The sequence below is a fragment of the Condylostylus longicornis genome, unplaced genomic scaffold (genome assembly GCF_029603195.1).
Source record: "Condylostylus longicornis isolate FDR11 unplaced genomic scaffold, ASM2960319v2 ptg000135l, whole genome shotgun sequence".
NCBI lineage: Eukaryota > Metazoa > Arthropoda > Insecta > Diptera > Dolichopodidae > Condylostylus > Condylostylus longicornis.
In genome coordinates this window covers 15,603,845-15,675,933 of record NW_026578103.1, presented here as the reverse complement: position 1 = coordinate 15,675,933, position 72,089 = coordinate 15,603,845, and the positions used below count along the sequence as shown (strand labels likewise).

The 72,089-nt window shown below is 23.4% G+C and overlaps 1 protein-coding gene across 2 annotated transcripts; it reads right to left on the bottom strand.

The window, feature by feature from the left end:
• Nucleotides 1–33,419: 33,419 nt before the first annotated feature.
• Nucleotides 33,420–65,659, bottom strand: LOC129615471 (excitatory amino acid transporter). 2 transcript variants are annotated; one of them, XM_055530706.1, is made up of 7 exons: nt 64,724–65,659; nt 44,249–44,435; nt 39,080–39,413; nt 37,132–37,710; nt 36,480–36,809; nt 36,152–36,263; nt 33,420–35,946 (listed from the first exon to the last, which is right to left on the bottom strand). In XM_055530706.1, exons 2-7 carry the CDS (start codon nt 44,409–44,411, stop codon nt 35,785–35,787), a joined length of 1,680 nt encoding a protein of 559 aa, XP_055386681.1. In that variant the 5' UTR covers nt 44,412–44,435; nt 64,724–65,659; the 3' UTR covers nt 33,420–35,784. The 2 variants fall into 2 exon arrangements, with proteins under 2 accessions (XP_055386681.1, XP_055386680.1); XM_055530705.1 differs by lacking the exon at nt 64,724–65,659 and having other exon boundaries at nt 44,249–45,111.
• Between the last annotated feature and the right edge of the window lie 6,430 nt (nt 65,660–72,089).

Below are 72,089 nucleotides of genomic sequence, written 5' to 3'. Positions count from 1 at the left end.
TTTTAACCCAAAAACTTATTACAATATTGAATTCTGCTGGGGATGTGCCATTTCAATCTTAATCTTTTTTCTTTATTTTTATTATTATATTTTTTTGTGTTATAATTTTCATATTTCCTTTGCACTTTTAGTTTTTCAATATAATTATTACTATATGTATATATATATATTAACAATTCAAATATACAAACACACAATATATATTTGGTATATATATATATGTAGCTAATTTTATTTGTATCCTGCCATTGAATGCGTACACAAAAATAACAATAATATTGTTATTATTATTATTATTTTTTATAATCATTGCCAATATTGTAACTTTTGCTAAATTTGTTGGATTGTTCATTTCATCACTAAAAAGAGTATAGGCCATACGAAGAAAATCAAAAAAAAAGTTGAGTTAAAAATTATGAAAATGATATTGATTAATATTGATAATGATGATTATCTTTACGATAATAATAATAAAAATAATAATACGATAATAACGAAGATGCGATGATTATGATAAATATTGATGATACACCATTATTATTGCCATGATTCAACTACAAATATATATATATATTAAAACAGTATATAATATATTAATGTATATATAACATTATATACCAAAATAATATTTATATTTATATATGTACATTTTTTTTTTGTTAAGGAAAAACTTCTTTTAATTTGTTAGCCGCAACGACATAATTAATCAAAATGTGGTGTTAAAACACATCTCTTCAACTTCTTTAACAGTAGATAATATTATATACGGATAATATTAATACATATATATATATATACCTACCTTGTTTATATGTAAATATAAATAATATGCAACATTTTATATATATTGTATCATTTATTACTTTCATATCAATCGTAACTCAAAATTTTTCTTTAATTTTTCCTTACTGGTTATAAAATTTTTTTTTCACTACTGCTGCTTTTACTTTTGCTTTTTCTTGTTATTGTTGATTGTTGCTGTTATGTTTGTAGTTAGTTGCTTTAAGAATCGAGTCATCGTTAAAAATGCCGGCGTATAACAGCGATCATTCAATGAAAATTTTATTCTTCATCATCATTCTCTCTTGTAACATTGCGTCATAATATATACGTATGTATATACTATGAGATTATGATGACCTCTTCATTTTTTGCTCTTTCTTTTCCTATATACCAACATACTTATATATTTTATATATTTTTATTTTTGAATGGTTTTGTAATGTGTGGTAGAAGATATATAAGTAAAGAAAATATTATTTATCAAGTTTATAATTTTCTTATATATAGCGAAAACAATTCAAAAATGTACTTTAAATTCAAATGGTATAATGTCAACTTGTATAATACTCGTAATATAGGTATGTCGGTGTAAAAATAAAAATGCCGAGAAAAAAGGGATAATATTATTTTGTTAAAATCTAATATATATATATATAGAAGTGCGCAAATCGTTTAGAAGGAAGATTGAAGGAGAATAAAAACAATAACAAGAATTAAATAAGAAAATGCAAAAGGGCATTAAGAAGAACAAGAAAAAAAAATTAAAAATGAAATGTTGAAAATACCGAGTAACAATTTATCATACACTTACATTGGTTGGGTACTTTATTACGAGTATAAGCCCGGCCCTTCCACATTTAACAATGTTCTTCATCTACAATTTTTTTTTTTTAATTTTTTGTTTTATGATTTTATTTTGCTTTGTTTTTGTATTTTAGCGCTGTGGTTCCTTCTGATTTTTGTTTTTCCTTTTGTTTCTTGTGGTCATTTTTTACAAAAAAAAAAAAACAAAAGAAAATGTACAATTTTTCAGAGTTTTAATTTTCGAAGCTCAATTCTAATAACCAAATATAAACGTCATAATTTCATTTTTAGTTTTAACGAATTTTTATCCCTTATTTTTGTTTTTTTTTTGTTATACCTCTTTCATTATAAATTATGTCGCTTTAAATTACTGGTAATTAATGTAAATGAAATCATTATGTAAGTGTGTATAGGAATATAAATATGAAACCATATAGGTACATAATATAATGGCCTAAGTGTATGAACGGGATGGCAGATATCTCGATGATGTTGATGATGATGATGACTTTTGAAAGGTGTTTTGTCATAAAGTGAAATTAAGTGCCAAATTAGTGAACTATCAAGGTAGGGTTTTTTGTTTTTTGTTATTAAGTTATTATAGACCACATGAATTATGTAACTTCTTGTTCTTTTTGTATTTAACTATTTTAATAACTATTTGCAATTTTCATTACTTTGTAATTTTGAAATATTTTTTTTATAACTACTGCCCATATACGCTAACATGCCTCTATAAATTGATTATACAATATATATATATTCATGTATATATGTGTTTAGTACCACAATGGTGATTGATAAATTCATTCTTTTAATTTTATAGATTAATAAATCTATAAAAAGTGTAATTAAATTAATAATGTGGCAAAACTTCTATGCAATGAACCATCTATAAAACGAACTTCTTTATTTAACAAAGAATTATTGTATTGGCTTAGAAAATTCAAAATTTAATTTAATTTTTTGTTTAGAGAATTTCTCTTTATTACGAGGGCAATATTTGAATATAGGTAGTTCGTTATATAAAAGTTTTACTGTATTTAATAATATAAACACATACATATAAGTGGTTTTTAGCTTATACATAAATGGCAATAGCGCAAAACTCCTTATTCAATTTAGTTTTAAACTGCGACGCTAAATCTTTAATCCAGTGTAATTTGGTTTCATTTCGAGAATTATAAGTGTGGACTAAAAATTTTTTCACAAATAAATTCAAATCCTTAATTTTGATTTACTCGAATTGTTTCATTTGTCTTAATAACCAGAAATTTTACAGAAATAAGATTTGATAATGAACTGAAATATTTTACATAAGAGATCTGACGGTAATTTTTAAAACAGGTCTACTATGTATAAAGTTCATATTTTTAATTTTTATTCTAAATATTGGAAAAATGAAAATTGCAACATTTAAATTAAATTTAATAACTTGATATATTTATATAGGGAAAAATAGGCAATATTTAGAAAATATTGTTAAATTTTGAGTTGATAATCTTTATTAATTTCTACGATTGATATAAAGAAAATATTAATATTTCCCATAATTAAAATGACGTATAAAAAGTATTTCATAAAATATTTGAAATTTTCATAAGTTAATTGTAAATTAATGTTCAGTTCACGAAAACATCAATATATTTGGAGTTTATAGTTTCTCTTTTGCGAAGATAGAATTTAATCTGCTTTTCGATTCGACACTTGAAACAAGAGAAAATTTCCCTTATGACCGTAGAAACCTTATTAAAATTTAATTGCTTAGGCAACACTTTCAATATTTAAAAAAAAAATTGTAAACAGAAAGAGAAATATTTCTTAGATCTGTTTTAGTTAAGGAGATTTCAAATTGGATTTGACCTTATTCCAATTTAAATTAATTATCAAATTGAGACGTACAGGAAGTAAGCAAACAATACGCAAAATTTCTTTAAAATTTCAACTTTATAATGCCCAATAATTAAACAATAGATCAAATCATTTAAAAATTTATGAAAATCAAATATATTTAAAAATTTTTTTTGCAATTTAATAAATTTTTATTAATTATTCATTAATTAATTATTCAAGAAAATGAAAATAATAATGCAGTACTAACAATAATAAGAAAAAAAAAATGAAACTCAAATGTTTCATTGAATGAAAAAAATCCACCTCTGCAATAACAATCCATAAAAAGTGAGCGAATAAATTAAGACATAAATAAAAAAATTTTTAATCCTTTTGAAACAACAACAACAATATATTGAAAGAAGAAGTTGAAAGAAGGTATGTTGGAATACATTATTCAAATACTTTTTACAAATACATTTGCATGTTAATAATTTTTACAAAATTACATTTTAAAAAGGATGTAAAGAGGTTAGGAAATTAACTTTTGGTCTTATGAAGGAAAAAAGAAAATAAAAACTAACTATAAGAAATAATATTCTTTTGAAGGTTCCTGAGTTCAAGACTACATCAATCATTTCGTTAACAAAAGAAAACCCTCGAGTGTTATTTTGTTGTATCACAGCGAAGTCAAAATATAACAAGAAAATTAAATAAATGGTTTATTTTTAGGATTTGGACGTTATTTTTCCTCATTTGTATACGGTACCTACTTCCTATAATATATATATATATATATGTATATATATATTTATAATATTTTTATAAATTTAGTAATGAAGAACTGTAAATTAATCATCATAGAGAATAAATGTAAGTTAATTTAGTCTTTAAACTTAACGTTATTTTTGTTACTCGTATATGGTAATTTTAATTTTCTGGTAACAAGGAAGTTTTGTTTTTTTATTTTCTTAATTTATATATATGTATATATATGTATATATGTAAGTATGCACATTCATACAATATATATATGTATATATTAAGTACATTGTATCATTTAAAAATATTTCCTTGTTATGTGAAATGCTTATGGCAATCTAAATTTGGATAAAAGTAAATTAGTGGAGGTCTTTAACTTATAGCATCATGAAATTTGCTATATATAAAAAGAAGAATTATTTCAAGAATTCACAATAAGGAATTTCGCTTTTATAAATATATAACTAACTGTAAACATATATTTCATCTATATATGTATATATATATATATATATATATATATATATATTCTAGTATTATATTTAAAATGAACCACATATTATAAAGATTAAAATGCTATACTAATGTGAAGAAAAAAAAAATAAAAATATAATAATAAAAATTTGCAAAGTATGTGCTTGCATTCAGAATTCGCAATTTTAATTTCGATTATAGAAAGAACGGTAATAAAATTATAGTTAGGTACAAGAAATATCGGGAACTGAATAGGTTTAAAAATGTAAAAGATATTGGTTTGTTAAAGGTTAGACTGTTTTTAAAGTTATTTGGTAGGTTTTATATTACTTCGGCTGGTTTTCAAACGGAAATCTTCATTTTGCTCATAATATGCATATATATGCGAGAAAATCTCTCAAGTAGATGTATGAAAACCAGACAATCATTTTGAGTCAAATTAGATCGATCTTATGTTTTGGTAATTCTTGTATAAGAGTTAAATTGAAAAGGAAAATTAAAGTCGATTTATCGACCCTGCATGATTCATACAGAAATAAATGGTAATAATAGGCTCTGGTATTTTTTTCAAGATGGCGTATACAGACACAAAGAATATTCGTCTAAGAATTTTTGTGTTTTGTCAATCAGCTATACACGAAAAGGCTATCATGAACTATTATTAACAAATTAACATTGTCATCTTGTATTTCACTTTATTCCTGGCATGTATATTGAGAGGAGAACAGCAAACTTTTGCAATTCGATCCGAAGGAGTATTCGAATATTAATTGATAAGTGCAGTTAAAATCATATATACACATGTTGAGGCTATAACTATAAGGAGTGATTTTACAAATTCTGCTATATGAAGAAATTGAAACGCTTGTGCACTTCTCTGTATATGTATGGCGAGAACGCAGCTTTTTTTTAGCGGAAATGTATAGTGGAGTGTAGGAAATAAATAATTTTAAATACCAAGGATTAGACATTTAATTAATGAATTCAGATGTACATAGGTACATATTTAAAGCCATTTACCATAATAAATTTAGCTGTAATTCTCCTTTTAACACTAGAAAGACTGAAATTTTGTATATACTCATGTTGCCTAAAAGCAGTCAAAATGACTGCATTGTGTAAGAATAACTAATGTATAAAAAAATTTGTTTAAAATTCATTTTTTATATTTTTTATATTGTTTACAGTTAAACAATAAGTTATTAGTAGCTATTTAGGTCGCCAATACTATAAAATAAACAACTTGTAAGAACAATAATCACTGCATAAAAATACGAAAAACAATTATTGAGGTACTGCAAGTTATCTAGTTAGAGCACATTCAAATCGACAATTTATAATATACTTGCAATTTTAGTACAGAGCCGAACTGGTCATATGAGAAATTTACTCAGTTTAATAATAAGTCATTGAATTTCAATAGCGGTCAAAAAATGACTACTTCTGGGCAATACGGGCATAAATCATGTATATACTGGAAATGAAGGAGGGGAGTAGGTATCTACAATTATTAATTTTATGAAATTATATCAGTACATACATTTCAGTCAAAATGACTTCCTTGAGCAATCTAGTATTAACGGTGCTTTTTACTTGGACTAGTGTATTTTGGAGTATTGTGCATTCTTGAAAGGAACGTGAAGTCAATAATAAAGTTAAATAGTTGTCTATAGTTACAATAATCAATATAAATATATGGAAATTTTCACCCTTCTGTTTTATAAGTTGCAACCTACAATAATGAATTTTGTGCAATTTTAAATTATAATGCAAAAAAATAAAAATATTTAGTAATTCCATAAAAAAAAATGTAATATGAAATCTTAATATTCCAAAAAAATCATACACACAAGCAAGTAGTGTGGCTACTATTTTTTTTTTTCGATTCTATCGCGTTATTCTAAAAATGATTATAAATCACGTTTTCAACATATTTTAAATATTTTTTTTTTCAGAGAAGAAAAGAGAGAGAGAGAGAGAGAGAGAGAGAGAGAGAGAGAACGGGAAAAAAATTTTTATTGTCCCCTTTTTTTTTTCGTTTTTCCTTTTCTTTTTTATAATTTTAACTTTTTAAATAAGCCGACAGACGGCCGATTTAACCTATTCAACCTTTCAGATTTTTTAATTAAAACATTCATTAAAAACGACATAAATATGCTATCTAACTTAAAGTTTAACTAAAAACTTAACTTGATTCACCTTACTACCATTTTAAATTTAATAGTTTAAACAACATATTGGTGCACATGTATACGTATACATACATATATACATACATAGTATAATAAAATATTATATGAATTTAAAAAAAAAACAAACGAGAAAATAAAAATATAATAATAAAAAGGAAATAAAAAACAAAAAATTAATGAGAAAATAAAAAAAAACGAGAATAGATTGAGTTGATCATGTCAACTCTGTGATACGCTTACGAATGAATGATTTTAAGATTTCTATGATAGTTGCCACACTATTTCATATGGCCTTTTTGTTATTTTTTTAAAATGCATAGTTCTATTTTATACGTCATTTATAAAATAAACTCTTATATGCATGGTTCCAAACTCTATTACAAAAAATAATGACCATCACCGTATTTGTATATGCGAAACTTCAGCACTGCATTATTAATAGTATTTTTTTATTAAATATGATAAAAAAAATCTAATTTGAACAATTTTTATCGTAATCCAGAGCTTCAGAGTGAATTTTTAATACTATAGCTTCTATAAATTCTCTCATGACATCTCAACACTTGTTCTAATAACCCGAAATAATAAGGCTGTAAGTCTGGCCGAAAATTATGGTGATTTTTTTTACAACATATGTTTTTGCAAAATTTCCGTATTATATAGTTTCTAAGATAAGTTCTAAGATAGTTTCTAAGATAAAATAAAATAACTTTTGAATTTGTATGACAGTTATCCTAACAAGCATCCCAACCACAAACAATTTAGACAGGGTTACCACATATTTATTACAATAAATAAATATGTATAGTATAATTTATTGTATAAACTGACAGACATTGCTAAATTTAGGATGCATCAATTATCTGCTTGAAGTATAGATTCTGACTTTAGAAAATAATTTTGTTTATGAAAATGCTTAGTGAAAAGTACAATGTAAATTTGCCGTCAAAAAGTTTGCATTTCAATAGACTCCTTAAGTCTTAGACCGTTCTTAGGACTGTCAAATTAAAAGTAAAAGTATTTCCATAGTTATTTTGTAAGCGAATTCAAATTGCAAAGCCAAATTTATAATACCTTTCGAACATACTTTTGTGTACGGGCATAAAAAGAAATCGAAGTTAAATAATGTTTCAGATCGCAATAAACCTACATAGCTATACCTTTACCTGTCATCTATATATACATGCATATATACTTACATACATGAAAAGAGTTCAAAGTGAAAATTGCGAAATATAACCAAGAAAAGCTTAAATTTGTCGAACCAACTTTTGTTGTTTTATTTTTTTTTTTTTTTGGTTTTACGAGATTGTTTTTCTGCCGTTCTATGTGCAGCAGCAATTCTTATTACTGGGTAATATTGGAATTGAATTGTTTTTCTTCTCTTAATATTGTTTGAATAGTGCTCCAGAGCTTTGTGTGGTTCAAAATTAAAATAAAAAAAGAAAAAGCTTCCCAACAGTAGTTAAGAGTAACAACGAAAATAGTAGAGTGTTGTATGGTACCCGGAGAAAAAATAAAAAAAAATAAAAAAGTAATCGAGAGAAAAAAAAAATGGTTTTTTTTATTTGTTTTTGTTTTTTTTTTTTGCAGTATGGAATTTCGAAATAACTGTTTTTGCACTTTAAATTCGATTTTTTGGTATTTCGTTTTCATTCGTTTTTTTTTGGTTTTTTTGTTGTTCATTTTTTTTATTATATTTGATTTTCACAAAATAACTGCCAAAAGAATGTTATGTTGTCAAGCCACTAAAAAACCATTGAATGGGCATATGAAACATTGAGATTTTGTTGTTGTTGTTGTTGTTTTTTTCCATCATCGGATTTAAAATCAATTCAACAAGTCGCGATCAATTTTTTCGATTCTGTTTTCTGCTTCTCTTTTCTTTTATTTGTTTTTTCATATGGTTTTTAGAATTATAGAAAAGCAGTACTAAGTATGTACATATATTCAGGAGGTACCGTTTCAGCGCGATTTGAAGAAAAAAATCAAAGACAAAAATAAAAAAAAAACATCACTAAAATAAAACCAAAAATAAAATAAAAAAAACAGCAAAAAACAGAAAAAAAAAATTGAACATTTTCGTTGGATCTCTGAAACTGAAGATAATCAAGATCGTCGTAATTTTGTACCACAGCTTTTGTAAAGTGAGATTCTCGTGCCGCGTGCTTTTTTTTCATTTTTGTTTTGTTTTTTTTTGGTTTTTGTTTCTCTCACATTTGATTTTTAGTTTTCCATAATGGTTTTTATATAAAATCCATTTTATTTGCCCTTTTTCGCGAATTTCAAAAAAAAAAATAAAAAAAAAAAAATAAAAGTAAAAATTTAATGATTTTGTTTTTTTTTTTTTTTTGTTCTTTCGAATTTAAGGGTTATCCAAATAATAAAATTTAATCTAAATACGCATAATCCTTTCTTTTATATTTGTTTTGTTAAAATAAATTCAAAGAATCTTAAAATATAAATTTAAAAAAAAAAATTTTACATGTTTACTAATAGTAAGAGTTGTCAAGTGAGAAGCTATTGCAATCAGTTTTCTCTGGTACCAAATGCGAAAGACTAAAGACACTAAAAATTAGAGTTTTAAATTTTCTTTTAATTAACCTTCAAAGTAAGAGATGAAATTTTCAACAATTTCTTCAAGTTGGTTATAAATTTTAAAATAGCTCTTCCAAAAACTTTACCGTATATGTGTATTACACACAATAACAAAATTAACACTGTGTTAGAATGCATAAAACTGTATGAAGGTACAGAGAAAGTGTTAGAGAAAGATATAAGATTTTCAAAATGAAAAGCAGGACGTGTAAAATTTATTATCATTTCGCCGGTTAAAGGTTAAAGAAATCAAAATCTTTACCGACTTCATTTGATATTTAATTTTTTTTTGAAATTAAATTATTTTCAGCATTAACCATTTTATTTTCAAATGCTAGCTATTTTATGTTTAAGAACATAAAAAATTGTGAATGCTATGAACTAAGTCCTCGAGATTCGAAATTTTCCATAGTTTTACTAATGTACTCTTTGTACCATTCTATTAACTTTGAAAATCCAAACGTACCCAAACAATTTTGTTCGTTGTTATTATTAGACTCGTGATCAGAATTAAAAATTAAATTATATTGGGTCGTAACTAGAAATGTTGTATTAGGAAACGTCGTATCTCGAGAAATTACTGTATATGTATGTAAGTAATTAAACAAGGCGATAATTTATTTTTTTTTTTTTAAATATGATTATACGTACAACGTTTTCAACAATACGAGGTGTTACTATACTTCTGTTCTTCAAGTGTTTCATTTCTGATTTTTTGAATATCTTCGGTTAAAATAAATCAGTAGTACAGTTGCTTTTTTGGCGCCGGGCAAACTGACGTGAACACTGACCGAGCTTGTAATTTTGTTCAATTAATATTTTAGTTGATAATTTTCTATTAAATTAATTTCGAAAAATAATATTTTATATTGTACATAAATATATATACATATTTCTTAATATAACGATTTAATTAATTGTCATTTATTAAAAATATTTATGTAAAATCGATTAATATAAAAATTTAAATATGGATTATCCATAATAATATTAAAAACAAATGAACACAGGGTATACAATAACAAAATAGCAATTTTAGTAAAATATCATAATATAAATATGTGCATAAACTTACGAATATATTACACATAATATGTAAATGTTTAGATATACTCGTCTATATATATATATACGTACAATTACAATATATATGCATATATATGTAGATCATTAATGAGCGTGTATAATATGTTAGAAAAATCGTGAAGTATTTTCTTAATATTTTGGACAGAAACGCCAAATCGATTGTGAGAGATTGCGAAATTTAAATTTAAAAGTAAATACAAAAAAAACAAAAAAAAATTAAAAGACTAAAAAGCAAAAAATAAAAAAGAAATGAAAAAATTAAAAGACATTTTTTCTTTACTTCTCGAATTTTTGTTTTTTTTTTTGCTTGTATTTTTTTCTTTTAAATCCTTACATACATGCAGGAATGAAAATCACATTCTTATATTTTTAAAATTCGATTTTTGATATGTTATGCAAACGAGAATTTATGATAACAATCAGTTTAAAGACAACATAAGCGGGGACGATTTTTTGATTTATTTTTGACACTTTTGTTATCAATTTTATTTTTAAAGGAGAATTAATAAACAAACAAACAAACAAACGGGGGAAAAAAAAAACAGAATAATGTTGTCAAATGTTATATAAGTTGACTTTCAAATATAAAGTAAAAATTAATAATAATAAGAAAATAAAATAAAATTCAGTTGCAATTTGTAAATTATTACATAAAATTTTTAAATCATTTATTATTTAAGATACAATATAGAATTTCGAAATTGTTGAAATGTGAAGAGATATTTTTATAAATAATGTTATATTTTGAAAAATTACTCATATTTGAGTGATGATTTTAATATGAATAGAGATACTTTACGTACGGAACTCATAATAAATGTCATTTTTCGAATAATACGAAATTTTACGAAATTAAACGAATTGAATATTTTGACTGTACTCGGTCGGTATCGTTTTAATAACTGTATTTATGAATTATCATTTATCATTATTTATATTGTGAATCATAAGAAGAATTGCAAAATTTTTTTTTCAATATAGTGTTAGAACAATATAGTAACATATATTAAGATATTCAAAGAAATTGCAATACATTACAAAATTTATTAACTAAAATTTTACGATAAATAAAGTCAATATTGTATAATACTTTGTCTCTTGTACGAAGTATTTATTTAATTGAATCAATTTTTTTTTTCGTAAAAATTATTATACATATTGTTTTTAACATATTAATAATAAAAAAATAAATAATAAATAAAAATTTAAAATAAAATGAACAATATTATGTTAAAATTATTGTAAAACATAAATGGAAATCGATTAAGACAAATTTTTATTATTAAAATATTAGTTTGTATATGTAGTCAAATAATTCCATTATAATAACTAAGATTAGTTAATATACTAGTTTATAAGTCTGAATGAGAAATGTTACTTAGTTTTTTTTTTAATTTATAAGCTTGTTTCACAAAAAAAATTTTGTTACAGTACAATAGTTTGTTTTTTCATACTATTGTAACTTCATTGATGATAAATTAATCCAAAAAATTTTTTTTTTAAATAAAAAATTTATTTTTTTTTTTCTTGTACCCATATATGCAAAATATAACAAATTTTATATTAAAAAATTCAATTTTTCAAATAATGCAAAAAAAAAAAATTCGAACAAATTCCATATTGTATTTTTAAATCCAACATTCATATACATATATATATACATACACATATAAATAAATATTATAAATAAAATAAAATGAAATAAAATAAAAAAAAAAACACATTTTTACCTCTATAAAATCAACTTACTATAATTGTAATTTTGTTAATAATAAAATATTTAAAAATTTGCCAAACTGTCTTAAATAATAATATGCCATCATAATCTATATATTTACATATATATCTATATATTCTTATATATGTATGTATATATAATAAACCGAAATGCAATTATCCAATCGTGCACTTTTTTCCATATAAGTATATGGAACTCAAAAAAAAAAAAAGTCTCAATTCAATTAATATACAACACTTTTAGATTAAAAATTCCAAAATAATTCACACAGATATTATTATTGTTGGAAAAACATTAACACATTTTATAAGGGTAATCTTATTATTAATAAGATTTGTCTTTAATGTGGCATTTATATTTTTCTACTCATAAACTAATTAGGTACATACATATGTGTTTTTTGATTTTTGCAGAAGAAATAATTTATTGTAAAAATATTCAAAATTTTGGGAGTAATAAAAATATTTTAATTATTTGTAGGTTTTTGGCATATTAAGGATATTGTGTGAATTTTTAGAAAGTTGGAATTTACAAATGTCTTCACTATTATTTTCATATGTTGATTGTCAAATGAAATTTCAGAAATGTTACGGTTTGTTACAGAAATATGTACGTTTTTTTTTATAATCTGCTGTTTGTTAATCTATAAGCATATAATTTATTTGAAGCCTAATTATTGGATATAACAAGATATTAAAATATTCTGAGGTATAGATGTAGGTCTACATTATACTGAAATGATGATGGCTCAAAAAAATGATTAAAATCTCACTGTCACACAATTAATAAAATTTCAGTAAATTCTTAATTTCTTATCATGTCCCATAATTATATCGTTAGGATTTACTATTTATGCATAACATTCAAAGATAATATGAGTTTTTTCAATAAAAATTAATTTGTCTCATTAATAAATGCAGAAGTTAGCTAAAAACCATACATATACTTATGCACAACAGTTAAAATTGCAACTGTTTATTATTTCACGTACGGTTGCATTGTAAGAAGAAAACAAAAATTAAATTATGTCTTATAATAGTAAATATAATTTTTTAATATTTTGTATATGATCTTGCATTTTGTATATGTATATTTGTTAAAAAAGAATGACTAATTATACGAATAATGACTAATTACACGAAAGAATGTACGAATATTTATTAATGAATTTAAATGGACACGATATCAAAATTCCCGTTATGAAAAAATCGCAATGCCGTTACGGAAAACTGCAAATAAGCTGCGCTATATAATATTTATATTGGTATAAAACTGTGATTGACTGTTTTGTACAGAACTGCAAAAATAGTAAAAATAATGTTTTAATTCCAAAACCGTTTTCTTCAAACTTACAATTTCGAATCCGGTGCTATTATTACGCTTCAGCCTCGATGGTTTTACATTTCCAAAACATGGAATCAACTTCTGTTTTTGACAAACATCGAACCAACTTCTGTTTTTGACAATTTTTCTAATTCGATTCTTGAATAAATTTCTATATAAAAATATTAAAAAATTTTTTAAATCACCCCAAAAATTTTAATAAAAATCAAACATTGTTTCACGTAAGTATGCATTATAAGAAAAAAATAAAAATAAAACTCTATATTCAACTCTGTATATATATACATATATACATATGTACAGTGTATATGCACTTATACAAGCTATTAAACCAATATAATACCAATGAATCACATTTGATTCGCACTAAGAAACGAAGAAAAACGGTATAAATCTTAACTGCTATATTTCTCTTTTACGAAACAAAAAAGAAAAATAAGAAAAATGTTATAAAAATAAAAACAGAAATAACAACATAAATAAAATAAAAATCTTAAACATTCACAATTTTATTTGAATTTTTTCATTTTCTCTCATTTTTATATTTTTTTATTTTGTAATTTTTTATTTTATATTTTTTTATTTTGTATATATGAATATATTCATATATTTATTACTTATTATTATTACTATTATTACTATTATTGATCTATAACAGAAAATATCAGTTAAAGCCTAACCATCGTACATTACAATTATATAAGATCACGATCCTAAGATGCGTAAAAATAAATTATGTCACTGTGTGTAGTCACTATGTTTTCATTTTATTTTTGATTTTATATTATTATTGTATATTTTTGTTATTTTAATATTATTTCCATGGATTTTTATCTCACATTTTTTAACTCATATACATATATATGTACATATGTATCATTTTATATGTTTATGAAACTGTGTAATATTTATTTAATATTATATATATGAGTAGTTAATATAACTGTGTAGTTATGTATGCATGTTTTTGAATTAATGTTTGTAAGTAAAACATAAAATATAAATGCATATTAGGATTGCTGTCAGGTATTTTTTCTAGCATCTCGAGAATGTCTCATTTTTTTTAACATCTCGAGTGAAATTAATTTATTCTGAACCATCTCTATTCATAAGCTTCTTTACGAAACTATACTCTACTCATTTTAAGATAGAAAGCTGAAATTTTATATGCAAATGGATTTTTGTAAGTAACCTTATTCTTGAGACAGAAATTTTTACCCAAAAAGCTCCAAATTCAAAATGCTAAAAATTGTTTCATTTTACTGCCCAATTACTTCTTCTATAACTGTTGTCTTAAATACGCAGTTTTTACAAATTTTTGACAGAATGCCTTTTCTAGACGTTAGGTTATAGAAGTCTTAGATTTTAATAGCTGGCAGAAATTAACCAATAGCTTATCATCACAATCAAATCATCACAACACAATTTTTCCCTTCTTTTCTTATTTGTTATATTAGCAATCATATTAGAAAAATGTTTATTTTCGATTTCTTATTTTTCCAAAACTGAGCGTTTTTTTTTAAATTTCTATAAAAGCAAAAAAGTAACCTGTTAAATGTCCTGTAATTAAAATTAAATTAATTAAGGTGAATATCTTAATTCACGTCATTAGTCATTCGAATTTCCTTATGAGAACCATTGTAGTGTAAGTTAACAATTATAGCAAAACATCTTGTAATTTTTTACCCTAAAAATATGCAACAAATAATATTATGAGACGGTAATTTGGATTTATTAGAGGAAATATCTAATTTCAGGAGAAAATTGTTTTTGTATTTTTTTTTGTAAACGAACTGGAACTTTGAAAAATTAAAATTTGATTGTTTTACATTATTGGTCACATTAAAGGCAATAATGAAGAGATCATTTTTTTTTTGGATATTTTATATTTCATCTTTAGTCATATATTTATGTATGAAGGAAATATATGAAATATATGAAATAAAATTGAGGGAAATTGAATTTAAATTAAAGTATTGAATATTAACGGTTACTGTGATAAAATTATGTTGGATGGGGAAGCAGGAAGGATATGTGCTGGTTAACTAATTAGGAAATTATATTAGAAATTAGTTGATTTAATGCATTATGAAAAATCATAGAATATGTATAGGTGCTGAGTAAGGAAAATATTGTTACAAGCCGCTTTATGCATATAATATAGAACATTTCTTTCTTGTGAATACTTTGTACAAGATGGTAACTCTAATACATCATATTCACGTTGCATACATAGAAATAAAATTTTACAATATTGAAACTATACATGTGATATAACAGATATACATATGATATACTGGAGAAGAAAAAAAAATATCATATGTACAAGAGGGAATATTCACTTCTATTATCATCTAACGATCATTTGAGAGTCTCGAAAATAATGTTGCAATAATTTTAGTTAATATAATTAAAATTTTTTTGTAATATTTTTTTTCCACTTTTTTCTGATTTTATTTTTATTTTTCTCATGTTTTTCACCTTGTTCACAATTGGACTTCATACTTATTTATACTTTACGGGTAACAAGTTAAGTTAAAAAAAAAAAAAAACAAGAAAAAAAAAAATTATAAAAATATTTTATAGTAATATTGGCATAGTAATGTAAAATCGTTATATTATTGCCATTTTGATATTTTGATTTTCTAATTTTGTAGATTTTTTCTTTTTCATTTTGTAGTTGAAATATTAAAAACGTTTGATTCCATCATCATATATAACATAAAAAAAAAATAAAAATCGCGCATTAAGTCAATATACACACGTACATGTACATTATTATTTATAGTTAGTGCATACATGACATAACGAGATATAAAAAAATATAGCTATGTATGTATGTAGAATATATATGTATATAATATGATATAAAATGTTGAACCAGCAGCATCAGAATTGATAGTGTTTTAATATAAGATTTTGCATACACAATATTCCGGTACAAACAATCTTGGATTAGGTATATAAGTATTCATAATAAATATATATGAGGTTTTAGTTTTATTCCATCTAGTATTATTTTGGCACGAAACGAAGAAAATATTTTGAAACTTTTAGAAAGAATTTGACAAAAAAAATATTAGCAGTAAATTTATAAATAGAGTTGGTGAGTTTCGCACATGAATAACGTTTTATATATGCGTATATAAGAATTGGTGACACTCACGGTCAGACCTCTTGTTCACAAATGTTCCCTTGTTCAATTCAATTGTTATCAATGTGAATTCAATTAATTGCTGAGCTAATAATATTAGCATTTTTCCTTTTGTATTAAGATATTTGCATAAATTTAGGAGCAATATCTTAAAAAAAAAGTTAGTGTTTTATAGAACAAGAAATTTTTGAATGAAAATTCAAGCTATTGGTAAATTGGTAAACTTCAAGCTACTCGTAATTCAATTGGTAAATTTCAGCTGACTTTAGATTTGCATTAATATTAATGTTATACTTTTGCTAATTACTATTGTTTTTCGATTAAAATTCTGAAAGTTTCAAATGAAAATTTTTTAAATACATTTTCAAGCCCAAATGAAAAATATTTAATAAATTTTTCAGAAATCAATGTTAGATCTAAATTTTTTTATGAAAATCGAACAGAGTCAGTTTTACAAACGAAAATTCACTTTATTATCCAAATAATTATCATATGATTTGTATATATCGTAGTATACATTTAGTATAGATATATACTCGTATATATATATACAATTTGTACAGTTATGTACAGATTTTCTATGTATATTATTACATACCTATTGCATATTAAATATATTATACTGATTATTTAATATAAAAATAAATAAGTATACATGAACGTATATTAGTACTTATACCATTCACTATACAATTGTATAACAGTATGAATTCCTATATTATAGGTATATTATTATACATATAACAAAATTAATGTGAGTGAATGTTACTTAAATGTGAATTTGTGGTGCACATTGCACACTGTTATATTATTAATATTATTGCATATTCACTTTTGTATATACTTTTAGCTTACCGTATTGCAGAACAAAAAAAAAAACAAAAACAAATAAATAAGAATAACAAACAAAATAAGAGAAAAATTTAAAGAAAATCTAGTAAAAAAGAAAAATAATAATAATGAAAAAAAAAGAGAATAAAAAATAATATTTTTGATTTTTTCCTCTCAATTTTTTTTTTTTTTTCGTTTTTTTGTTTTTTTTTTTTTCGATATTCGATTGATTTTGTTGTTTTCATGTGTTTATTTATACGTTTTATGAAGGTAAGTGAGAGAGCAAGTTAAGCGATTTTAATTTAAAGCGCTTAAAGCGATACATTTGTAGTATGTGTTGTTCATATACAAACATGTGTGTACATCATAAATGTTGTTTTTGTTATTACGCAGATATTTTTAAATTTTTTTTAATATTTCTGTTTTTTCTCAAAAAAATTATACGGGATATTCGTGCGTCTTTGACGTCAACCTGATGCCATTTAATTTTTTGTTTTTTTTTTATTAATTTTTTTTTTTGATATTATATAGGTAGGTACCTACTTAGATTTTTTGATATTTTCTTTTTATTATTATTATTTTTTTTTATTTATATTTTTTGACTCTCTTGTTGTTTTTTTATTTTCTAAAGATTTGTGGTGAATGAAAACTTTTTTTTTTTGTTTTTATTATTTTGGTGTGGTTTATTTTTTTTGTTTTTTTCATTTTTCTAGCATGAAATTCAACAATTTAAAGTGCTTTAAAGTGCTCTAAAGTGTTTAAGCCTTTCACTTTTATAACATGAAAAAAAAATTTTTTTTTGTTATTTTGTTTCTTTTTTTTTTTTGATTTTTTGCTATTTGCAGTATAAGAAGCATTTTTAACCATTTTCCAATATATATACGATTTCTTAAGATAGGAATTGGGCTAACTATTTTGCGTTTATAGATTTTTTTTTTTATTTTTTTTTTGTGTGTCATTCTTGTGGTTTCAATTCTTCTCTTTAAGAATTTTTTTTTTTTTAAATTTATTCTGGAAAAAAATATTTTATTTTTATTAAAAAATAAATACAAAATAGGAAAAAAATATAAAATAAATAAAGTAAACAGTAAATAAATAAATAAATAAGAAAAGAAAAAAAAAATGAATAAAGTTCAACGTATAAAATAAGCGAATACAGGGTAGAACAAAGTATAAGTAGATGAAAAATGTAAAAAAAAAAAAAATATTTTTTATTTTACTGTTTCTTTTTTTTTTTTTTTAATAATAATAACAATAATAAATCTAGTTCAAGGTCTTTCAAGCATAAGGTGCCTATATAGTATTTAATTTTCTATAAATGTATATGAATGAATGTGTGTTTTATAAAATATGAGGAATTTTCGTTAATCGGTGCACATACGAGTACACATAAAGTTTGCATGGGAACTCATAAATTGGTGTTTAAGTTGCGAATATTAAATTTCGGGAAGTCATACACTATAGGCATAAATATTTAATATAAGACAATGAAAATATTTTTTTATAAAAATAAAAATTAAAAATTTTAACTGAAATATTTTATTAATAAGTTTTCACTAAGTTTTTACCAAGTAAGGAAAAGAACAATTTTTTTTAAATTTTTTTCTTGGTCTTTTAACTTGCTTCAGTTTATTCTTTTGTTTTTTTTTTTTTTTTGAATTCTGCAAAAGTAGCTAAATATGTATGTAGTATAATACAGTGAAATTAAATTACAAAATCAAAGAAAAATTAAAAAAAATGTAGGAAAATTAAAATCTTATAGAAAAAAAAAATTTTACACTTATAACTTTACCGCTTTGTGTTAAAACTGATTTTTTTTTTTCAACATCACAAGTAGTTTTTTCCAATTCTATATCATGTAGAAAGTAATTATATACATACAAGTAAACCCACTATATATATATATATACATATTATGTTACTTATGTATATGTATGTAGGGTAGAGCCACTAGTATCAAAACAGTTTTAATATGCGAACAATAAGTTGGTTTTGTTTTTTTTTAATAAAAAAGAAATTTACCGAGAAACTATTCCAAAAAAAAAAAATACTTCACATATACTTCACATATACTCACACATACATAAATACTTCACATTATTGCCAGTAATTGTAAAATATCACTACTTTGAGAAAATTATAGGTCAGTTACATATTGGACATTTTGTTATCATTTTGCAATTGCCGCTGTATTTTTTTTTTCTATAAAAGCATAGTGTGATCATAAAAAAAATTTGATCATTTCTTTTAATTCTTACTGAACAAAATCAATTATAACTGTTGGTTCTCACTGAAATTCTGTTAATTTTTGTCATAAAACATTGAAATTATAAACATATTTAACATTATTTAGATTTGACATTATTTGACATCGCAACTTATATATTTGGTGTTCGAATATTGAATATTATACTCGTTCTTTAACAAGTCAACAAAAATAATTTGAAAAATTCTTAGTTAAAACCTCTTACAATAAAAATTTACTTATGTATATGTATTTCAAGTAATTTATATAAAGAGAGTAATTTATATAAATATAATGAAAATGTGGTGTTCGGATACTAAAGTCAAAGTGTTCGGTAAATAAATTTTAAAAAAGAAATACATATATCTAACAATAATTTCCACTGTGTTTTCACGTATTTAGTGCTACTGAAAACAAGTTTAACTTTTAGAAATATTTTAAGTATTTGTACACTTGTAAAGTACCTTAGTAATTTAAAAATGAAGTAGAGTATATGAAATTTAGAAAAAAATTTTAACTGTTCGGATGCTGGTGCCTCTACCCTACATTTATATATAGGATATGAAGTATTAGAATTTGAAAAAGAAATAAAACAAAAAAAGTTAAAAAATAAAAATATATATATATATATATATATATATATATATATATATATATATATAAATTATAGAAAATAGAAGAAAAAAACAAAAAAGAAAAATCCTTTTATCAATTCTCAAAATCTGAAATATTTGAACTTTTCACTAGACAAGTACGCCGAGTCTGTCTCTTGTTCTTTTTTCTTTTCTTTCTCTTTTGTTTTCTTCTACTTCTTCTGTTTGTGGTATTTATTTTAGTTTTCATCCATACACATTGCATATACATAATTTATTTAGTATATGTATTAAAAGTTTTTGAATATACATATATATATATATATATAAGTTGTGTATAAATAAAAAATATTTAACAACAAAAACAACAATAATAATTTAAAAACAATAACGTGGAAAAAAGAACAAAATAAGAATAAAAACAGAAACTAAAATATAGAGGAAAAATAACATTTGTACATCACGAGAGCATATCTGACATTACACATACTTCACTATTTTTTCCGAATTATATAGGTTAGTCGTGAACTAGACTTTTTTTTTCAGGAATTAAAAAAAAGAAACAAGCAAAAAAAAGAAAAAAAAAGAAACAACACCAATTGATAAAAACGGCGACAGCAAACGACACAACACAAAACACAACAGATCGAAGCAAACAAACAAACAAACAAGTAAAATATACGATTTATTTTTTTTTTATAAAACAATTAAAAAAAAAATAGTAAAGTTTTTTTTTTTTTTAAATTTTTTTTTCTGTACCTTCTTGCTTTTACTATTTTGCCGCTTAAAATATTCTTGTATAATTTTATATAAATTGTAGAATACCTTTTTGCCTTGGTAAATTTAATTTAATTGTAAGAAGAAATAAAAACAACAACAACAATAATAAGAACAAACAAATCAAAATAAATCAATTTAATTTTATTTTGATTTCGTTCCCGATTTTAGTGTCTCTATTTTTTTTTGCAATGTTTGAAATATTTTTTAAATTAGGTCGAAAAATATTATAAAGACTCTTCTCCTTTTACTTATTTTTTAAGATCAAAATAAATTTAACAGTAAAATTATTTTCCTTTTTTATTTTTATTTCTTTTGCATTTCAAAATTTTATAAAACTTGAGATTTATTTTGATATCAGAGGTTTTTTAAAATATTCAAGTAATTAATTATATAAGCACTGGTTGGAGTCCAGCTGTTTCGGAGCTGTTATAGAAAGAGACGATTAATTAGATATTAGAATAAAAATAAGAAAAATTCAATTAATTCAATAATATTTGCCTAAAAAAATTGTTATTGTATGTAACAATAATTTTAATATCGAAAAAATTAACTAATTAAATAGAATAACTACTTGTTTACTTGAGTCTTGTGTGACAAAAGACTGGAATCCAAACTTAAAGGAAAACTATATAAAACTGCTATCAGGCCGGCATACATTAGTATGGCAGTGAATGCTGGGCAGTTCAAAAGCAACACGTCCAAAAATTACATGTAGCAGAAATGCGAATACTAAGATGGGCCTTAAATGTTACCAAACGAAACAAAATTAAAAATATTTGGTACGCCGGTATGAGCACATAAGTAGAAGGAATGATGACCACATTGTAAGAAAAGCAATGAATATCAAAGAACCACCAAGGAAAAAAGTAAGACCTCCGACAACATGGAAGAAAACTATTGAGAATTGAATTGAAAAGAAAGAATCTACAACAAGAAACAACCCAAGAAAGGAAAACTTAGCACCTAAGAATAAGGGGAGCTGACCCCTCATAACGGGAATTAAGACAAGGTAAGAAGAAGAAGAATAATTACTTGTTTACTCATTTTTAGATTTACTGGAGAATAATATATTTTTTTTGTCGATTCTTCTAGAAAGTCGAATTTATTTACTAAATTCACTTGCTTTCAGATGACTTTCGCTTTGTTATTTTTGGAAACTAATCAAAAATACATGTAAATGTTAACAAATAAATGGGAAAGTAAATTTTTAAATAAAATTTAGAATCAGGAATAAGATAAAAGTTAATTTTTTTCAATTAGAAATATTTGAGAACAATTGGAAAATTTTAAAATATTAAACTTGATATATGGTTCTAATATTTTTAAACTGAAAATAATTTTGTTATAGCTTCGAATACAGTGCCATAATCAGTACAGAATCAAAATAAGATTGACAAACTATTAATTTCATCTTCAGTTTTCCACATTTTTCCATATGCAGATTGAGCGTAAACAATTCTAGGTAATAAAAAGATAATTTAGATATAATAGTATAAGACTGTCCTATATGACATACATTATGTATCCATGTGCTATTTTTAATATTTTTTAAATAAATCTTAATATAATAATTTCGAAATTTATTTTGTGTCTCATCTTAGTTCTTATTTTCCATGATAGAAATGTGTAAATTATGTTTTCCTCAGAAGGTACATATATCAGATTGCTAATATTGCATACATTTGGGAGAATGTTGATTTTATTATATTCTTTGTGTAATATACTTCTACATAATATATAATTTACTAGATGATCAATTTAATGAACACTGTACAGAAAATTCCTTCAAAAATTTATGTGTAAATGAAAATAAACGGAGCTTGAGTTTGGCGTTACAGTTTTCAAAAAAAAAAAAAGAAGAAAACGCCAAGCTAACTAACTCAACTAGAAACTTAATTTTAATAATTGTATATATATACATATTGCATATGGCATACATATATAAATTTTTAACTTTGTATACATATATTTACATATAAAAAAAATTAGAATTTAAAATTTAATTTAATTTTTTTGAATTAATTTAATAAATTTTTTTTACTTACAACCATAAAATTACTTAAGCTCTGTACCATTAAAAAGAAATTTCAAAAAGAAAAAAAAAGTGTACAAATTGTAATAAAATTTAAAGGGAAATAATTTATCATATTGGACCTACATACACATACATACATGTGTATATAAAACAACAACAAGTTAAATATGCGGACAACAAAAAAGTCAAAAAAAAAAAAATAAGTAGTGAAATAAATTTTAAGGATTAAAGAAAATTTATTTTCAAATTTAAAAAATTCAATATATATAAGAGTATATATGTATACGTATATATATGTACATAGATTATGTATACATATATATATGTACATGTTTGTGTGGATATAAGAAAGACCTAAGAGATTATCACCTTTATAAATTGTTGTCTTTTTTTTTTTTTAATTTTTTTTCATTTTGTCTCTGGTTTTTTATTGTTTTGGTTTTCGGCTTTGTTAATTTATATTATGCATATGTATTGTATGTATGTATGTATATTTGTATGCATTTTATGAGATTGTAACATTTGATCTCAAAAGTTTCCATTATATACGCTGTACAGACCAAAATTTTTATTTTTTTAAATTTTACATTTGATTTGATTTTTTTTTTTCGTTTTCAAATTAAAACTTTAATTTCCTATAAAATAAATTTCGTTGTTTTGTTGAAAGTTACAAATTCAATGATAAATTACTACAATTTCTATCTACTAAACTATCGTTTTTATATAACAAAAAAAAAAAAAATACAAAAAATTTTTTTTCTTCATTTCCTTAAAAATTTTCTTTCAATAAAAACTACTTTAATTAAAAAGGTGCGGATTGGTTTTTCTTATATTTTAAGCTTCTATGCTTAAAATGAAAAAAAAAATTTATTGAATTCGGTTATTGTAATTTTCTTATGATTTTTCTTGCTCTTACACGTATTTCATATTATTGGCCAAATGCGAAATTAAATATTAAAAAAAAAAAATTAACAGCAAAAATTTTTTTTGTGCCTCCTGTCTATTTTTTCTTGTTTTTTTTTAATCTTTGAAATGAAAATGCATACTTTTTTTTTTTTATTTATTCTTATATACCTACCATAAGATTTCTATCATCAACATTAAAAATTGTAGAGAAAAAAAAAATTTTTTTTTTTTTAATTATTATTTTCACTAAAAATAGTCAACAATATAAAAAAAAATATGCGATAATTTTAAAATCTTTTTATGGAAATGGATTGTGTGTACATTGATTAAAAGAAAAATTATAATTAAATAAAAGAACAAGTAGGTAATAATCACCATAATTATAACAATAATTAATTAATTATATACTTTGTATATGCGATTTTTATTACAAGATTATTGAATTGATTTTTTACAATAAGAAAATAAAAGAAATAATTGTGGAGGAAAAATTTAAGTTAGTCACTTGTATAACATGAAATTGTGTCGTAGAATTTCTATACGTTCAGTTTCATAATATTTCGATTCCGCCACAAAATAGACTCGTTAATCTAAATTCTCTCAAAAATTAGAAATGTTATTCTCACTATACCACGAGACATCAAACCACATCGAAATGTTATGTATTATACGCAATAATAAAATGACTGTCATGACATAAATTCTCTAAACAATGTCACGTAATATTGATCGCGTCCTTACAAACTTTGTAGTCCTGTATCAGTGTACTTTTCTCTTTACATCACAAACTTCTTTAATTCTTAAAAAATTTTTAATATTTGGTCAGTGATATGAGCATTGAACGTACTGTGATTTGGAATAAATTCCCATACTTTATTTCAATTTTAAAAAAATATTGAAAAATTTAATATATGGAAATGAAATTTCCATACTATGGAAAAAAATCCATACGAATCCTTTACTTCAAAATAAAAATTGTAAATTTAGAAGAAAAAGACTACACACTTTTCTACAAGTGTAGCATATTGCTCCCAATAAATATATTTTTATTTCTTCTTATTAATTTTGTGAATAGTTTATCTTAAAATAATTTTCTCGACTACGTTATGTACAAAAATACCATATAGGTGGCCCACCCTTAAACACCTCTAATATATTAATATAAGAAATACTGATGATATGTTTATTTATTTAAAATCCTATAATTGTGATGATTAACTCTAAAATAAATGATGTAATATTAAAAATAAAAGAAAAACAAAAACTTAATATAAAAAAAACAATCCATTTGAATAAAGCGATGCTAATGCGTTATTACCTACACACTGTACTACAATTGAATTGAAATATACAATTATGTACTTTAAAACGACAACGTATTAAACTATAGCTAAATCATAATTTTTATAAGTTGACCAACCTATTCTCTTTGAGGTGGGGGACGCAGTCCCTCTTTTTTAATTTCTATATTTGTTTTTTCAAAAAAGTGTTCTCCATTCCATAGTTATTATTTGTGTTTTAATATAAATCTTTTGATTTTCTGAATATTAAAATACAGGCAGACAGACCTCTTATATATACAGGCCCATAAATATACAAACAGACGGACCTCTAAAATAAAGTTTATTATTAATTTCTAACAATACTATATTTACGCTTCCGTACTATTAAGAAGTGCGTTGCCACCGAAAAACTCGAAAACTAATCTCCCTTATTGTATGCAATGCAGTCGGTAAAAACTCAAGTTGACGCCGCATCTGTGTAGAATGCATTTAGTCCCATTCATTGATGGGACTGATATACGAAATGATGGAGATGATGAGTATTGCGTTTTCCATTCTTCTTTTAGTTGTAAAAAAACTGGTCACCTTGTTTCAATATTCACGTTAAGAAATGGAAAATGAAAAATAATTTCAAATGTAAATTCAAAACTGAGAAAATAAAAAAAAAAAAAATTCAAACATGTAGGAAAAATATTATTATTTTTGTTTGAATATAATGTGAACCACAATATACAAGTTATTACCACCATACCATACCGTAATATTACAGCAATTCAACCATAATACAATATTTATGATCATTATTTTCAAATATACATAAAATATAAACATAAATATAGAAATGAAATAGTAAACATATTTAATCATCACTATTATATACTTATATGACTGTGAGTAAATTCCACCTTTTACATTATAATGTATGTACATAATGTATGTAGAAAAAAAAGCTTTAAGGCACCAATATTCCATTATGCACTTTACTTTTTTTTTTTATTTTTATTCTCTTTTTTCTCTTTATATTTTAATATTTTTATATTCACCTTGCATGAATAAATCTATAGAATAGATTTTATAAAGTTATACAAATTTGAATGTATAATATACTGTATTTTATTATAGTATACATAAGTATAACAGTAATATTGAGTATGTTGAATGTGTTATAATAAAATTGAATGGTGTGTAGTGTGTACACATTTTCATTATTTGTGCTAACAAGCTTTTATTCTATTTTACTTTTTGTTTCTTTCTTTTTTTGTTTTTTTTTTTTGTTTTGATATTATTTTTATGAATTGAAAATTTATGCTTATTTAAATGAATTTTCGACGATTCACCTGACTTATTATTTACTTACTCATATGTGTATTATGTGATTTAAAGGTGTTATATAGATTAATTTAATAAGATTATAATTTTTATGTATACTTTTACAATATACATAATAATGCGCGTATACTTATGTATACCAATTAAATTTGTATAAAAATACAAGATAAAACCACTTTTAATCATTATTTTCCATATATACATATACAAATTATACGTATAACATTATGTTATATATCAGTTTGTATAGAAAATATTTATAACTTTTCATTTCAAATTTTGAAATATATGTATAAGGCGATGAGAGAATGAAAATAACATTGTATGTAATTATATTTTACATACGTTTATATCAGTACATTAACTTTGAAACTATTATATTAGGTGTAATGAACATTACATACATTTATGTATTAATATCTATGTTACATAATTATAATAAAATTTTTTAAGTAAACTTTCAATTAGTGAAAGGTATTTATAGTTATACATAAAATTAATTAGAGTTTTAATACGAAAATTTCAGTAATTTGCCGAAAAGACGATGATATATTTATGACTAATAAAATATTGTCGTAAATAATAATAAATTTTTTAGATTATTTTAATTCTAAAATGTTAATTGGAGGAAAAATTAATAATTATCTACCTATATAAATATTCAACATAAATGGTCTACTATTCAATTGTTAATTAATTCATTGGTTTTTTAGGAAAAACTGATTTTGTATTTAATAAGTTTATGTTGGGAAAAAAAAATGTATCTATTAAAGAAAGGCACTATGTTAAAGAAATTTTTGTAATAATATTTATTAAATTAAAGGAACTTGTAGAAACTACAAAATTATGCAGTAAATATGAAATTTCATTAATTTTTAATTCAAACATTTTCGTACGAAGGCAGAACTCGTCTTATATTGGGAGTTACACTGAAGATGCGAAATATTTCAAAATTAAAGTCATAAAACATTTTCACATTTAAGTCAAGTTTTTATAAGCTGATGAAATTTATCATTTTCTCTGAAATTTGGAGTGCAATCATTCTTAATTTAAAAATTTGCATCTATTTGCATAAATTTCAAAAGTTTTTCTTTTAGCCGACCGCACAGACGTCTTCTTTTAACGACTCAAAAGATGTCGAGATTTCGGTGGGAATGCACTTCTCATAGTAGGGAAGCGTAAATAAATTATTTTTATAGAAGTGTGGGTCCTTCAGTATGTGGGTATACGCGAGAATCTAAAGTTCTGTTGAACCGATTTTGATAAAATTTTATATATAAGTTTATCTTGGCTATGCCACAGGTTGATCTACTTTTGGGATATATCAGACTTCGGATATATCAGATTTTTTGAAATTTGATATTTGAGTTATCTTTGCCGAAACTAACTGGTGAACTTTTCTAAGTATGTTGAATCAAACCTTGCCAACTTCCTTAAAATTGAAAGGAAGTGTTCAAAAAGCATTTTTATAATCTACTGTAACATTTTCACTAGAAAATACACATTACGGTCGGTTATGTGCTGGCCACGTTAGATTTTTAAATTTTATTCCACATCAGATTTTTAGAAACGAATGATTTTTTTCATAACTTTCTCGGTTTATTTTTTTAAATCAAATTTTTTAATTCTAATTTTTTGCAAAAACCATGTTTCAACAATGAAAATTAAATTTATTCTAAATAAATTTCTGTTGTTTTTTAATATTAATAAAGAAAACGTACAGAGTCTCTTGTTATACGAAGTTTTTTTTTGTTTTATAACAAAATTTAAATTTATTGAAAAAATATTTAAAAATTATCCAAAAGTATATAAGAAAATATATAAATACAAAGCACATAATCGCAAATATATTTCAAATTTTCTACCATTACAGAGTACAGGTTCAATTAAATAAATTTTTTAAATACTTTATAAAATCTAAGAGCCCAGTACATAATATGAAAAATATTTTTTTTTCCTTACGAACGTTATAAAACGATAAAAAATTAATTCAAGTTAAATTAATAAATTATTTAAATTCAATTAGCTCTAAAAAAAAAAATTCATTGGAATTTTTTTTTCTAGTCCAATAGAACAGTTACTATAAATATGTTAGTCAGTATATAAACCCAATATTTACATACAAAAATATACTATATAAGTTGGATTCACCGGCGTAAGTTACAAAGTTTAATTAAACATTTTGTACTTGTTTTTTTAATTTTGCCTTTTTGCTTCAAGTGTACGTACTAGTTAATTTTTGATTTTTAATATGCATAGATTGAATTATTACTGCGAGTTTACCCAAAAAAAAAACAAAAAATATCTAGTATTATTACATAATTTTTTATGCAAATTTTAATACTTAGAAAAAAATTTAAATAACTTAATATATATGACATATGTACTCGTATATATAAGGTACATATTTATAATTTATGTATGCTTTTATATAATATGAGAATATAGAGGAGGGTAAATTATATTATAAGTAGTCAGTTAGTCACCTTATTTTTCTATATATCTTTTGCATGCTGTGATTTACTTATTATTCGCGAAGAAAAACGAGCCTGAAAATCGATTGAGAAATTAAAAAATTTTTTTTTTATATATTTTCAATCAGAAATAATCGCTATTTCGTACAAATAATTTGCTTGATTTGAATTTAAATGAATTCAAGATAATTAGAAAAGATAATTTAGACATCTTATTGCTAAATACTTTTTTATTTTTTTGCATTGCGAATTTTTGATAATGTAGGATAGTTTTGTTCATAGAGATTCGTATTTATTAATATAAGTTTTATAGATTTTAACAAATAGATTTTAAAAATAATATGAAGAATATTTTATATTTTACGAAAATTTTTTAATGTGAAACCAAGTACTTTAATTTCTAAATTTTCGTACAGTATTTTGTAAAATTATGTCCAACAAAATTTTCAAATTTTTAGTAAATTTTTGAAATTTACTTATTTACCAAATTTGCACTGCTTACTATAATGATAACTGAATTGTTTCGCTAACATTCAATTTCTAATAGATTTACGGCAGCACCAAGTAGTTTACAGAGTATAATAAAGTAAAAAGTACTTTAAAATTAAATTAAATTCTCTTTTCTAATTAAATTATTTAAAAATTTAAAATAATAATAACAAATTATTTCAGCAAATATTTTATGCATGTATTCAAAATAAAAATGATCAATTTTAATCAGCCATACTTAGTCAAGTAAAAATTTTTTAATTTTTGAACAATGGTCGAATAATTTATATGAATTACAAGCAGTGTTGTTATATTTTCAACTTGTTTTTCAGTAGCATTTTGTCTCACAACCACAATAATGTAGTACCGATGGCTTTAGCGTAGTAATTTGGGGCTTTCATTAACACCAAAAAAAAATTGATTTCAAATCCAATTTCGTTTATGAAAAAAATTATATTTATTCGCAATTTTTTTTAATTTAAGAACAAGAAGCTTGGAACAGAATTTTGTAATGAATTAACAGAAGAAAAAAAGAATAAATAATAAGAATATAAAGGGGTAATAAGAATGTAAAGGGGTGGAACGAAATATTTTTATTTTTATTATATATTATTAATTTATATTTATTTTTATAGCTTTATAAAATAAAATAATTCACTTCATATTAAAAATGACAACTGTGAGTTTTCTGTAATATGAGATTTCAATATTATAGACGTTTCTTTCACCGTAACGTTTTTCAAACAAGGTTCTAAATTTAATTTTTTTTTCATTGCACAAGTAGTTTTTGTAGTTTTTTTTTCAAATAACGACATTTTCTATAGTGTAAATGCAAAAAAATAGTAAAAATGGCTTTGCAGTAGCATGGTAGTATAGAATGCCAAAATGTAGTAAAAAACTACAATTATAGTAAAATTAACGACACTGACCGCAAGTAGATAGTAAATATTGTAAATGACGATTGCGGAATTTCGTAGTATAGTGCAGTTTTTTTACTGCAATTTCAATACAAGAGTATATTTGTATAAATGATTTCTTAATTATTTTATTAATATAGCTCATAATTCTATATATGTGTTTAAAATTCATACAATATTTTCCAATTATTCAAATCACAATTTTTAAATTGTTAACGATAATACTTATTATTAGGCTTACCATATATTTAGATAATTGCAGATCTATATATTATTCACTTAAATAAAAATTTTAATTAATGCGGTAATACAAATTAAGGATTGAATAATATTCTTTCAATGTCTTATTATTGTTTACACTAAAGCATTTATATTTGATAAATTAAAATTAAATTTTATTTATTAATTTTTATAGATAACTTTTTATTTAATGTTTATAATAATTACAAATACTCGGTTTAGGTAATACATACATTAAAAACTAAATACTATCAGTCTACAATTTGTGATAATATTGATTTTATTATTTTTTTTTTTATATTCTTTTCTATATATATTTTTTTTTTTTTGTTTTTTTTTTGATACATTTACGTAATACAAGTATAATTAGATATTTTTTTTTATATTTTGTTTTTGTATATATAATAATAATTGATTCCATAAATTTTACTTTGAAACGCATTAAACTAGAACCATTGTCAGCTTCAGCTTAATCATTAGAATTTATATTACTTTATGTTAAGAGAAAAGAAACACCAAAGTAGTTCATATTTTAATATTGCAATTTTTATGTACTCGTTTATTAAAAATGCTGTTTACTGACTAATGATGCTGGTGTATTGTGTTTTAAAAGTTTTATCTTTAGTGTAATTAATTTTTGTTTTCTTTTTTTTTCAATAACTTTTTAATTTTACTACACAATTTTTTTTATATAATATTTTCATTTTTATTTTTTTGTTTTTTTGCTCTAACACTTGGATTTATAAAATTGTATAATATTTTTTAATTGTTTTGATGTTTTATTTAAATTTAAATATTTATAACAAAAGTGTTACAGTTTATTTTGCACGTGTATATGGGATTGAGCGTATATGCATAGCACTTATTTTGTGCTTGCTCACATCTTCTTTTATACAAATAAATTTTATTGTTATTAGAGATGGGGTGTGAGAATTGCATACAAGAAGCGTTGTAAACAAGCTGAATGCATACACGTGTAAACAGACCCAGTTGAAAATAAGAATTTTTGTATGTAAAAAAACAAAAATAAAGAAATAAATTAAAAAAGAAAAATAAATAGGTGGTGTATAAATTTTTATTTCTTTTTATTTCTTATTTAAAATTGAAATTGATTTGTGTAAATATCTTAGAATATATAAAAAGTTTAATGAAACACGCTTCTGAATTTTGTATAGGAATTAAAAAAAAATATAAAAAAAAATCATAATAAATTCGTTTCTTGGTTTTGGTGTATTTTTCTTTTTATAAGAATTTAATTATTTTTTTTTTATTTTTTGCTTCTATGCTATATTTTAGGTATAAATTTCGCACAAAATTTTTATTTAAAAAATGAAAATTTTTTTTTTTTGTTTTGATTTTTAAGTACAACCAAATCTTAAATATTTCAATTATAAAATGGCTCTGAGCGAATATTTTAATAAAAATTTTTAGATTTTACTTTTATCCATTTTAATATTAGTATACAACTTGAGTATATTATATAATATATATTTATATATATACATGCTTTTAATGAATATTTTTGTTGCCCGAAACTAAATAGAGACATTATTTTATCATTAAATATAAAATTTGATTTTTATACAAAACTGTACATACCATATAATTATCCATTTGCATAAATTAAGGGATATTTTTGACGTATGGTGAACGCCTTAAATGTTATCACTTTTAATATTAAATTCTTTGATTTTTCTATTTTTAATTATTTAAGCTAGTATAATTATGAATATAAAATGTAAATTCACATTAGAATTTTAAAATAAATATTTTTTTTTAGAAATTGAATTTTGGTTGTACTTATTACATAAAATAATAAATGTATGTGTATATATTTTGTGTAAAGTTTGTCTTTTTAAATTTATTTAAATTGGGTTTTTAAAATTTTATTGTTATTTTTCATTAAAACATATATGGTATAATAATAATCATTATGATTTTGTATATTAAAAATTTACAGTCTTTTTGGCAACGTCTTTTTGATAACATTTTTCTTTTTCTTTTTGTTTCTTGGTTATTTTAATGTTATATGAAATTTTATTAAAAATTTTGAAATTTCCAAATGGATATAGTATTAAAAATTATTTTTTATTATATGTATAATATTTAAAAATTGAAACATTAGATGTAATTAATTGTAAACTAATGTATGTGTATAATATTGAGTCTTATTGGGGATTGAGAAATATGATTTTATTGAAAATATTAAAGAAATTATAGTGTTAACATTTTAAATAAAAGCATATAAAGAATACATTCGTATTGTATTTTTAATGTGTGATTTACGAAAAAATTTTAATGTTTAAAGGAAGAAATTAAATAAAAAATTTTAATTTTATTTGGAAGATGGGAATATGTTGCAAATTCAGACAACAAAGAATCCAATTAATTTGTAAAAAGTAATAAAATTTTTTAATAGTTATCATTAATTATATTTGATGTTTATTTTTCATGTAGTAAAATTGATACATTAATGTTACGACGAAGTTATTATATTTTTGTTTCTTTTTTTTTAAGTTATTTCAAAAATTTTCTAAGCAGAGAATTATTTTTTCTGCATACATTATAGATTATTATAAATATTAGCCAACTTTTCTTATATAATTACTCGTACATATATGTTGTTATCTCTGCAAAGAATATTGAAAATTTTATACCATTTTATAAATTTAACATGAACTTTATAGGTACATACTATTTTTGATGGGGGTGTATTTATTTAAGCATTCTACTTTATGTCAATTATATTATGTAAAATGGTGTAATCTGTTAAAATTTTTTTTTTATTATTAACTTTATTTTTTTGTTATTTTATACATTTTATATTATTATTATTTTTTTTGTTCTTTTTTTCTTTGGACATTCTCTAAAAAATATTTCCATTTTGAATAAAACTGAATTTGATATTTTATTTTTAAATATACAATTACTCTTATCAAGTACTATCACAAATAATTTATAATATTCTTTAATTGGTATTAATAATTAATAAGGCAGACTCCAATCGATTAAAAATTTTTAACAAAGTACAAAAATAAAAAAAAATATTAAAAATAATGTTTCTCTTTTAAGTTAATTTTAATAAAAAAAAAAAAATTTACAATAAAACTTCAAAATCAAAATATTTCGAGTATCGAATTGAAAAGTTTCTCAATCTTTTGAAACAAAATTCTACTTATTTTACATTTGACATTTCAATGACAAATTTAAAAGCCATTATAAAAATAGAATGTAAACAAAATTTTTCAATAATTTTATTACTAATAATGAAATTTATATAAAAAAAATGTATTTTACATGAGCAAATATTTATTTGGGGTTTTTTCTTTAATATTTTCGCCTAACACACTGGACAAAGGCATTAAATTATACAATATACTTTAATTTTTATTTTTAATGTATACCCATAATAAGTATAAAATTTTGAACAAAATAAGTTGGGAATTTTTTGCCAATTAATTTTGTTTTTAAATTTTTTATACATCATTTTTAGTGTCAATAAAAAATTCGAATAAGTAAAAGATTTTTGTGTTTAATTAAATTTTCAATTTTAAAATAATTCTATATGTTTAAGTGTTATAGCTTATGGAAGTATGTGCATAGGTGTTAAAAATTTTTTAATGGTAAATTAAATTTAACAATTTAAATCTTGCCTATTTTTAATTAAATTAATTAACACTAATAATTAAAAAATAAATTGTATTAAGTTTTACTAAATTTTTATTTCATTTATTTTATAGGCCTTATACTCATGAATACCAAATTATACATATATTGTTTATAAGAAATTGATTCAGAAATAGTTTTTAATTTAAGTGTAAAAATGTTAAATTTAGTATTCAACTGCATTTTTATCCACTAATTTATGAATGAATTTATGTATTACAATTTGAATTTATCAATCCAATAGGTTTAATAACAAATTACATAGGTACTTTTGAATTTATATTGCAAATATTTTGGAAATGAGATTAATTAAAATAAATACAAATAGTGAACTCATGTGAACATATTATTTTATTGATTCGCAATGTAAAGAAGGACGCTACATACAAAAAAAGAGTGTTTTATAAAATTCTTTACATATTTTTACTTTGATCTGATTGTTAAATTTATACAAAAACAAATGTACACATTAGCTACAAAATTATATTTATGTATAATGTAATAATGTGTAAGATCTATTGTTTTTTATTAAAATAATTTTTTAATTCATAATTTGTATTAATTATAGGATATTTGTTTTTGTTTGACTACCAATTATATTAAAGTCGATATTGCTTTGCACATATTTATATTACAATTATCTACTTGTTTTAAATAATGCATAAATTTTATAAATTTTATGAAAGGTTAAATTTTGATTATTTTTCTACAAAATTTTGTTAATTTTAAGTAGTGCACTGATTCTAGTTAATTTATATTGTAATTAGAGTATTATTCAAATGGGGGCCAAATATGTCTTTTATCCCGATTATTTTATTATTTATAAAAAAGAAATCTCCATATTTTAATCTCAGAATATATAGATAATATAAAATAAACATTTCTTAATAAGAGTTCTATATGTATATGTACGTATATGAAACAAAATATAAAATAAAAAAAAAAATTGAAAATTTAGTAAAAAATTAGTTCGTGAAAGATTATTATACCTGTAACACATATATTTACAGCAAGAGTGTGCAATAATTATTAATTATTGAAACTCTTAAAATTCTTAAAGTCATTTTCTTAAAAAAAATATATTCATATGCAACATAATATTTTGTTAATAAATTTATAGAAATTAAAACTAAACTCATACGCTTTTCTATTTTGTTTTGCTATTATACTTCATATGTTATTATTATTATTATGTTCTTTATTATTATAAAATACTAACGGTGCTGTTTTACATCCTTGTATTTATTGCATTTTGTGTTGGATGATAACCATTTGCAGCTGTTCCATTTGGTATGTCAACAATTACTGAATTTGATATAGATAATCGTCTTTCTAATTCTGATTGATCCATATGAATATGGCCATTTGGTGTTGTTACTGCCCCAGAGTCCTAAAATTTCGAAAATTCAAAAAATTGCAATTAGTATCCAAAGTTTTTAATTAATAAAAAAAGAAAATGCAAAGCGCATTTTGAATATAAATGGTTCTTACCATTGTCTGCTAAAATAAATTTTAATTCATTTTAGTGATTTATTTTCACTAGTGGGGTTTTGTTTTTTTTTTTATTTTGAAAATATTGTACATATATTTATTACCTGATACAAAACAGCAGCATCTAGAGCCATCAATTCTTTTTTAGATAATTGTTCTACAATAGCAGCGGCATAGCAATCTCCAAGCATATTATTTGTAGTCCGAATTCGATCACTAAAAATTATACCATAATGTTTCAATTTATTGAATACATAAAACTATTTTAATTTAACATAAATTATCAAAATGTTTCGAAGCGCTTATCGATCTGTTTCTATAATTAAAACTGAATTAGAATAAATTAATGTACATTTTGTTATTATACCTATTCATATATAAAATATCTTCGAAACATTGAAATACAAATATATTTTAAGAATTTCAACTTACACAAACCAGTCAATAGCGAATAATAATGTTACATCTTGTACTGGCGCATCGATTGCTGAAAGTGAAACTAGCAGTAATACCAAAGCTGCACTCGGAACACTAGCTGAACTCATTGATGCTGCTGTTGATGTTAGTAAAACAGTGACAATTTCACCAAATCCAATAGCCATACCACTCATTTGTGCAATAAAAAGAGATGCTACTGCAATAAATAATGCAGTCCCATCCATATTGACATTACAACCAATTGGTAAAACAAATCTGGTTATCCTTTGATCAATTTTCAATTTCTCATTCATACAACGGAATGTTATTGGTAATGCAGCAGCACTGTATTTTGTCATCACATTTAGTATCACAGATGAGGATAATTTATCACATTGGTTTTGAAATTTGATGTTTTGGCAGGAAGTGTTTTATTGTTTTTTTTATTATTATTATTTTTGGGTCACATATTTGGATAATTTTTCATTTGGTGTTTTTTTTTTTGATTTTTAATAATAAAATTGTTTTTTTGTTTTTGTCAAAAATTTTGGTTTTGATTTTTTTTAGAGGGTGTTTGGTAATTATTTTTTTGTGTAAAATCATGAAAAAATATATTACGTAAACTAAAAATTGAAATTAATTAAAAAAAAATTGTAAAAAATCTTACGTTGATGCTGTAGCAAAAGCTGTCAGCATTGGCTGTATGAGTCCACAATAGAATTTAAAAGGATTACGGCCCAGGAATAGAAAGTATATCAGTTGCATTACAAACATTTGATACAGGAATACACCAATTGCAACAGTTATAATGAACCACATTAGCTGTGACATTACTAAAGCTAAATCAACAACACCTAATATTTTTCCAGCTATAACTGAGCTAATACCAAGTGGGGTTAACCACATTACACACGTAACCATCTTCATCACAACCTCAAATACAGCCGAAAAGAAATCAATCACAACTTGTCCTTTTGTACCAATTGTACCGAGAAATGTGCCAAATACCAAACAGAAAAATACAATGCCAAGTGTATTTGTTCCACTACGATATTGTACTACACGAACTAACTCAACTTCCACTTCATCGGATGTAATGGCGGATGAAGAACCAACTTGTGCATCCAAACTTGTTGACGTCTCATTTGTAGTATCATTGAAATTCGTTAATATTGTTGGTTTCGGTACATAAACTGTGTGTGCTTGTTGAAATGCTGCTTGGAATAGATTGTCAGGAAAAACATTTCTGAAACAATGAATTTCATCGATTTAATTAATTTTTTAATGTACTTTCAAACATGAATATTACACAGCGATTTTACTTATGAGTTTAATTTGCAATTAACGAATTTTAATAGTGTGATTTGCTTTTATGACGGTACAATGTACTAATTTTGTTAAACTGTCAAAATATTTAATATTATTTGTCAAATCATTTTAATAAAATTCTCGAAATTTTTGCGGTAAAGTGCATAATATGTAGAATGTACATAACTACATACGTCATAATTTCTTGTTATTTTGCTAATTTTTTTCGATATACATTCATACATATTCCAAGCCAATTGTGGACGTATGTATGTGTAAAAAATGAATGAATATTACCGATATTGATTTGATAAGAATTAAATTTCACCATAAAAATCTTGCTTAACGGTATGTGCTGGCGTCATTTAAAATTTTCGCGATATGAAAAAATTTAAAAAATATTTCGAATTTTGAAAATTTATTGCGCCATCTTAAAATAAGAAGATTTGAAAATACGATCTTTTATTGTGAATTTTTATAGCAGTGAAAATGAAGAATTATTGTGAACATTCTAAAAGTTAGGGTTTTGGCGATTTCTAATAGCGAAAATCAAAATTTTATCTAAGAAATAGAGTTTTTGAAATCATAAATAAGATACAAACCATTTATATATTACTTTCAATCGTCACTATTCTAGTGGTGAAAACCCAAAGCTCAAAACAATTTTTATATAACCAGGTTTTGGTACAAACTAAATTGAGCAACTTTTTTTATATGTGGTTATATCTAAAAGTAATTTTATTTTCGCCAATTTTGTTTTGGTTTAGAAACAAATTAAGATACTTTCGCCGGTGAACATGTTTAACATATTGTTAAAACCGTTTTTTTTTAAATCATGCAGGCATAATTTATGTAAATTCTGTTATTAACCTGTTAAGAAATTATGTCTTATATATGCGCTAATTTGAAAAGCTCATTTTTAGTTAATGTCGTATATGTGCGTCATGCCGAAAAAGAAAATTGTATTTGCTATGAAATTTAAAGTTAAGCAAAAACCGAAAATTTCCCTGTTAATAAAATTTTGTAAATACGCGCCTTCCTTTGAATTTTTAGCACAGTAAATCGAGCTGTCTAAGAAAAACTAATCGCTTAACAGGTGAAAGAGCGAAAACAAAAATAATTAAGCAATTTTTTTTACTTTTCTAAAATATTAAAAAAGAAAAAGTTCATGCAAATACTAAATAACAATTAAATGGTTTTTGACTTTGTAATATGAATGTTAAAATTAAAAACTATATTAATTACTTAATATATGAATTAAAATTTTATATTAAATTGCTAAATGAAAAACAAAATAGTTAACTTACCTTCCAAGATCTAATAAACTGTCTAATAAATTCACAGCCCTATTATCAGCAGTCCGATCTAATGTATTATGGAGTCCAGGATCACCAGGATGTATAAGCATTGCTAAACATACACCAAGGCATGCATTAAAAAATGATGTTGCAGCAAAATATATTAAAGTTCTTAAAGCAATTTTTCCATTCATTTTTGCATTCAAACTAGCTGATCCAGCTATTAAACTTGATATAACCAACGGAAGTATCATTAATTTTAATATTCTCATAAAAAGTTCACCAGGATAAGAAATTAACATGATTGAATCTTCACTTAAATTGAATTGACGTAAACTGAAACCTATTGGAATAGTTAAAATTAAAGAGGAAAAAATTAAATTAACGTAATAGGTATAAGGTATTTGTAAATGATAAGATTTAAAATATGGATTGATTTGGAAATATTGTGCATTCATTCACGGAGAGCTTGTGAGGTATTGGTAATATATTGGTAGAGGTTCGCGTATATAATCAATTTTTTTGTGGTTATGTCGCTGAACTTAGGCAATTTAATATTTGAATCGCTTTCCGTACAGTGCGGAGTCGTAAAATGTCAATCAAAATGGACCAACATGAACATCATAATTCAATTGAATTTATTTTATTTCGAGATTTTCATAATAATTATATACATATTCTTGCCCAGCGTAAAATTCTGTATTAATAGACATATCAGGGCGTCCGTCCGTACAATCGTACGATAACTTGAAAACGAATAAAACTAACTACAACAAATGGTATTTTTCTGCAAGGTACAAACCCAATTATAATTGGACTGATTCGGACAACTGGTACGAATAGCTGCCGTAGAGATTATTTGGAATATCTTAGAAAATAATGAAAATATTATTATGAAATTTTGTAAACGTGTGTCCAATTAGATTTTACACATTTTCTGAAAATTTTTGATGGAATGGTTGTACGAGTTCCGGTGACTATCATACAATTCCAAAAGCTAATTTTAAATAATTGGAAAAATAAGAAAGCTAAATTCATGAAATTTGACAGTAATATGCCCAATTATAGGTCAGCCACATTCGTGAAGCTTTTATAGAATGGTTTGACAGGTTCGGAGAGCCGCCATACAATTTTGGAAACTAATTCTAAAACAAAATTTTTATATTGTAAAGGTATAAAGGGAGGGTACTTAGTCGGTTCAGATCGACCGAAACGTTTCAATTTTTTTACTTTAATGTTGCAACACGGTGTGCTGTCATTCAATCCTAAATTTTAAAAATTAGCTTAATTTTATTGCATATATGTGAATTCACAATTGAAACATTAAATATGTACTAAATTCTGATTGTTATTCTAAGTGCTTAAATACGAGTACTATTAAAGTTATCACTTAATAATTAATGTAGGTAAATTTTTAAATGAAAAAATCATTTTGCAAGAGTTTCTCTTTTTTTTCCTATTTCAAAATTGTTCCGACCATGAAATTATTTTTTTCTCAAAATTGTGGGATTTTATTATTAGCATATGTGAAAAATAAAAAATAATTCCAAACTTTTTACATTATTTCCGTATATTTTTATGATTTGTTTGTTTTTAAGAAGAAAATTTATGAATTTTAATAACTAATACACACAAATTTAATTGAAAATGTGCCAAGAATGTGAAAAATGACAACAATTTTATTATCATAGTAGATTTTGTTAAATATTTCAATAGAAACGATAATGTACATACATACTCGTATATGAACTAGCCATTTTAAATGGAAGATTGTTAATAAATGTTAATAAAATTTTTTTTTCCGATTTTCCAATTCCAAACAAAAATTTATTTGTAGAGCAACTGAGAAATTTATTTAATGTTTAAACTCATAATCTATAAATTTTTCATATACACATTAAAAGTGTAGGCAGTTTTATTATCTATTTGCCAACATAGTATAACATTGGCTAGAATTTAGGCGAAAGATTTCCCAATTGTTACCATAAATTGGGAGAAATGTGGCAAATGTAGTTTCATTCAAGATAATAAGGGATATGAAAAGTATTTCTTTTCAAGGATGCGTCATATCAAAAAAATAAAAACAATTTTTACAAGGTTTCCGTAAATAGTTTCGTTGAATAATTTTTTGATTAATTAATTTTCACACACTATTTAAACAATTTTATTTCTACATTTTTCGTTAATTACTTGCTTTATAAAATTTTGTAATAAAAATTTTGCTCTAAGGTACACAATTTATTGCGAGTACAATTTTATAAACGATGCTTTTGTACGTGTTACTTTCAAAAAAAAAATGACAATAAGGGTCTAATCGTCTATCTTTCTGTTTCACTCGGAAAGTGAGAAGAAAGTGAGTAACTTTCTAATATTTGTATAATGTAATTTTTGAGTGAAAAGAATTATTTGGTATTGTGCACGTTATCTCGTTCTTTTTTTTAAAGTGCATACAAAATTTATTCACCTTGTTAAATTAAAATTTTTTTCAATTATCATTGACAATATTTCCGCCGCGTTCTACAATTTTTGTACATCGTTTGGCAATACGGAATTTTTGATAATTTGATTACCGCTTACATACTTAAATCATCGTATATCAAACATTGAAACGCAACCGATCTAAGGTTTACTTAGATTGTAAAAAGAAACACTAAAGGTACATACACACATATACTTCAGAGAATTATTTATGAAAATGTTTAAAATTTCCAGTTCTTTCCCACCTCTCCGTAATTCTTTAAAATTATAAAATGATTTATAATTCCGCATAAAATCCTTGAATTTTATTTTATTGAATTTTTTATACTTTTTTTTTGTTTTTGCTTTAATCTTGTTTTAAATAAAAATATTTAAATGTATTCATCGAAATTTTTAAAAGGGTTTTTGTCATTGTTATTTTTTCTTGTTATTATCCATGGGACAATGAACAATGTTAAGAAATCTCAGATTTATTTTGTATTGGATAAGCACCAAAGACCAGATTTTCGGAAAGGTAGCCTTAAAATTTAATTCGTCGATAACTGCTCTGTATGGATGTCAATGAAATTTTCCCTACTTAAAAAATGTGATTTGTATTATTTCTCAAAAATTCATTTTAAGTTTGCCTAACGTTATAAAAAATTTTATAAAACAATTATTTTTTACACCTTAGCGAAATTTCATTCTGAAAAGCCTTTGTCCAAAACAAGCACTGAATCTTATATGGCTAAACGTTTTTTAATCATTCTAATATTTAGAGGCAGGTATGCAAAGCAATTGACCAAAGAAGCCAAAATTTTATAACTGATCAATTGCATTTTTGACAAATGTGTGTGTACACTGTGCATATAATTCAACTGTCAATATTATAATTTAACTGTCATATAATAGTATAAATGTGCATTCTCATTGTATTTTTTCACAAGGGCACCGAATTGCGTTTCACTCTTATACCCAAAAGTCGTTAAGGATTCTAAGAATTTTATTATATGTATAAAATCATCATTATTATTATTGTGTCCTTGCACAATAAAATACAAAATAATAAAATACAATTTCTACAATACAAAAAAAAAGAAAAAAATTAATTGCATCGACATTATGGTATCACAACGGTAGTATATGTGTATATGTTTATGTATACAGACAGAAAATATACCCAACTATGAGTTATTTATGTATTAAGTGGAACGAAATGCAGGACGTTTAAGGAAAAAACATGATCTATTAAAAAAAGTATGTAAAATTTAAACAGAAAAAATTTTTTCCATATTTTTTTTTTTTATAAAATAAATGAAAGTAAAGTGTGTAGGCGTTGGAAAGAAAACGAAAGAAAAAAAATTGTATTTTTTTTTTGGTTTGTTTTTGTTTTTTCGTTTGTTCCAGTAATGGTGTGTCGAAATCCTTAACAATGAACTCATTTATTTCTACATAACCTTAAATATTTCAGAAATAAATAAATGTTCTGATTTTATATTTTGGTCAGCAGGTATGTAAATGCATATATGTATAAGTACGTGTCGTATATTTTTACAGAGTGTGTCAAAATGTGACGAATGAATTTAAAACAATATTTGTAGTGAACAAAAACGTGGCTTTATGCATGGAATTTACAATAGTTCTAAAGACGTTGGAAATCAAGTGAAAACAGCTTTAAAAAGATGACTGAACGAAAATTGTTTGTGTACTCAAATTAAAAGAAAATAATATTCTTCTTCTACATTAATTGTAAAATTATGCATTAAATCGGGCTCAAAATCTTAAAAAAAATTAAATTTGATATTAAAAATAATTTCATGTATTAAAATTAGCTTAAAAGTAGTTTTAAGAATTTAAAGGAAAGTTTTATAGTAGTCGGAAACATAAACAGTGATAGCGATTCAAACAAAGGGAGAAGTAAAGAAAGTAGTCAGGGACACAAAATTTAAGTTTTACCAAAATTTCTAGCAATAGATGGATAAAGCGATAACGCTAACAAATTATGTAAGTAGGTCAATTGAAAATGTCGGTGGTCCAAGTTTCCTTATACTCAAGTAGTCTTACTTATATTAAGGATCCAGTCATTAAGATCAATTTTTCAGGTCGTGTTCGCAGTTTTTTAAAATTTTCTCGAAAACATTGGTCTTGGTGCTCGTGATAAAAATTAGTTTGCTAATGCTGAAAGAAAGCAAAATATTTTCGAAAAATTCATTTATTAGTATAAACAGAAAGTTGAAGTGAAAATGCAGACGATGCAAATATGATTATATGAAAGTTACAATACGTTTCAACATTGATCGCAGAGGCAGATAGACAACGTAAATATTTTGAGATTAGGATTTTCAGCAAAAATGGAAATAGTGGGATGCCATGAGTGAAGACACTGTTACGGATATAGAAAACAGTCTTCCAAATCTTTCCAGGTACAACATAGAAGAGACAAGAAGAAAGAACCGCAATATAAGAGGTAATGAATTCGGGTTTTACTTTTAAAACTAAATAATATTTTTTCGACAAGTGGTTAATTATTTGAAAGTACCACGTTCGAATTGTTCATGTATGTCCAAATATTTAAAAATTTCGGTTAAACATAGAATGGATGCGTTCCATTAATCTAAATTCTTTTGCAAGAATTAGTAAGCATTCGGTATGGCTATATTACGAGTATAACATTAATATTTAAATTATTTAAATTTTATAATATTTTGTACATGTACTTACCAATTATTACACCTAAAGTGACTCCAGATAATGTTACCAATAACATTAAATTTTCTTTAAGTGATTTACGTATTCCAGTTAATTCAACTGGTGCTTCACTACGTTCAGTTGTTTTTGGTGGTAATTCTGTACCATCGACAGTAGCACAACTTGGTGGCCCCATTTTTGCAAAAAGATAATCTGAAAACTTTTCAGATTTTTCCATTTTATTAAAAACAACAAAAAACAAAAATGTAAAATAAATTTTTAAATGATGGTTTGATGCTTTTTAGTTTTTATTTTTATTTTTTATGATTCTGTTGTTCTTTATTTTTTATTTATAGTTTTTTTATTTGATTTTTATGTTTGTTTTGTTTTTACAGTTATTGTAAGTTTCTCATTTACTTATGAGAAATGAAGTATACACAGAAATATTTAAAATGGAGCAGTAAAAATAAAAAAATCAGAAAATAATGAAAATGTTAGATGGTAGTTTTTCTTTTTACATTGTTATTGCACATCGTTTGTAAAAAAGTACATTTGTTCGCTTTTTAACTAATCAAATTTCAAGGTTTTCTTATTTTTTTTCTTCTAAATGGTTATTTTATTGTTTGAGTGCTTTTTTTTTTGCACAAAATGAGAGTAAATTTTTTTTTTGTTTTTTATAATTTTATGCTTAATTGTTAATGTTTTTAAAGTGTGTGTTTTTAAAGAAAATTTCTTTGTTAAAATGAATTCCTTTTGTTTTGTCCTTGTTTTAACTATTTCTATACATTTAAATTTTATTATGTTATTATGATTCTATTGTAGATGCCATTTAATTGGAGGATTACATTAAAACTTTAATTATTTTCGGTAATTTCCCTGAATTTAAGTAGGTTTTTTTTTATTTGTTTTTACAATAGGTTTTTGCTTTTAAATTTTTTAAATTAATTTCTAGTACGTAAAAGGTTTGCGTGTTTTAATTTTTCTATAGTTTTTTATTGAAATTTTTATATATAGTTTGAATTTTGATTAGAATTTTTAATCCTTTTATTTAGATTTTTAATTTTAATTTTGTGAATATTGTGAATTTGATTCGAATTGCATAAAATTTAAATTAAATTTGGTCTTTATATTTAGAACAGTTTTTTTTAGTTCATGTTTTACCATATTTCTTGTTAGTAATTTTTAATAACATTTTAAATATTTTATTTATTATTATTATTTCTGGGTATTTTAGGGTTATTTATTATGCATTTATTCTTAAATTATAAGCTATTTTATTTTTTTACTAATGAATTTTTTGATTATTACTACAATAAATTTCCATCTATTTAACAGGATTTTTTTTATATTATGTGGTTAAAAAAAAAAATAACTACTATTATTTTCATTTGTGTTGAGTTTTCGAGAATTTTTCTCCCCCCTCTCCCCGATATTTTATAAATTTTATTCCTTTTTTATAAGATTACAATGTTGCAATATTATTGCATATATTGAACATAAAGATGAAGTCATTGAACTAGTAATAAATATTTTCAGAAAAAAAAATAAAGGAAAAAAAAAAATAAAAATTTGAAATTTATTTGTTGTTGTAACAGGATGGCCAAATGAAATTTTTTTTTTTTCAAATTTTTTTTCTTTGAAAAAACCAAAAATGTTTGTTTGTTTTTTTTTTTAATTTTATATTTAGGAAAAAAATTCAATTTATAAGCTCGTATCGTAGTTGCCCAAATTTAATTAAGGGTTACCGATGCGGTAATGTTTTTTTATTTGATAAAAAACGACTTTTTGAATTTTTAAAGCCGTCTTTATGATGTTTTAATTTAAAAATGAACAAAATACGTATTGGCTCCGTTGTTGTAGCTTTTTTTATAAAATTTCCCAAATCTAGAAAATTTTTTTTTATTCTTTATTTAATTTTTAATTTTTTTTGTTGAGTAATGGGAAATTTTGTTTAAATGAACTTTATTTTAAATATTTGTTAGATTTATTTTTGTATTTTAAATTAATAATTAATTTTTTTAGTAAAATTGTTCCTGTTTAATTTGATTTTCTCAAACATTTAATTATTAAATTTTTTTTATTTTAAATATACGCAGTTCTTAAATTTTTTTTTGTATAATAATTTTTTAGGTTTGTCTCTGGTTCTTTTTTAAAAGTCTTAATAATTGTTAAGAAATACAATTAAGGGCAGTAACACAATTTCAATTAAAAATTTATTATTTATAACTTATTTGATAAATTTTGTTTTTTTTGTTTCAAAATTTTCTTTGTGAAATTTCCTGTGGTTTTTCTTTGTTGAACAATCTCAGAATATATAAATATACACTATTTCTGTGTATGTATATAATTTTTAAATTTTTACAATATCTAGTACATATATATATGTATATATATGGTTTTTTACGTATATTTCTATATAAACAGAATATTTTTCTCAGTGACTTGATATCTCTACTATCTGTATAATGATATATAGGTGGGGTAAAAATGATTCAGTTTTGATTTTTTTCTCGTTTTGTTGTTGTTCAATTATTATTACTTTTTTTCCCTGTGTATATTTTAAAGTACATTCAAATTATATATAGTATATATTAATAATAAAAATTTTTATATTTTCAATGATATCATTTAAAGTAAATATATATGTAGAAACCGTCACAATATCGTAGTTATATTATAATATTTATATAGCAGTTAATTAATATTATAGAATTGTAAAAAAAATTTTTTGATGAAAAATTCACCGGTCACCACCCCAAAAAAAAAAACCTTCAATTTTCTCTGTGATAAAAAGTATAGGAATTCAAATTTTCTACTCCTCTATACTATCCTCTTATAATTTTTCTTGTTTTTATTATTATAATTTTTATTTTTCTGAAAATTTTTCAATAATAATCTTTCAAATATTTTTATTACACTCGATTTTATTATATATTTCAAGTTTTTGTTAATAAATAATTTATTTATGAAATATTCAATTATTCTGAATTCTTTCTATATAGCACTGACTAAATCTCAAAAATCGATAAATTTTTTCCAACTATACAACACTTTATATATTTATTTGTTTTCTCTTTCTTTCATTCAATATTTTATATTTTATGTATACAAATTTTACCAGACGGTATATTATTATGTATGTATGAATTTTTTTTTTTTGTATATATTTTATGGAAAACCAAAAAATAAAATGAAAAGAAATCCTAGTAATCCTTTCGCAACAAGACTCCAAATACTAATGAGAGCTTTTTTAAATAACATGGAGCTTATATAACTAGGAACCGATTTGTATATCAAGGTATACATGCATACATACATACATTTTGGTATACATATAAATTTACTTATATTAATTATACTCACACAAATTTATTTTTTACAGGATTTTTCATTTTCTACTCTCTGTATTTTGTGCGTATTGAGAATGAATAAAACGTCATTAATAAATTTTTATATAAAATCCATTTTTTTTTTATATTTTTTTTGTAATTAATAAAAATTTTGAAATCAATTAAGTTGATTATAATATATAAAATGTTGTATAATTTCGAAATGATTTATATATAGCTATTGAGATAATTTAAGGTATAATTGGAGTATAAGAATTTTAATTTGAGAATTTATTAAAAATTATACATATATAATTATATAAGCAGTACAACTTCGAAAAATGTACCTTCAATTGTTATTATTAATGTAAATTTCTGAATTAAGACAACCAAACTGAAGAAATACCAGTGAATTAAGATTAAAACGAGAAAAAAAGTAGAGTTGACCTTGTCAACTCTGTGATACCCGTACGAATTTGTTATCCTATGTGCGAATAACTGATGTGCCATAACTAACTATGGGGCAGACTATGACTTTAAGTTGCCGTATTACCATATTAATTTATGCAAAATTTCAGTACTATGTGTTTTTCAAAATACTGGTTGTGCCAAACTACTATTGAATTTGTATGGCAGCTACCAGAAAGAGCCAAGAAATTTTAACGAATTTTATCAAGCACATCGGCCCTACTAATATATTCACTTGTGTGAAATCTCAATATCACAGCTTTTATAGTTTCTGAGATATAGCCAAATAACTTTTGAAGTTGTATGGCAGGTACCAGAAGGAGCCAAGTAATTTCAACGACTTTTATGAGACACATTGGTCCTATTAATATATTCGTTTGTGTGAAATTTCAATGCCATAGCTTTAATAGTTTCTGAGATATAGCCAAATAAATTTTGAAGTTGTATGGCAGGTACCAGAAGAAGCCAAGTAATTTGAACGACTTTTATGAGACACATTGGCCCTATTAATATATTCGTTTGTGTGAAATTTCAATACCACAACTTTTATAGTTTCTGAGACATAGCCAAATAAATTTTGAAGTTGTATGGCAGCTACCCGAACCGGTACCCCGATCACGTCCAATTTAAATAGGGTTCTGGCACTTACTACAATAAATCATTTGTGAAAATTTGGTGAACTTAGCTCAATTAGTTTTTGAGTTATCGTTCGGACGGACGGACGGACGGACGGACGGACGGACGGACAGACAAAGCTAATTCAACTCAGAATTTGACGCTGATCAAAAACATACACTTGAGTCTATATCTAACACCGTTATTTCTTAGCGTTACAAACGGTAAGGCAAATTTAGTATACCCTTCGTCCTTCGAACATACGTTCGTACGGGTATAAATATAATTAAGAAACGTTAATGCAGTATTGCTGAATAACAAATTTAATAAAAATTCTTTAAAAAATCATTGACATGGTAGAATAAGAAATACTTTACAATTTCATAAATTTTGGTAAATAAAATTAATAATTAAATGAAATAAATGTACAAAAACAAAAAAATAATAAATAAATTTAAATTCTAAATAAATAAAGAATTTTTCTATGAATTTTTATAGAATTATGAAGTTATAAAATTACAAATGTTTGTAATTAAAAATAAAGAAATGCAGCTATTTTTAAATTTTCAATTAAAGTTCACCCACATGTGTTTACAACCGTGGGTTTAAATTAAATTATGTCCACGGTCAAGGCTAATAAATTCTTCTAAAAAAAAATTTTTACAAATTAATCATAAATTTAATTATAATTTTTCAATAATAATGTATTAAATTTTATATTTAAAGAAAATTAAAGTGAAAACCATGTAATAAGAACTTCCAATGATTATTATGCATAATTATAGTATTTAATTTAAAACAATTATTTATGCATACATTTAATATACAATTTTGCTCAACATACAAATTGCGAAGTTATTTTATGTTATTTGCCTCATTATTAACAAAAAAGGAAATATAATGAGGCAAAAATTGATTTCGAAAGCTTCTCATGAGTCTTATTTAAAAAAACTTATTTAACAAAGTGGTAACGAAAGAAGAAAGTAAATTTCCAATTCGAACTTTCAAATCTAAGTCAACAGATTCCCTTTAGAAACCTATAGAAAATTCTCCACGGGCACAACCTAGAGCTTCTCCAAGTAGTCAAATCGAAATTTTCATTTAAAAATCGAATCAATTTCTTAAAGGTCGTCTAGCTATTCTTTCATAATTACTTTATTTCTTAAAAAAATCATAACATATATAATAAGAATAGATGATGTGCTCTAATTAAACTCTATTTTGTAACTAAAATTGGCTACAATATTGAACGAACATTTAAAATTTGACAACTCTTTTAATTTAATATATATAAAAATTGACTACTTATATACGTTTTTTTTTGTTTGATTTTTTTTTTTTAATTTGTAAAATTTTTAAGTTTAATTATTAAATACGATTAGTTACAGAGGAGACGATTCGATTTAAAGTGCTATCACTGTATTTTATGTGTGTATAAGAAACTTTGTGTCATTTTATTTGTCGTCGGTGAAAGCAAAATATCAACAATAAACAACAACAAGCGAAAAAACAAGAGAAAATTGAATTGAAATTCGTGTATTTTTGTTATTAATTTTTTTGATATTTTTAGTTTTTTTTGTAATTTTTTGTTATTATTATAAAAGAAATGCGTTTTTTCTTCGTTTATAATTGGAAAATTCCCCAATCACCATTCATCAATAATAATTATAAATTTTCATATCTTCTTATACTTGAGACTTGTATACAAGTTTGGAAATCGAAATATTACTTTAATTCTGTAAGTTATATACATAAAATGTATATCTAAGTATATAATAGAATAAATAATGAAAAAATATTATTGTGTATGACATGTGATGCGTTATTAGGTCGCGTGCAAGTTCTTTCTTAAATATTTTATTTTCTATACTTTTTTTCCCTTCTCATTTTTTATATTCTAAAAAAAATTTATTAATAAAGATGAGTCGCTTTATCATTTTTAATTCATTGGCTTTAATTGTTTGGTTTATTTTTATGAATGTTTTCCATTGATTGAAAAATTAAAATAAATTTTGATTATTGGTAAAACAATAAATATTTGATAATAAACCAATAATAATAAAAATAAAAAAAATAAACAATTTAAAACGTTTATAATCATTTAACACAAGAAAAAAAAATATTTTATTTATTTTTTTTTTTTCAAATATTTTAAATTTTTCACTTTATACTTTGTATTTTAATTTGTTTGTCCATTCAAATATTTGTAAATATTCGACTTTATATGTTGCTGTATAACAGTTTTAAAAATATTAAAATCAATATTATTTGCAATCGGATTTGCGGTTTAACCTTTTCTTTTAATTATTTTTATATTTGAATTAAAATGGTTATGAAAAAATTTATAAAGAATAAACTTTATAAATGAATAACTAAATCTTAAACCTTGCCCATATTAAAACTTTTTAAATTAAATCAAACTAAAAACCACCTTGTGTTTAAATAAAAATTACAAACACAATAATTAAATAATTAAAAGCTAAATTTAATACATTTACTACATTTGAAAATTATTACAAAACTGTTCTCTATATTTTCTATAAATTGCATGAAAAAAATTTTTTTTTAAAGTTTTTTGTTCGAAAATAACTTGAAGTACAAAAAATATGCACATATTTTCATAATTATTTTTATATCTTCGATTACATTTCTCTACATACGGACTCCACACACTTTATCATATATGAGTTCACCGAACACTAAAGTTGCATATACATACATAAGTACATTTAATTTTGTTTTAAAAAAAATTTTCTTGTTTGTTGTGATTACTAATAATTTTGTAGAAAGCGGTATTTTTTATGCTTACTGTACGATATTGTTTGTACACAATAAATTAAAATCAGTGCCGGATTTATTTAAAGATTTTAGATCAAGACTCCATTTTTAAAAATGAGCAAAAGCCTATCCTTCACAAAATATTTAATTTTTTTGTCCTTCTTCACTCCTAGGAGAGCTAGTGCATGACATCATAGATATTTATGCCCCAGTCGTAGAGTTTAGCTAGGTTTCGTCATAGAGTTTAATTAGGTAGGTGACTAGCCTGCCGTAGTTTTTTTTTATATTAAATATTTAAGGTTATTAATATTTATCGTTTATTTTTCTTAGTTTTTTTTAATATCGAATATCATGAATATATAAAAATTACTTGTATACTACTTTACTATTTTATAAGTATTGTATATTAAGCTATAATATTATAATTATAATTTTTTACAGTGATCTGACCGGGGTTTGAACCCGAGAGTTAAAGGACCATTGCCATAACCACTGAACTAATGGTCAGATCCATAAAATATTTAATACTAAACATTATTATGATGATTTATTATGAAAATCAACAATAGCAAATAAGTTAGCAGATTTTTAACTTATGAAGTTTTCGAAAACCACTTAAAATAAAAAAAAAAAATTTAATTTTATAGAATTATTTATATAAAATCCGATATTTTGTTCTGCAAAAAACGACAATGTATTCAATAAGTTGGAAATTATTTAAAAGGAGCTTGTGACGCTATGAACAATTTTGTATTACAACACATTAGTCTGAGGAATTTAAGGAATTATATTAAATCCAAAAATTACTTTAGACGTTGATTTTAGACCCGGTATAGTAAATCCGTCTCTGCTTATAATATATGTGTAACTGAATCATACGAGTATTCAGAATAATAATTTCAAATTTGTTATGTAAACAGAAAATTTATATAATTTTATAATTTGCATTGCGATAAGCATGATTTTCCAATAGTCTTATAAATATACATATATTTACTGAAAAATTTTAAAAAGAAATATAGTTTTGTACAACAGTAAAATATGTTTTGAGCCAAGTGAAGATTAATTTTATTAACAAAAGTTGTACATATACTGTCAGCGGTAAATTTCAAAACTAAGCAGCGTGTGTTGATCAAAATTAGACTGAATTAAGGAACAACATAGCAAGGAATACAAATTTAAATTGATTTTTAAGGAATACCAAAACTCTACTTTCTTTTTTCAAATTAATTCAAAATTTGCTTCAAATTTTCAATTAAATGTGAGAGCTGTCAAACTCAGCTTAATCAATTTTCTATATATTATACAATAATATTTTTATTCGATAAAGTTTTTATTTCAAAGCAAACTAATTCTTATGGACTACAATAATTGTAAGTAGATTAACCCACCATTTTAGTTTGTGAGTAATTTTGTGGGTAATTTGGTGGGATTTGTAGAAAAAACTATTGATATATTTTATTATTTTATATAAAATATCAACAAATTAATTTTATTAAATTAATATAATGACAATAATAAATCATTTTTATTTAACATCAAAAAAAGTTCGTTGGAACAATTATTGTACGTAAATAATAATAGAAATATCAGTATTTTCAAAATTATCTACAGAGCAAAAAAATATTTTCTAAGAATTTATTGCAACAATTTTGATAAGAAGAAAAGTAATTGTTAGTAAATAATAAAAAAATTTTTTTAACGAACTTATTTTATCATATGATTGCTTTACTATAATTTAATTTTTTGTGTACACACTATACACTATAATTGAAAAATCGGATTGTAAGTAAAAGATATTGAAATAAAATTGAAATGTCGAAATTTATAAAATATTTATATTAGTCATAACCGCAATACTATTGGCTTATGATCTCATATAGTTTATACTGAATGGAAAATTTTAAAATTGAAGACACAAGTGAATGAGGGTGCAACCTACAATTTTTACGAAAATTGGTTTATTGCATAAATAGAAGTTTTATATTTTTATCTTTCGTATGCAAAAACTTGTTTTTCGAAAAACGACTCAGTTTAAGAGATAGCTTGCCTTTAAAATATGTTATGTCACACTTTTGAATTATTTTGCTTTAAAAGAAGGTTAATTTACTCGAAACTTCTCGTGTCTTTAATTATTGAGAACTCAATAATAAAGGGTTATGCTAGATGGAACAAACACTTAAATTTTTTTCAGAATAAAATGCAAAATTATTAATTGTTTTAATGAAATCGCCATAGTTCGCTTCGAATTAGACAACTATTCAATTCCGTAATATAAATGAATAAATTGAGGTTTTTTTTTATAACACATAAAAATATATTTAAATGAAATGGAATATTTGCATTGATTATCATTTTTCATAGTATTTTAGGGATGGTATAAATTAATTATAATATTATCTAATTCTATACCCCACTATTTTGCAATATAATTATATTTCTTTTGCTTTGGAAAGTAATTGGAAGAATAATATTTCAAATGACTGCGTATTAATGCTAAGTTTATATTTTAATTTTCTTCATCTTTTTCTATACAAACGATGAATTTAATTCTATTTCAATCAGCATATTATGTGAGTATAGGTAAGGTTTCAATGCAGACCAACATATTATATAAATAAAACATGTTCTCATACACAATTTAAAAATTATATTTTACGCAGTAAATTGCGTTAAGAATCTATATTTATAAGCTGAATAAAATTTTCTAAACATTCTAGATAATTTGCGTTACGATTCTATTTTGATCATTGAATTTTATTCATAAGTTTTTATATACTATTGAATTAAATTTCTTCATAAATCAATTTTTCTAGAAAGTTTTTATATACATGTGCTCACAATTTTGAAGCATAGTAAATAAAATATGTATACATTTGTACATACAGTCTTATATATTTTTAAGCAATAATTATTAACAAAAATTTTCTTTATTTAATTGATTGTTTTGAATTAAATTTCACATAGAAACATTTAAACAGTAAAAACCAACTAAGAAAAAATGTATAAAGTTTATTGAAACCAAATAAATTTTCTAATAATCAAGCCGAAAAATTGTAATAATCAAATTTTCTAAATAATAATTAGGGTAACCAAAGTTTCCGTATTTGTATGGATTTTAAAAAGAAGTAAATGTTAGGGTTCGCTCATTTGCATACTCAATAGCTTATATTCTTGAAATCAATAGTTTAGATTCTGTATCGAAACCAAGGTGTTTCAAATGATTTTCGAATATCCCAAAATGTTCCACTCTTGGAAATATGGTAATTTTATATTAGAATCCAGTTGAATATCCTATCAATTTGATCATTCGGGAAGTAATTGTCTTGAATTTTCTCTAAATTGTTATTCTTTATCATGTAAGTATTAACATATTGCCTTACCATTTGGAACGCTAAGAAATAATGGTCTGAGATATAGACTAAAGTATATGTTTTCGATAAGGTTCGAATTCTGAGTCGATTTAGCCATGTCTGTCCGTTTGTTCGTCCGTCCCAACGACGATCCAAAAACTAATTGACCTAAGATCACCAAATTTTCACAATTGATTTCTTAGAGTAAATGTCAAAACTTTATTTGCTTATGATCGAGGTATTGATTCGTTCAGCTTTGGCATATTTGCTCGTCCATAGGGTAACAAATGCCTACGGCTTTCACAGAGTTGATATGCTTAACTCAATTTTAATTCGTTTTTAATTAGACCGTTTTACATTTTTAACGCCCAAATTTATGCAATATTTAATGGTCATTCATACTAAATATACAAATTCTAAAGTTACTGGCAAAAAATGCTTTTACACTGAAAAAAATTACTGTAACAGAGTGTGCCACCTTTCATTGAAATGTAAGATTTAAAAAATTTTAAACTGTTTTTGTTGATTATTATTCTAAAAAATATGTAAATTCGATTAATTTAGTTTGCTTAACAATTTTAAATTCTGTAATGCTGAGTTTTTGGAAAATAAATGATATGAGCAGAACTATAATAATAAATTAGAATTACATCTATAATTATATAGGCATAATTATTAATGCTGTTAAGAAAAGTGTTTATTGTGTTGCCAATCCGGAAATTATTGCAGTCTTCCTAGAGTACATACAATAGATTTTCACGAACATTTATACTACATTGTCTGAATATGAATAAATGAGAATGTTTCAGTAAAATTAACTTTAAAAATGATTAACATTTTTGTAAATCTGGTAACTTTAAATATTTATAGTATACATATATAAAATCAATTTATCAACAAAAAGAAAAAAATTTGCATTTCGTTTGACAACATAACAAAATTACTAATGATTCTGGAGAATGAGTTTTATCAACAATAAATAATTTTAACTAAAAACAAAGACAAAAAAAGAAAAAAGCAATAATTCGTACCATGGTATTGATTAGAACAATATTAGATATACATAGTTTTCTTTTTCTTATAAGCTATCAAACTATTTATTTATAAAAGAAAAACCCAACATATAGAAATTATGGTAAAGAAATACAATGAAAGTTTGTCCTTGACAAAAACGAATTTATTTATATAACATGAAATTATATTACGCGTATCATTCTTAAAGTACTTAAATAAAAATAATAACAACATAAAAATAATGGGAGTTTGGGTAGTTTTTTTTCTGTGTATAGAAGGGTTGACAAGAAATTCCAACGCTATTTCATATACTGACATAAAAATTTTATTGTTAATGTTAAAATACAAATAAGTATACAATATCGTATAGGAATATAAGTATAACGGGTATCATGAAATTCATTAAATATTCAAAATCGATAACTACTAAATTATATACATGGGATTTTGTCAAAAAATTGTCATTATACATAAAACTAATAATAATTTTATTTATAAACTTTTCGATTCTATTTAAAGAAAATGGAGTGAGATTATTTGATTCAAATTAAACTTCTTAAATATTTTATGACTATGTTAATGCGTAAATTGATAAATTTATTATTGTTATTTGAAATCAAATGCTATAAAAGCATATTATATATGTATGTAAAGAAATTTGATTTAAAATTTTTGTTAAGTATAGTTATTGTTTTTATTTTCATAAAAGCTGTAATTATAATTTTAATTTTCAGTTGAATTTTTTCCCAAATTATCATAAAATTGAATTTACGTATGAATGCATGTAGTAAATAGTTTGATTGTAATTATTTTTCGGCACTAGATTTGTTCGAAATCAAAATTTTATTAATTGATACAAAAGTTAAGTTTATAATTTCCAAATGAAATAAAAATATAAAAACTTATATTACTTTTTATTTTTTGGCCTTGGCTTGCCATTATGAAAGCATATGTTTGAAACAATGATTAAATTTTTTTAAATTTTCCAGAAACATGAAAAGAAAACTCTGCAATTTCTCAAAAATTATTATTCATGATATTTACAATCACATGAATTAAAAATTTCAAAAAAAATATTTTGGATACAGTAAGAAGGTGGATAAAAGAGCAATTTCTATTGTAATTGAACCATTTTAATAGCAAAAAATTTAATTTCTCTGTAATAATTAAATCAAATTTGGCAATTGATTTCTTCAGATTTTTTTTCACATACTTTTAATAGCAATCAATTTTCATACTAATTAATTAGAAATATTTTATTTTAATATTTATTGATGAAAGTTGATATTTTCTGGCAAAATTTATAGCAAAAGTACTGTCAGAATTCATATTACAAAATTATCAAAAACGCTCTTGTATGCAGGAACCGACATAATTTTCACTTAAATTACAATATTACAAAAAATTTTGAATAAAAATTTAAAATTTATTTATGTATGTATACGAGTATTATATTTACTCATTATGATATGGTGTTCTTTGATATTCTTTAAAAAAAAATTCATATTCCATAAAAAAAAATTGAAAATATAAGCATTTTAAATGCTTAAGACATCTAAAAATTCCTTCATAAACCAATAACAATTTATCAAGAATTTAACCTCTAATTGTAACGTACTCATAGTATCCTTCAAAATTTTTACCATTTAAGTTATTATGTTATTTATGTTATTATAAAAGTTTAAAATAAATTAAAAATTTTTTTTCCAAAATCTTTCGAAAGACTCAATAATATTGAAGAATATTAAATATGTATGTACACATATATAGTCAATTATAATCATGTAGTCATTTATGTATAATATTAATCACATTAATAAAATCAAATGACCTTCACATAATGTGAAATATGAAAATGAAAAGGAAAAAGAAAGACGAGAGAAAAAAAAAATTACATTTATAGTGAGTGGAAAATTTCCAACATTATTGGATAAATGACAAAAAGATACTTAATTTATACACAAAATATTCATATATGTACATATTTATAGATACACACATATCATGCATATATTTTTAATGTTAAACCAATTTATATTATAATATACTATACACACACATATGCATGTACATTATGCACTTTATATGTGTACGTAAAATATGCGATGGTAAAATAAAAGAGAAAGCAATTAGATCAACGGAAAGCAAGAAACGAAAATATATGAATAAAATATCACAATATATTCAGAGTTTCATATACTTATTATAGCATTGAACAAGATCAAATGGCATTCTTTAGAGAGCATAAATTTTAAATTTAATAGTCATATAACTATATTTATGTATATATAGAAATGGTTGTGTTGTATGAACAAAAATAACATTTTCTTCTTATAATTTGTAAAATAAGAAAACATCATCTGAAATACGTTGTGACTCTTTATACATTTATATGCAAAACAAGTGACTCCAAATTAATTATTATAATAAAATTTACCATTTTATATTATTTAACATTAATACCAAGAGTATGTAGTGTTAATGATGAGAGATACAACAATATATAGTATATATAAACAGTTGAATATCAAAATTTAAAGTTAAAAAACAAATCTGATCACAGCACATAACCGATCGCGATCTGTATTGTCTAGTTTTGTGAAAGTGTTACATAAGATTATAAAAATGCCTTTTGAACAATTTTTTCTAGTTTTTAAGGTTCTTTTAAATTTGGTTCTTAGTAAAGTTTCGCTTTAGTTTCGGTAACAACCCGAGCTTAAATATCAATTTTCAAGAAATTCCATTAATTAGTTCCGTAGATATGATAAAAAATATAAAATCGGCCCCTACTTCGGTTTCCGAACGCTGATTATTTTTCTTTATATGTGCAAAAATCTAAAATTGGCCCGCCAAAAAATCCAGTTTCCAAGGCCTGATATATCCCAAAAATTGATCAGTGACATAGCCAAAACAAACTCACATATAAAGTTTCATGAAAATCGGTTTAGCCGAACTTGAGATAAACACGTGTCCACACTGACACACAGACCGATGGGTTGCTAAAAATAGTTTCTTAGAGATGTGCGTTCCCACTGAAAACTCGATATGCAAAATTTGTTGTCATCACATAACCTACCTTATTGTATACAATGCGGTTGGTAAAAATGACGAAGGCGTACATTTCGTGCTATTGTATATTATCTTGTTATATCATTTTTACGATATTTCGTGTTGTGGAAATGATATTGTAAATGGTATATAATTCAACATGAAATTCGTTCTCTGCGTTATTATTTTATAAACGTTATTGATTGATTGAGGATTTCTTATGGCAATTTAATACCTATATAACAATATATGTTTTTCCTAAATATAAATATTTACAACTCTTACATACAAATGCGTTAGGACATGTAATCGGATAAGTGCTTTATGTTTTAAAATACCAAACTCACGGATAAATATTTTGTGTTTAAAATATTAAAAAAAAATCATTTAACTGAAAGAACTTAGAAGTTTTAACGTATTAAATTAAAAAATTATTTAGTTTTAACTTTATATACATAGGTGTGTACGTATAACGTATAGTTATACTCAGTTATACTTCATTCAGTTATACTATATGTATTCAGTTATACTTTAAGATATAGGTAGAAAATTTCCATATGTCAAGGTATCACTTACTTGCATAGTATTTATAAAATATACAATCAACTGCATTAAAAAAATATCATGCAATTGCATTCGTAACGTAAAACACATTTTAAACTACGCCAATCTAAAACCAAATATGGAAAATCAAAGTAAAAATCTCAATATTTAAATTTATATACCGTGAGGTTAATGCTACAACTAGATAACTCGAAAATTTTATATTTTTAAATAATTCATCTAGGCGCCATAAAATCGAATGCTCTTTCATCTGCGACCAATATCTAAGCTTAAAAATATTCTTAAATATCGGAAAAAGATAATACCAAAACTAGATATCTTCATGATAATTTATTAGTTATTGTTAAATCTTTAAAAGTACATATCTCTAAACCAATAATTGCGAGTTATCTAGTTGTAGCATTAAACTCACGATATGAAGATTAATTTTCACTTCTATACAACAGGATTACCATATAAGAAACAGGAATTTCGTACACAACTTTCTTATTTTATAAATAAAATATGACAATTTTGAAGCATGAAAAGTGACCGCACAGTATTATTGTACAGTAGCTTTAACCGCACAGTATTATTGTACATATGTACATATTTGTGCATATATTCATACATATATATATGTAACTACATAGTCTAAAATTTTCTATTTAGTTTACACGTTTTACCGTTTTCATTTTTGTGTTTTTTATAGAACAAATTAGCTTTCTTTTTATTTTTCAATTCATTTGCCGCTTAAATCCTCTTAGTCTTATTCCCTTACCTCTTTATTTATACTTATATGCATATGTTTTTATTGTAATTCTTCCATTTTACATCTTATCCTACAATTTTACATGCATACAAGCATATTAATAAATTATACAGTTGTAATTGTAAAATGTAATTTAGAAAAAAAATTAGAAATATTGGGTTAAAAATAGCAATTTTTTATTTGCTTGTTTTTCTCTATATATTCTTAAGCACTTTTCCAAAAAAAATTAAAAAACAAAAGTGCTTATTAGTTTCACTCTGTCCGTCTGTGGACGTGTTTACAAAACTTCTACACTCTTGAAGATAGAAATATAGATCTTTGCAAGAAACTTATTTCCGTAGAAGGACATTTTTACCCACCTTCCCTCCTTTAAAAGTTATACCCTGAAATCCTAAAAACGCCATTTTTAACTATTTATTGCAGTGAAACTATAAGCATTTTTCAAATTTTGTAACGTAGAAATATAATAGCAGGCTTCTTCCATCACGTTATACCATACTTAAATTTTAATAAAACAAGATGGCCGTTAAAATTTACTGTCATCTAAAGTCCGTTTTTTACCAAATTTTTGATGTGGTTTTTCTTCAAGGCTGTAGGAGGCTGAAATTTTAGTACCTTTTAGAAACTAACAAAAAGTTCATTTCGTTAGATGACAATTTTTTTCCATTTCTACCCCCCTCTCAAGTTATCGCCTCTTGAAATTTATAAGATTTGAATTTTTGACGTCTTATATTTCCGAAACCCCAAGGTTTTTTAAATTTCTATAAACGCAAAGAGCTCACAGTGAATCCCATGACATTGAAAAATGTAATTATTTTTCTTAACTTACGCAATTAAACCTTAAAGTCAAGCATTGTGTTAACACCTATTTAAATTTATTTTTGCTTTATTTCAAAGACTGTATAAATAGTTCATCCTAAATATATGCAATTCTTAATTAAATAGTTTGGTATATGAATAAAAGTATGTAATTTAAATAGTGTAGTAGGTATACATAGATTGTTTTTAGAAGCAGTATTTACACTTGTTAAGGGAAAACTGCTACAATACAAACCATTGGTTTGATTCAACTTTATTTATTTTAACTAAGATGTAAACATTCATGGCAAAAAACTTTAACAAAAATGTATGCAAAAATTAAAAAAAGAAAAGAAAATAATCAAAAAAGTTCAGCGAAAAAATTTGTTTTATTCTGAACTTTTACGCCAATTCTTATGAAATGCTTGTTTCTCACAAGGGCATTAAAATAACATACAAAAATGCTATAAAGGCGATAAAAAAATTTTTATTTTGGCTAATAATCTAAAACAAGAATAACCAAAAAAAAATTCTAATTAATTCGAATTGAACTTTTAAATTTTAAAAATATTTATATAAAGTAGATAATGTTCGGGTTTTACAGATTTTTAATTTTTTTTTTTAAATTTTTATTCTTAATTAAATTCTATAATTATAAATTATAAAGAGAGATTCCCTCCCATAATTTTCATAAAATATTCATTTAAATAGCCATTCCGCACATAATAATTTTTATTTCATATGTATGTACTCGTATCTGTGTGTGTACTAATGCCAGAAATATTTAAACTAATCTGTTTGTGTTTTATTTTAACGCCTTTAACTAATCGATTCATCAAACGTGGGCATTCTTATATTTTAAAATATTGTAAAGAAGGAAGAAAATAATTAAAATTATGCATGTTTCGTCCTTGAATTCGTGCAACATTTTATAATAAAAATTATTTATTTATTTTTTTTTATGGATGTGTAGGTTTAGATGTTTGAATGTATATGTTCTAATCGAATTTAATTGTAATTTTTATTTCGAAATTTTTTAATGATGAAGTTGATTTTTTTATTTCTTTCTTTCAAAATTTTTAATAGTTTTTCTCTTTTTAGTTTATTATTGTAAATATTATTCGAATTTACTTACGTGATCAATAAATGCCGGTTGTAAATATTATACATATGCAAATTTACATAATGTAAAATATTCATCGTGTGAGTTATGTACATACCTTATAATATGACTACTTACACATTCATAAATATAGTGTGCATAAATATATGTAATTTTGACAATAATATTCAAAATTTTTTTCATAGGTAAATAAGTGATGAAATTCTTTAAAATATTTTGAATGACATGGTGGGCAGAATGGAATGACAAAAAAATAAAAATTAAAATTTTTTAATCATTTTTTCTTATTTTAGCCAATTATACACAATTTTTAATAGAAATATAAATGAGTGTATTGCGTAATTAAAATAGAAATGATCAAAATTTGATTAACAATATCGTATATTTGGGAGAAAACTATAAGAATTTAAAAAATGTTGTGTATATATATGTCAAGGAGTAGGCTAATGTAGTATAGAAGGATAATGTAGGCATTTTAAATGAAAATGCAGTTTGCTCGTGTCAAAGTCAAAATTTTATTTAAATTTTGGAAATGTAAATGAACATAACTTTTGCGACGGAAGAATTGGGTGGGCGCAATCGAGTCATCCATGTGCTGGATGACGGACCATGTGGGCTTAGAAGGAAATGAGGCAGCTGGCGCATCCGAGGGGACAGCGGCTAACACACCCCACCTATTAGGCTATTCGATAGGAACTAAGAAAGAAATAAGAGAAGGAAATGAGGCAGCTGGTGCGTCCGAGGGGACAGCGGCTAACACACCCCACCTATTAGGCTATTCGATGGGAACTAAGAAAGGAATAAGAGAGAAGATGGTCGGCGCACTGGAGGAGTTTGCGGGGTTGCGACAGACTCAAAAGCTTTTAGGAGATTATAACCAGAAGCGTTTCAAGAAGATCATAGGATCGGGAAAGAATAAGGTAAGAATCTTCACCGGACCGGGGTGTGATCGTGACACTGCAGACTTAGTGTGCACCTTAGCAGCCTAGGCATAGAAAGTTTGGATACTTGCAGATTCTGTTAGCAGAATGAAAAGCAGGATAGAACGCCTTCTGCCAGAGTGTGATGCGCTCGTTCATATTAGAAGAGAAATACTGAGGATTCGGTTTTGCTCTCACGGCGATGGAGTTGTGGTCTTCCGAACCTCACACGGTGCTTTTACGAGTTTATCAGTAGGGTAGGTCTCGCCCGGCTGCTGTGGGGCATGCCCCGCACTCAGAGGGGGGGCACGATTGATCCTGATATGACAAAATTTAGCAGATTTTCAACAAAATTTTTAATAATTTTCCCGGAATATTAATAATAATAAAGTGTATTGTCAGTTCGTTTATTCGTCCGTATAAATTTTCGTCAAGTATTTTTGTTTTAAGTTTTCCAGTCTCCTATTTCATAAAAACCTTCATTGTCTTCATTGAATTACTTAAATAATACAATTTTTACATTGAAATTTACTATTTTTAATTTTTCGACCAGCTATGTGATATGGTCATATTTTTAGTATGTGACATACAATTTGATTTATATTAATTTAGTAGATAATATATAAATTCGATGGTACTTTAACAATATAAATTTTGGATTAATTTATATTCATACTTCGTATTTTTATATAAACCCTATATATTTTAAATTAAAGAAATCTTAAAAGTCAAATAAGATGAAATCAATTTGTTTTCGTACAGTAAATTGTATTATTTATGTACATATATGGCTGAATTCCAAATTATTAATAATGCTTGTTGATTCCAATTTATTATTTTGATTAAAGTTAAATATAATCATAATGGAATATTAATTAGAATAATATTTATTAAATTAAAATTATGTTATGATTTTAATACTTATTTACGATTCATTAATTTATTTTACATTTGAAAAATTCAAACTAAAAATTTGTACTTATTTTAATTATTCAATTAAACTAATTACATTTTAAATTATTTATTAATATTATTAAATTTTATTATTTTGGTATTTTATTATTATACTAAGTTGTTCCGTGTTTTTGAAAAAAAAAAGAAAACCTTTGAAATAATTATTGAAAAAGCGAATTATGAAAAATTAATTGAATTTGATTATTAAACATAATAATAACGCTTAAATGACAAAGAGTGTAACTGCAAAGTTCGGATTTTTGAGTAATTAATTAAAAATTAAAAACATTTTTTAATTTCATTGCTACAAAAATTTTTTATACTTCAAATGAAAATAATTATAATAATTTTTAATTTTAAATTTAAATATTTTACAATTTTTTATCAAATTTTAAAAAAACTTAATATAAGCGGTAACAATATAGTTAGTTAATTAATTAAAAAATTAGTTTTCACTGTGTTCATATTGTGATATTTCAATTAACAATTTGAAATTAAAACTTAATATTTGATTTTATATGAATGAACGAACCTCGACAACTGAATACATTACTAAAACATTGCACAATCGTTACATATTGTAGTAATAGGTCAACCGGAAAACCGGTTTATACATATTCGAGTTTTCATTATACATATTACTGGAATCATAACTCTATAATTAATTAATCATTTAGCCGTTTGAAGCGTTATTATTTTAATAAATATTGAAATTAATGTTAATATGAACGAAAATTTAATTATAGAAAATGAATTCAACTAGAATAAGTATTAAAAATAAAAATTCTCTTACCTGTTTTATCTTTTGGAACACCGTTTTGTATGTTTTTATTAGCTTGTTCTCCCTTTTTTAAGAATATATGAAATCTAATGTACAAGTAATTTTTTAATTTATATTAATTTTAATATTAATTATTTTTATTTTAATTTATTTTATACATATATTTTAATTTACGATTTCCCGCTGTCTTCTTTGTTGTTTTTTCCTTTCTTTGAAATATTCTAACTATAAACTAATTGTTTAAAATAAAAATTAAATTGAATAATTCGACTAAAAAGCGTTTCCGAAATTCAAATCACAGTTTCTCACATTTATATGCATAAATCATTTATATTTTTTAATATAAGCCTTTTTGATATAATTTGATAATTGTATAAATTAACGAAGTCAAGATATTAGTTTCCAATATACATAAGATTGAAATTTTTGTTCTCCAGTAATATCAGTTAGCATTAGATTATAAATTTTGAATGAATTTTGTTTTTTTAAATTGGATGTGTTGAAACACAGCTTATAAAACCAGATCGCAAAAATCAAAATAAAAAACCGAAACAAAATTTGTTTTGTAATAAATTATTTTTTTTTTATAATTACACCATTTATTTATTTACATATATAATATATAGGTAGGTAAGTAAAGGTTAAGGTAAATATGCAAATCATTAATATATAAATTTTATTTATAAAATATCATTAAAAAATATTCACACAGAATTCTATATATATATATATATAGAGAGAAGAAAACACTAAATGAAAATCTTAGAATGTAAATTTAAAAATCTTTTTAACATTTTATAATTTAATTGCATAAAATTTCCAACGAATTTCTTTTGAGTACCCGTTGTAATAAGATTTCCTTTCAAAATTTTCACTTTAATATTTTTTTTATTTTACTTGTTGTTTTTTTTTTCTTCTTTTGTTTAGAATTCGGTTTTTTGACTTTTCTAACTTTTATATACTAAATTAAATATTTTTATTTCAGAAAAAATTTTTTTTTTAAATAACTTTAATTTTTTTTCAATAATTCCGAAATTTATTTTTAATTTCAAAGTAACAAAATATTTTTTAATTTACAAAAATTTATTTTATTTATTTTTATATAATTATTTTTTTTTTTTTTTTAATAATAATTTCAATTTATTTTCTCTTATTCACTTATTTAAATTCAACTGAACAAACGATGTCTTTTAAATGATCTTTTATAATAATATGAAAATATTTTATTTTATTTTATTCTATAACTTGTACATATACGATCTAGTAGTATATTTATTTTTTTTTTTTAATTATTGTATCCCTTTAATTGATCAACTCCTTCCATTACCAGAGAGCTCAGCACATATACAATTTATGATGATAATATTTTAATTTTTAATAAAATATAAACTGTTATATTGTTATAAATATATAGCTTCTTTATTTATAATAATATGTTATATAAATTTACGTATTATATTTGTTATATTCTCTATATATGTTATGTACGTAAATAATTTTTAATATTATTAAATTATAAAATAAGCATATTAGAAAAAAATGTAAGTAGAATTATTGTCAAATCGGTGAAATCGTTCAATTCACTTCTTTTAATGTATACACACCATCACCTGGAATAAGGAAACTGAAATGAAAAAAATAAAACATAAAATAAAATAAATAAATGTATAAAAAGAATAAAAAAGAAGAAAAATACTGTTTTCCCTTTATAATCAATAATGTTATTGCAATTTTTCTTCATTATATTTTTTTTTTTTTATAAATAAAACGTAAATTTTTGTATTGTAATTACATCTATTTATGTGTGTGTGTGTATGCGATGTATTTAAGCGTATTTAAATGTCAATTTTATGGCATGCATTTTATAAATATGTGTGTGTGTGATTAAGAATATCTACATATATATATATATATGATGTTGGTGTGTGTGTGGTAATAGAAAAAGGTAAAAATAAATTACAGAAAAGAAAAAAACAAAATTTAAGCCAATAACAGTTTAAAAACAAAAATAAAAAAAGAACACTACGTAATTGGGTATTTATGACTATTTGTTTTTATTTCTTTTTTTATATACCACATACATACATATTATATATTTTATGTAATAAGACATATAAATTTTTATTTTGTTCGAAAATAAAATTTATTTTATAACTTATTAAATTAATATCTACTCATTTATTTAATTTTTTACTTATTAAGTATTTTTTTTTATTATTATTATTTAATTATAATGCGCAGTTTTTTTTAATTAATTTATTTTTAATATTTTGTTTAAAATATTAATTATCAATATTATATCTATTAAAAATATTTTTCAGTACTTTATAAATATATTGAGATAATCAGTTTTTTAATAAATAATCTTTTAGAATTTAATCAATTGATATTTTCAGATCAATCATTATTACTACTAAATTAGTGAGAGAACAGAATAGTGAGAGTAAACAATAAATTATCTTGCAACGTAATATTAAGAATGAATTATAATAAATTTAAATATCAAAGATTTACGTTTTATTTTCTATATATAAATTAGTAAAACCATCTACCGAAATGAATATGCGTTATTACTTTTCTCAATTATAATACAGTTGCTAGTTTTTATAGGTTAGGGTTAAAATTTTATGCGTCAGGTAAATTTATTTGGTAAAAATTTGGAAATCTTATAAATGTAATACAGAGTAGCTATTTATAAAAATTCACGTTTGTGTTGTCATCTTCTTTATTACTTGAAATATTTTTGCGTATGCATACAATCTTTTAATTAACCATATAATCGCAGTATAGGGTTAAATAATTTAAAATAAAGATTAATTTTATTAAAATTTATTTGATTTTTTTATATAAATTAAAAACCGGAAAAAAATTAATTATGTGAGAAATCCATATTATATAATAATATTTGATAAAAATTATTTTTGTTGGGATACAATAGATCTTAACTAATTTAAACTTAAGTATTAAGTAAAAACTTAAGTATTTTAATTTTGTGACTTACTTGTAGGCAGTCTAAAATATCAATATGTACATAATACTTATGTATTTGAAATTAAATTCTTAGCAAATTTTTATAATAGCTTTTGAACAGAACTGCAAGAAAATTTCCAGTTTTTTTGTTATCAGTTTCGAAAGTGAAATTCCGAATTTACAAAATGATAATCATTTAAAAATTTAAATTTGATAAACATGAGCCGAAAATTTTATATTTCTCAAATAAATTTAAAAATATTATCAAAGAATACAAAAATAGAAAAAGAATATACAAAGTAACTTTCCCTTTTTGTTAGGGACTTGATTTATTCATTTAATACTATGGTTTAAGCAAACTATGTACTATATTAGAATAAGGATTTTTATGATGAATCATCTATGATGCAAGTAAAACAATATTATAAAACTAAACTAATAATAATGTTAATTTTACTACCATGCTTATTGTAAAATATTCAAAATGATAAAACAAATATTTTTACATAAATAATAAAACAGTAATGTACACTCTAATGATAAGACCTTAAAATTATGCATGCATAAGTAATAAAAAAATTTAAATCTGTTTTATGGTGGAAACATGCAACCTTGAAAAAAAGAGATCCATAATTGTTAGATAAAATTTGTAATCAGCACGTTGTAGATATTATATTCAGTTAACATGTAAAATGTTGTAAAACAAACTAGGTAATTTAGATTAAGTACATATGTATATATAATATATTTACTAGGATTATTAAAATTAAATTTAGATAAGAAATTTGAGAAAATTTTTAGTAAAATCTAAACTAAATAAGAATTCCCAATTTACTGAAGAAAAATACCCAGTACAATAATATTGTATATTGGTAATTGCAATATTCCTTAAACACGCAATTATTCAAAAACCAAGTACTCCTACATATATCTTAAATCTTGCTAAATTGAAAAATTTGGCCTCGAATCGGTATAATTAAAAATTTATTGATTCATCATTTCAAAATAGAAATCTATTAATTATAATTTAATTTTAATTTTTCATTATGATAATTAATGTTAGTAATTTTATGTTTAAAAATGCAAATAGTTTAATTATTTAACATTTTAAAGAAATGACTAATAAATACTTTCTTTATAAGAATTTCAATTTATTAGTAAAATAAATAAAATTTAAAAATAAAGAAATAATTTGCAAATTACCCAATATAATTTGACATAATTTTTTTTTTATATTTTATTATTTATTTTGGAATTAGACCGTATAACAAAATTTGGTTTTTTGAAATGAGAATCAAGTGTGCGTACATTTATATGTGTATATTATATTATATATGCATATATCACCATGCTAAACTGAATTTGGACGTAAATATGTATATTTCACCGAAAGTGTATTAGAAATCTAGAAATTTTTGAATTCCTAATATTTCGAGTACATTAAGTTTAAAATTTAGAATTTCATTTTAAAATGAACTGTCAGCTTGTTATACTTTAAGCCCGAAGAGGCCCGAAATATATATAAAGAACAAAATAACGAACTTCTAAAATAAAATTTGACAATATTGTTGCCTCTTTAACTATAGATAAAAGTGTATCAAATATTTGGGTACAGAATGTAAATTTTAATTTATTTTCGTCAAGTGTGTATATAATTATTTTGAAGGAAAACATGACTTCATATTATATAATAAACAAACCCATATTTTAGACAAATACAATACAAAATATTTTACGTAATCGTGACGTTGAACGTACATACCAATACATCAGCTACTTTAAAATTTATAATTATAAATAGGATGATTCCAAAACAAATTTCAAAGTATTAAATATTGACGAAAAAATATCAATTAAAATTGGACGTGTTTGACGCATCAATATATATATGAATAAAAATGGCTATTTTATTGTCATCAATACTTAAAATAGCCTAAAGTGTTTTCATATACAATAATTGAGCACCTATACGAATTTATATGTTTACCTAAAATGCCGTCTTTTTAAGGTTAAATTCAAACAAATTCATTATTAACATTATAACTATAACAGTATCCATTTATGTACATACATACTTGTTATACATAATTTTCTGTGTTCAATATTTGGGTGAAATTGGTTTTTCGCCAAAAAAAAATTAAAGAACAATATTTTGAACACGACACAAAAAAAAAACAACATGAAAATAATTAAAACCCATTCATTTGTTCTTAAACTAAATGTTTCCTCTTTATTTCATTTTATTTTATTTTATTTTATTTTTTTTGTCATTTCTAAAATATAACAAAAAATATGTTCTGATTATATTTTTGTTATATAAATTTTGTTATATTGGCAAAATGTATTTAATTTTTCTAATGAATATGTATATAAATATTTTTTTGTTGACTGACGTTAAAACGTCATCTTCTCGTACAAACAATTGGTATGGAAAACGTCATTTTAACGTCACATGTTTCAGTAAAATTTCAGTTGATTGGCATTGATAACAATGCTTAAAAGATTAAGTGCCCCCGCACGAGCAGATTTGCTTTTAATACATATTAAACAATATATAATGACATATATATTACATATTCATTGCATTTCATAAATCTGGAGTATATGTATGAATATGTATTCAAGTGATGCGTTTTCTTCGGGTTTGGAGTCATGGTAAAAATTTTCAAATTTCCGAGAAGTCATGAAGTAAGCTTAAAATCGATTACAAGATTTATTTCGAACACATACTTATAGGCAACACGGCAAGTCTAAATAAAAACGTGGATAAAAAAATGTCAAATATAAAATTCAGTGGAAAATAATTTTTTCATTATTTAATTATTTTTAAACAACTTAATTCTCATCTTAAATAATTTATACAGAAATTATTTTTAATTTTTTATAATTTAAAATAATTTCTTTTTATGACAATTTAATTATTTCTAAAGCTTAAATTCAAAATAACATTTTTTTTGTTAAATTAAATATTGGAGAAATTATTATTCACGTGCCTTTTCTATGTATTAAGTTTTTATTTGTATATGTTTAAATTTATAAATAATATGTTATGATATATAATATATATATACATATGTACATTACATGCGCTGATTTTTGTATCTGTGATAAGTTAAAATTTTTGTTTAATCGACATTCTTAAAATAATTTCACTATATTGTTAATTAATACATATATGTATATATATCTTAAATAAATTTATATGTAGTTAAATGAGTTACAGTGAAACTTCAATTGTACGAACACACAGTAATCAAGGTAGTCTATAACACCGAATTTCAAAATGAAAAACACTTTATTTTGCCGTATCGTAAGTTTTCAAAACTAAAAAAAAGGAAAAATGCATAGCTGCAAATGAAAATGATGCTAATTGGTATTTAAAAATTATTTTAAGATCAAAACTGTGTAATTATCAAAAATTTATATTTTAAATTTTAAATTTTATATTAGCAGTGTTAACTTTGAAGGGAATTAGGTTTCGTTCTGCATTACATACGAACTTTTGTTTAACAATTTCGTCTTATCTAAATTTAACTGTGAATAATATATCCATAATTAATAATACACAAACGTACGTAGGATGGAATTATAAAAAAAAATTTTAATACACTGATTACAAACTGATCAGCTAATTAACTATAATAATGTAAAATTAAAATGGCAAATGAAAAGCTTTAGTAAAAGAAAACTATTATTAAATTGAATATTGTCGACCTTGAAGAATTTATTGAACTTTTTGTGTGTTTCCCATATATGGAGTATGTTTGTTTTATGCATTTTGATATTTCTGCTTATGTTTCAAATAAACAAGTAAAAATTTCTGTCACTTCGCTTTCTCATAACCTGTTTAAGAAAAGTCGTTTTCAATAGTGCTTTTTTTTAAATAATTTTAAGTTAACAGCAGAAATTTATAAATGGATTGTATTTCTGTCATATGGGGTTATTAGCTCTCGAACTAATTCACTATATTAAGTAAATTTCATACAATAACAATAAAATATCTTCTGGCACTTTATATCTGGCTAGCGAATTTTTTTCTCCGACATACTTTTCAAAAATAAAATAATCGTCGGTCATTAGAATTAAAATAGCCTGTTTGGTACTTTTTAGCATTTTTCCAAAAAAATTTTTGAAAAAATGCTTGAAAATTTGAAAAAATCACTCTGCCCATTCGTCCGTCCGTCCGTCTGTGGGCATGTTTACAAAACTTCTTTACACTTGAATAAAGGAAACTAAAATTTTATATGTACATAGATCTTATGCAAGAAACTTATTTCCGTAGAAGAAAATTTTTACGTCTAGCAGTTAAACCCTAAAAATGCTACGTTTTAACTATTCAATACAGCGAAAATATAAACATTTTTTGATTGCACACGCAAAACAGTAATGGTAAGCTTCTTCTACCTGC

Bases quoted from the DNA above. Each gene is read 5' to 3' on its own strand.
- LOC129615471 (XM_055530705.1), bottom strand. From the start codon at position 44,453: ATGGAAAAATCTGAAAAGTTTTCAGATTATCTTTTTGCAAAAATGGGG. The intron at 37,711-39,079 runs GTAAGTTAACTA...TCATTGTTTCAG, and splicing joins AGTTTATTAGATCTTGGAAG to AAATGTTTTTCCTGACAATC. The intron at 36,264-36,479 runs GTAAGTTGAAAT...TATAATTTTTAG, and splicing joins TTCGCTATTGACTGGTTTGT to TGATCGAATTCGGACTACAA.